The following is a 72,089-nucleotide window of genomic DNA, read 5'->3' as shown; positions in this document are numbered from 1 at the left end:
GTGGGGAAAGGAGAGTGTGGGAACAGCGAAGGGAAACTGAGTACTGGCCAACAGGTCTTGTGGGCGGGTACTGTGATAATTATTTTAAGTCAAGGCCCATAAGGTAGGTACTGAAAATAGTTTTTAGAGGTTAACTTCCCAAGGATAAGACTAGTTCTTTATCAGTAGATTATCGCTGGAAAACAAAGCCAAAGTGAAGAAAAACAGTGAGAGCAAACAGACAGAGCAAAAGAACAGGAGAAAGGACCAAGGTGTGGCCTCCATGAGTGACAGAACCAGCAGTGATGAGAAATTCAGGTTTCAATGAGGACAGGATGAAAGGTAAACTAAGAAGAATTTGCTTTTGTTTAGCCATTCAAGACTGGTAAGTAAAACAAAATCAACATGTAGAGGTTATACTAAATAATTATGCATTACTGAATGTTAAATGTAACTAACTACACTTAAAAGACTAGGTAACATTCTTAACCTTTCCTTTCACCTAACTCTGATTTCTAGGAAAGATAAAAATGGGAGCTAACGAACCACTTTTTTTTTTGTAACAAAGTCAACAATTTTAAATTTAATAACTTTAGAAAAGCCCACAATTGCCTCAAATTAATAAAACAATTTAAAACCAGGGAATGATTTTACTATTCCTTAAGTTCACATGCCAAAGGAAACCTCCCCCTTCCTAGAAGCATATCTTTACTATGTCATGTTCCTTCCAGGAGATGCAGAGACCAGTTGATGCCAAAGCCATGCCCACATTTCCTTCTTGTTGATGCACATCTCAATAAAGGCTACAAGATCAAAGCACAGACTATTCCTTGCAAAGTGCTGCAGACTCAAAAGCTAAACTGTGGATGGAACCACTTAAACTTATTTTAAAGACTCATCACAAAGGGGTTGCATATTTTTTGAAATGAGTTTTCTTTTAATACAAAGAAAAATGTTGGCCATTCCCTTATGTTTATAACAACATTCCAATTTAATCTTCAGTTTAAAAATTCTTTAATTATTGCACAACAGCACATTCTAGATTGCACAACACTCATATTTCTGATACAAAAATATAGTTTTCTACCAGTCTGGGGGAGGGCAAGAATCATGCATTCCCATTCTTATAGTAATGATAGATGTGTTTGTGGGGGTGGGGTAGGGTGATTTTTTTTTTCAGATAGGGTCTTTTATAGTCCAGGTTGAACTAGAACTTACTATGATATAGGCCAGGCTGCCTTGAACTCCTAATCCCCCTGATGGTATACACCAATAAACCACACCATCCCAGTAATGACAAATGTTAGAACTATTTCTTTTTAAGTTTTAGCCCATCTTTCATGGGATGCAATAAACAGGACAGGAAAAAAAATTGGCCATAAAAACACTAGATTTTTATCAACTTATTACTCAAATTTTTTCTGGTAACAGCAATAGAACTGGCAAGGAACAAGACATTGTATAGGCATTTGATTCTGTTGCAAAAGCTTACTCTTCTTAGTCAAAATATCTTTATTTGCAGACGATATGATAGTATACATAAGTGACCTTAAATATTCTACTGGGAAACTCCAAAGTAGCTGGATATAAGATTAACCCACAAAAGTCAATAGTCCTCCTATATACTAATGACAGACTGAGAAAGAAATCAGAGAAACAATATTTCTCACAATAGCCTCAAATAATATCAAATATCTTGGGATTGGACCAAGAGTTGAGTGACTCTTCTCCCACGCAGAGAGTCCTGCCTCTAGAACTTAGGCCCTGGGGCACAATCCATGCCATTCATCCTCACCCATCTCTACCCCATTTGCAGGCCAGCAGGGAAGACTCCTGTAGACACACCTCCCCACCAACACCCCCTATCAGACCCTGCAATCTACAAGACCCACTGCCTACCCAAAACCCACCCAACCTACTGCGACCTCAGCAGCTCCCTGAGACACAGAATCTGCCAGCTCTGACTGGACCAAGAAATGAGTGACTGTTCTCCCACCCAGAGAGTCCTGCCTCAAGGACCTAGGCCATGGGGGCGCAATCCATGCTCACCCATCTCTGCACCAGTTGCAGGCCAGCAGGGAAGACTCTAGTGGGCATGCCTCCCCACCAACACCCCCCATCAGACCCTGCAATCTACAAGACCCTCTCCCTACCCCAAACCCACCCATTCCCCTGAGACTTCAGGGGCTCCCTGAGACACAGAATCTGCCACATCTGAATGGACCAAGAGTAGCTCCCTGAGACACAGAATCTGCCAGCTCCAATTAGACCAAGAGCTCCATTGGACAAAGAGTAGTTCCCTGAAACATAGACACAGCAAGCACAGACTAGACTAAGAGCAGCTCCCTCAGACACAGACACTTCTTGCATCTATTGGAGGAAGAGATGGGTAGACACTAGTGTAAAAATACATACAACATAAAAAGCAATATGGCACCATCAGAACCTAGCAGTTCTACATCATCAAGACCTCAACATCACAATGTAGAAGGAGAAGAAAGCGACCTTAAAAATAAATTTATGAAGATGATAGAGGTCTTTAAAGAGGAAATGGAAAATTCCCTTAAAGAAATTGAGGAAAAGACAAAAAAATTGGAAGAAATCAATAAATCCCTTAAAGAAATCCAAGAACACCAAGAAAAAGCAATTAAACAGGTAAAGGAAACAGTTCAAGACCTGAAAATTGAAATAGAGGCAATGAAGAAGACACAAACCAAGGGAATGCTAGAAACAGAGTAAACAAATAGGAACTACAGATGCAAGCATAACCAACAATACAAAAGATGGAAGAGAGAATCTCTGGTGTGGAGAATGCCATAGAGGAAAAAGATTCATCAGTCAAAGAAAACACTAAAGTCAAAACAGTCCTAACACAAAACATCTAGGAAATCTGGGACACCATGAAAAGACCAAACCTAAGAATAATAGGGATAGAAGAAGTAGTAGAATATCAACTCAAGGAGACGGAAAATATATTCAACAAAATCATAGAAGAAACCTTTCCCAGCTTAAAGAAGGAAATATCTATGAAGATACAAGAAGCTTACAGAACATCAAATAGATTACAACACCTATCCACAAATCCAGCTCCACAGAAAGGACTAGAAGGAAAACTCCAACCGAAGGAAGTTAGATGCACCCATGAAAACACAGGCAATAGATAACCCCACCACAGCAAGTCCCAAAGAAAGAAATACACATACACTACCACCATAAGATAACAGGAATTAACAATCACTGGTCATTAATATATCTTAATATCAATGGAGTTAATTCACCTATAAAAATATAGAAGCTAACAGAATGGATAAAAGAACAGGATCCATCTTTCTACTGCATACAAGAAACACACTTAAACTTCAAAGACAGACACTACCTCAGAGTAAAAGGCTGGGAAAAGACTTTCCAATCAAATTGATTTAAGATGCAAGCTGGTGTAGCTATCCTAATATCTAACAAAATAGACTTCAAAATAAAATCAATCAAAAGAGATTGGGAAGGACATTACATATTCATCACAGAAAAAATCTACCAAGATGAAGTCTCAATTCTGAACATTTATGCCCCAAATACTAGGGTACCCACATATGTAAAAGAAACATTACTAAAGCTTAAACTGCACATCAAAACCCACACACTAAAAGTGGGAGACTTCAACACCCCACTCTCACCAATGGCTAGGTCTGCCAGACAGAAACTTAACAGAGAAATAAGGGATCTAACAGATGCTATGACTCAAATGGACTTAATAGATATCTACAGAACATTCTATCCTAACACAAAAGAATCTGCCTTTTTCTCAGCACCCCATGGATCCTTCTCTAAAACTGACCACATCCTCGGTCACAAAGCAAATCTCAACAGATACAAAAAAAAAAAAAAAATGGAATAACCTCCTGTATTTTATTGAACCACCATGGGTTAAAGTTAGATTTCAGCAACAACAAAAACTACAGCCGGGTGATGATGGCACATGCCTTTAATCCCAGCACTCGGGAGGCAGAGGCAGGTGGATCTCTGTGAGTTCGAGGCCAGCCTGGGCTACAGAGTGAGATCCAGGAAAAGGCGCAAAGCTGCACAGAGAAACCCTGTCTCGAAAAAACCAAAAAAAAAAAAAATTGCAGAAAGCCTACAATCTCATGGAAACTGAATAATGATCAACTGAATCACCAATGGATTAAGAGAGAAATGAAGAAAAAAATTAAAGACTTCCTAGAATTCAATGAAAATGAATGCACAACATATCCAAACTTATGGGACACTATGAAAGCAGTCCTAAGAGGGAAATTCATAGCACTAAATGCCCACATAAAGAAGATGGAGAAATCTCACACTAGCGACTTAACAGCATACTTAAAAGCTCTAGAACAAAAAGAAGCAAACTCACCCAGGAGGAATAGATGCCAGGAAATAATCAAATTGAGGGCTGAAATCAACAAGAAAAAACAAAGAGAATAATACAAAGAATCAATGAAACAAAGAGTTGGTTCTTTGAGAAAATCAACAAGATAGATAAACTTATCCAAACTAACCAAAAGGCAGAGAGAGAACACAAATTAACAAAATCAGAAATGAAAAGGGAGATATAACAACAGACAACAAGGAAATCCAGAGAATAATCAAGTCATACTTCAAAAACCTGTACTCCACAAAATTGTAAAATCTAAAAGAAATGGACAATTTTCCGGATGGGTACCACACACCAAAATTAAATCAAGACCAGATAAACAATTTTAATAGACCTATATAACCCCTAACAAAATAGAAACAGCCATTAATTAAAATCTCCCAACCAAAAAAAAAATATCCCAGGACCAGATGGTTTCAGTGCAGAATTCTACCAGATTTTCAAAGAAGAGCTAATAGCAATATTCTTCAAATTGTTCCACACAGTAGAAACAAAAGGAACATTGTCAAACTCTTTTTATGAGGCTACAGTTACCGTGATAACCAAACCACACAAGGATGCAACGAAGAAAGAGAATTACAGACCAATCTCCCTCATGAACATTGTTGCAAAAATGCTCAATAAAATACTGGCAAACTGAATCTAAGAACACATCAAAAAAATTATCCACCATGATCAAGTAGGCTTCATCCCAGAGATGCAAGGATGGTTCAACATAATAAAATCTGTCAATCTAATATACCATATGAACAAACTGAAAGAAAAAAAACACATAATCATCTCATTAGATGCTGAAAGACCATTGAGGTCTCCCATACTCATGGATAGGTAGGATTAAGATAGTAAAAAGGTCAATCTTATCAAAAGCAATCTACAAATTTAGTGCAACCCCATCGAAATCCCAACATAATTCTTCACAGTCCTAGAAAGAACAATCAATACTCAACTTCATATGGGAAAAAAAAAACAAAACAGGATAGCTAAAACAATCTCATACAATGAAGCAACTTCTGGATGCATGACCATCTCTGACCTTAAGCTCTACTATAGAGCTATAGTAATAAAAACAGCTTGGAATTGGCATAAAAACCAACATGTGGACTAATGGAATCGAACTGAAGATCCTGACATTAATCTGCCTTGAATGCATTGGCACAGGAGACCACTTCCTAAATATAACACCAGTAGCACAGACACTGAGAGCCACAATTAATAAATGGGACCTCCTAAAACTGAGAAGCTTCTGTAAGGGAAAGGACATGATAAGTAAGACAAAATGACAGCCAACCGAGTGGAAAAGATTTTCACCTACCCCACATCTGATAGCGGGCTGAACTCCAAAATATATAAAGAACATTAGACATCAAAATACCAAGCAATCCAATTTAAAAATGGGCTATAGTGCTGTAGGCAATTATCAATGGAGAAATCTCGAATGCCCAGAAGACATTTAAGGAATTGCTCAACATCCTTAGTCATCAGGGAAATGCAAATCAAAATGACTCTGAGATACCATCTTACACCTGTCAGAATGGCTAAGATCAAAAACACTGATAGCCGCTTATGTTGGAGAGAATGTGGAGCAAGGGGAACACTCCTCCACTGTTGGTGGGAATGCAAACTTGTACAGCCACTTTGGAAATCAGTATGGCGGTTTCTCAGAAAATTGGGAATAAGTCTTCCTCAAGACCCAGCTATATGGAATGCTCAATCTTACCACAAGGACACATGCTCAACTATGTTCACAGCAGCATTATTCATAATAGCCAGAACCTGGAATCAACCTAGATGCCCCTCAACCAAAGAATGGATAAAGAAAATGTGTCACATATACACAATGGAGTACTACTCAGCAGTAAAAAGCAATGACATTATGAAATTTGCAGGCAAATGGATGGAACTAGAAAATATCATCTTGAGTGAGGTAATCAAGAATCAGAAGGACAAATATGGTATGTACTCACTCATAAATGCATTCTATATGTCAACCAAAGGATAACCAGACTACAACCCACAGCTCTAGAGAAGCTAGCTAACAAGGAGTACCCTAAGAGGGATGCATGGATTGCCCCGAGAAGGGGAAATAGATGAGATCTCTATGAGTAAACTAAGGGTGACAGGGGGCAATAGAGGGCAGGGGATAGGGATGAGAACATAAGGGAATGGGATGGTTGAGCTGGAACAGAGATGGAGTGGGAGAGCACTGGAAGAGATACCTTGATAGAGGGAGACATCATGGGGATAGGGAGAAACTGGGTGCTAAGGGAAGTTCCCAGGAATCCACAAGGACGACCCCACCTTATATTACTAGCAGTAGTGGAGAGGGTGCCTGATCTGGCTTACCCCAGTAATCAGATCGATAAATACCCTAATTGTCATCATAGAGCTTTCATCCAGTTACTGATGGAAGCAGATATAGAGATCCACAGCCAAGCACCATGAGCTCAAGGAGTTGAAGAGAGGGAAGAGGGATTCTATGAGCAAGGGGTATCAAGATCATGATGGGCAAACCTACAGAGACAACCAAGCCAAGCTAGTGGGAACTCATGAACTTTAAACCAACAGCTGTGGAGCTTCCATGGGACTGGGCTAGGCCCTCCACATAAGCAAGAGAGTTGTGTAGCTTGATCTGCTCAAGGGGCCCCCTGGCAATAGGACCAGGATCCATCCCTGGTGCATGAGCTGGGTTTTTTGAGCCCATTACCTATGGTGGGACACCTTGCACAGCCTTGATGCAGGGGGAGGGACTTGTACCTTCCTCAACTGAATGTACCAGGCTCTGCTGACTCCCCAATGGTGGTCTTACCTTTTTGGAGGAGGGAATGGAGGGTGGGTTGAGGGGGGAAGGAAGGGAGGAAGGGAAAAGAGGAGGATCTGTGATTGGCATGTAAAATGAATAAAAACATTATTAGTAAAAATAAATCAGTAGCCTGCCTATATACTAATGACAAAAAGACTGAGAAAAAAATCAAAGAAACATTTCTCACAAGAGCATCAAATAATATCAAATATCTTGGGATAACTTGAACCAAACAAGTTGAAGAGTTATACCATAGAAACTTCAAGTCTTTGAAGAAAAAAAATTGAAGAACATATCAGAAGATATAAAGATCTCCCTGCTTATGGATCAATGCAAGCCCTTTCAAAATTCCAACACAATTCTTCCCAGATCTTGAAAGGATAATTCTAAGATTCATATGGAAATACAAAAAAATCCAGGATAGCTAAAACAATACTGAATAACAAAAAAAAACTGAGGGAGGTATCCTATCCCCAATTTTAAGTTGTACTTCAAAGCTATAATAATAAAAAAAGCATCATATTAACATAAAAACAATCATGATGATCAATGGAATCGAACTGAAAAACCCGGCGTAAGTCCACATACCTATGAACATCTGATTTTTGAAAAGGAGCCAGAAACACACACTTGAAAAAAGACAGCATCTTCAACAAATGGTGTTTGTCAAACTGGGTAGCAACATTTAGAAAAATACAAATAGATCCATACTTTCATCCTGCACAAAATTTACCTCCAAATGAATCAAACATCTCAACATAAAACCAGCTACACTAAACCTGATATAAGAGAAAGTGGGAAATAGCCTTGAACTCATTGGCACAGGAAAAGACTTCCTAAGCAGAACACTGACAGTACAGGCACTAAGAACAACAATTAAAAAATGGGAGGGATCACATGACACTGAAAAGCTTCTGCGTGACAAGCGACGCTGTCATTTGGACAAAGCAGCAACCTACAGAATGGAGTTCTTTTTACCAACTTCACCGATAGAGGACTAACATCCAAACTCAGAACTCAGAAACTAGGTATCAAGAAAACAAATAACCCAGTTAAGAATCGATTACAGGTTTAAACAGAGAATTCTCAGAAGGGGAAATTCAAATGACTAAGAAACAATTAAATGTTCAATATTCTTAGCCATCAGGGACATACAAATCAAAACTACTTTGAAGCTTTATCTCTATCTATGAGATTGGCGAAGATCAATAAAACAAGTGACAGCTCATGCTGGTAAGGATGTGGAATAAGAGGAACACTCATACACTGTGATGGGAGTGTAAACTTGTACAGCCAGTATGTAAATCAGTGTGGCAGTTCCTTAGGGAGATAGAAATCGAACTACTTCAAGATCCAGCTATAGTACACTTGGGCATATATCCGAAGAATGCCTTATCCTACCACAGAGACACTTGTTCAAGCATATGCATTGCTGCTCTGTTCATAATAGCCAGAAATTGGAAACAACTTATATGTCTCTCAACCAAAGAATGGATAAAGAAAACATGGTACATTTATACAATAGAATATTACTCAGCTGTTAAAAACAATGAATCATGAATCTTCTAGATATTCTAGAAGAATATACCGAGTAAGGTATACCAGACCCAGAAAGACAAATATTTATGTGTTTACCACTCTACAGGTGGTGGGACCTGGGAGAGTGGAGCTGACAAATGGGATAGACTAAAGAATCATACAATACCACCTTTATTTAGAGCATCAGACCGTTTATACTCTGAGGGTGAAGAGGAGTCACATGAGTAAAGTGGACAATCACAGGGGCAAGCTGAAAGTAGCAGGCAAGCTACATGAGGCAAAAACATGTTTTTCCATAGAGGAATATAAGCAAATAACAACAGCCAGTTGTAATAAATAATCTGAAGTAAACACACTGTCCTCTACACCTGGGAGGGGCATGAAAACATTCTGGGGTTTTTGTTTGTTTGCTTGCTTTTAATAGAAACTTTTTAAAATTTATTATGTATACAATGCTCTGTCTGCATATATACCTGCATACCAGGAGAGGGCACGAGAAATCATTATAGATGGTTGTGAGCCACCATGTGGTTGCTGGGAATTAAACTCAGGACCTCTGGAAGAGCAGCCAGTGCTCTTAACCTCTGAGCCACCTCACAAGCCCCCACATTCTGTGTTTTGAAGACAATGAGGTCACAAGATCTTGTCTTATTTTCTTGGAATTTTTTCACAAGCATTCAGAATTCTCCTCATATGACTCCATTCTTGGATTGTGTTCTGACAGTATACATACTGTCATGTGATTCACTTATATGAGATTATAAGCTGTTAAATCATTGATGAACAAGCCACAATCCATAGACCCACAGAGCTTAGGTATAGAGTAAGATGATGGACAGACAGATCTCCTGAGGAAAGGGAAACAGAAAAGTTATGAATGGGTGGGAAGGCTGGAATTAGAGGATCGAGTGGAACAAGGAAGGAAAGAGGGGGCCAAGGGAGAGAATAAGGAAGAGACAGGTAAAATTAAAGTTGATTTGAAGAATATAGTATAGAAACCAAATACAGTAGCAGCTTCCTAAAATAAACACATATGTGAAGGCAAACTAATTGAAACCACCAAATAATGGGGGAGACAGGCCATCTCTTCTCACCAAACCAAGTTTTCAGTCCCAGGATTAGGGGTACATCTGATTGAGTTTGTTGGCCAAAGGAGTCCCATGGGAATCCCCAAACAACCCAGGCTGTTGCTAAGAGTATAGGTTACTCTCCACAGAATGGCAGCAAGGCCCCACTGCTGAAGACAACACCTACACGATTGAATGCGGAGAAGTCGAGCTGCTGCCTACACAGAGCCTTCACCCCTACACTCAATTGTCTTTAGTACAGGATAGCACTTAGCATTCGACCAAGAGAGAAATGCATACACAAAACCTTGGATCAACAATGGTATCCTGCGTTCAAAATAGGCTATTGTAATGGTGGCACAGAGTTTGTGAGAGTAACCAACCAACATCTGATTTGACTTAAGGTCCATTCCGTGAGATGGACTCCATACTCAACCTGTTTGGGTGACCAAGAACCTGAGAATAGATAGCCCAGGGACCTAGGGTAAAACTAAATACTACTTTTCTGCTAAAGGAATGCAGCAATAAAATGAATAATGACATTCTGCTATACTCATAGATTAGTGCCTTGCTCAACCATTATCAGGAGAGCTTCCCCTGTAGATGAAAACAAACACAGAGCTCCACAACCAGACATTATGCCTAGAATGAGAGACCTTGGAACACTCAGCGCTAACTGGGATGTCTCCAACAAATCCCTCCCCTCAAGGCTCAGGGAAGCCCATGGTAGAGGTAGGAAGAGTATAAGAGCCAGAAGGGATAGAGGACACCAAGAAAACAAGGCCGTCTAAATCAACATTATCAAAGCTCAAATGAACTCACAGAGATTGAGGCATCATGCACAGGGCCTGCACGGGTCTGCACCAGGTCCTTTGCATATATTTTATGGCTTCTAGTTGAGTGTTTTTATGAGATTTCTGAGTGTGAGAATGAGTGGGCCTCTGTTTATTGTGCCTTCTCACGGGCTCTTTTCCTTCTGTTTGTTTTGTCCAATTCCAATGTTTTAGTTTTTGTTTTATCTTCTTTTCTTTTACATACTGCTTTATACCTTTATGTCGTTGGCAATTTTACTTTGAAGAAATGCAGTAATTAAATATGGATAACTTTTAACAGGCATTCTATATTGTTTTATAAATATTTAAGACTAAATGCTCCAGAACAAACAAAAGTTTGCTCACTCCTAAAACAAACACGGGATATTTAAAAATAGTATGTCTACATTAGCTTAGCTTCCCTACAGTTAAGCCATTACAGCTGAATATGTGTTTCAAACACTGTCCCCCACTCTCCCTTAGTCTCTCAGTATATCTTGCATTACCACCACTTATTTTATTAGCTTTCCTATTTTTGAGTAGGTTGTTCTTAGGATAATTTAGCTGAAAACAAAAACACTATCCTTCCTTGTTGTCTATTCAAGTACTCATTGATGAAAGAGTGTTAATGTCAGTTACTGATTTAACATCTTTCCTCCACTGCTCTAGAGAGGGACAATCTATTTGTTTTTCTCTTTTCTCTTTTCTTTTAAGAATAATATTGCATCTAAAATTTCATTGCTTTCTCTCCCACCAATGATAAAAAAAAGTAAGAGACTTTAATTTTTCCCTTTCATAGCCAACTGTATTCTCCTAGAGTTCCTTAATTCGTTAGTGGCCTAACAAGGAAAGAGCCAATTACCAGATAGAAGTCTGAAGGATAATGGCCAACAAGCAACACAAGGTGATTTATAGCTGACCTTATATAATACAAATGATAAGTAAATATTAAATAAGCGAAAATAAACTAAATGAACATTATTATTAGTGAAATTCATGAGACCTACAAATTTCCAAAAAATCAGGCACAAACCAGCATAAGGAAGGTGTTGTTGAACACTAACATTTTCTGATAATGTCATCCACCAAAGCAGGAGGCATATGGTTGAACAGAACTGCAGATGTATTTCTTGTTCAACAAAATTATTCACATTCTACCCTTTATCTCTCTAGGATGTGCTAACTGACTCACTAGCAGAAAGGGATTTGTTTTCCTTATGTTAAAATGGTAACAAAGTTCCAATGCTGGGTCTGGTAGGATGGTCCAGGGTCAAAGGCATTTACCACTAAGTATTATAACTCGAGTTTGATCCCTGGGACTATATAGAGTAAAAAAATCCACTCCCACAAGTTGTCCTATGACCACATTCTTGTACACTTACACACACACACACACAACACACGAAAATGTAAATAAATAATTCTAATACTGCCAGGCATGGCGACTTATATCTGTGAACCCAGCACTGAGGACTACCGAGAGTTCCCGGGCAACATGGATTTTTCCAGTAAGAAATTAAAAAAAAAAAAAAAAAAAAGTCCCAATATTGAGGTCTGTCAGAACTGATGATGTGTTGCTCTAATTACAAGGGCATGAACACACTTGCCATTCCAGTTACTAGAGTGGCTGTGGCCAGATTACAAGTTTATGGCCAACCGGCAACACATCGGGTCCTAGGTTCAATCCAGAGCATCTTAAGCACCATCCCCACCCCACCCCTATCATTCCATCCATCAACCAACCCATCCATCAACCAATCCATCCATCCATCCATCCATCCATCCATCCCATCCATGATCCCTTCATCCACCCATTCACCAATCAATCCACCATCTATCCTTCAACCCATTGATCCATCCATCCATCTATCCACCTGGACAGCAGCACAAGTGATACCGATGTGTTGACCTCTAAAACACAGATAATGACTGGTCTTTAAATGGTTTGTGCTTCATGCTTTCTTGTTTTAAAAGTAGTGATTTAAAGCTGATTTGGACTCCTTGGTCTCCAAAAACAAGCAATTAGGAATAGCTGGCAAAAATTCAAAGTGCAAGCCTTTGGTGGGAAAGGAAAAAAAATCCCCGAATGGCTTATACAGAGATGGACCAACAGCCCTGACCTGACTAGGCAACTAAACAAAGATACAGTTAAGCAGGTGCTTATTTTCTGTGGATCTCTTGCCATTAAAGAAAAAGGAGGAACTCAATGTTTCAGAAGACAAAACCAAAGAATGACAGCATTTTTTTTTTCTGTCAGATGGCTGCTTTTATGTTTCCAAACACCTGCTTATGGTGAACAAGTAAATACCTACCAAGTATCTATGAGCAAATGACAGTCCTTTTACTAAAAGGGCAATGTAGAAGTAACACTTAAAAACGTCCCTAAAAAATGCACCCCAGTATTTCATTCCTGTAGAACTTTGTTTGTAATCCCGATGAAACAAAGTTTTCTGTGATCTTATTACACTTTGTCATTTTGTCCATTTGTGACAACTATGGCCTTCAATCTCTTCTAGCACTAACCCACATCTTAGAAGTATATCTTTAGACAGACACACAGACACAGACACAGACAGACACACACACACACACACACACACACACACACACAGAGCTTATTTACCTGGAATGATGTCTAAAAGTAGCCAAGCTGTTGTCTGTTCAAAATGTCATCTTGAAATAATATTACCTTCATCTTTTCACTGTCTTCATAACACTTAAAAACAAAATGAACCAATCCTGGCATTTCCCTCCAAACTCATCAGACTAAATGGAAGGCAGTACAAAAGTCAGTTTTAGAACCAAAATAGGAAATGCATTAATGTTCTTTTGTGTAGATTCTAACAGCCAAATAGTTTATTAAATACAGCAAATGAAAAATGGGCAGAACAGAGCAGTGTTTGTGCTCCTTCTCCAGGAAGTTAGCGCCTTTTCCCAGAGGATCCTTGATCTCAGAATTTAATATGCATCAGAGTAAATTATGCATGGGAAACACAAAAACAGTTTAACAGTGGGCTATTTTTAAGAGTAATTAAAGTCTCAGTGGAAGCCTCAAACATTTCACTCTGATAGTCTAGTCCTGGCCTTGACTATTTTTCTTATTGCTGATCTTTACAGTTCAGCTTTACTAGTGGCCTTTACTGCTGACTTGCTGTCGCTTTCAATGGCTCCTGTGTTAGTTCCTCTCTCTGAGCTTTTTTTTCTCTCAGATCCTTCTGAAAATTATTCTTTGATTCAACAATTTACTGAAGCCTAAAATATGCCAGACATTAGGGATTTGCAATATAAAATATCACTCAAACAAATCAGTGTTATTCTGGAACAACCAACCAAGAGGAACCACAAGGGTTACTTCCCTGTGGCCTGCCTCTTCAAAGAAAGAAGGGAAGATCTCTAAGGTAGCAGCACCCTTTCTGTTCACACATCTACACAATAGCAATCATGCTTGGAGATCAGCAGGAGGCCAAGAAATATCACTCAGTAGTTGTATACATTGCCTAGCTATTTCTCAGACACTGGAAAGCTAAGAGGAAAGAAACTTTGAAGACTTTTCCACTCTAATTTCCACCATTACCAAGAAAAAGACTTAAAAAAAGTGTTTTAAATCTTTTCATAAAATACAATGACAAGAAACAAGTCTTCATGCAATTAACCCCTCTGCCCCAACATAACAAAAACACCCATCAGCAATACTTTGTAAGTCTAAATGATGCTTTCAACTTACTTTAAATAAGGGCTCCAATGATACATATTTTGACATAGCCTTGGTGTTTTGAGTTTGGAGCCTTGCATATGCTCAGCAAGCACCTAACCGGTTGTCTATATCCCCAGGCATTTTATTTTTTTTTTAATCTTATAAAGAAAAACATTTAATTGGGGCTGGCTTACAGTTCAGAGGTTTAGTCCATTTTTGTCATGGTGGAAAGCATGGCAGTGTGCAGTCAGACATGGTGCTGGAGAAGGGGCTGAGAGTTCTACATCTGGATCTGCAGGTAGCAGGAGCAGACAAAACACTAGGCCTGGCTAGAGCATCTCCCCAGGCATTTTGAAAACCTAGAGGTTCTCACATTGTTCCTTTGGCAGTTCAGGGCCAGCCCTGAGCTTCCTCTGAAGCCCAGATGGGTTGTAAACTTTGAATCTTCCTGCTTCAGCACTCTGAGTATCTGAGATTAAAGGTCTGTGCCATGAAGTTCAACTACTTACTTATGGAGGTGCTTACTTCAAGCACACAAAGAAACAGGTGTATCACAAGATTACACAATAACACAACCAAGTTTTCTGATTATTAGGCTTAGTTTTCAGCTTTAGAGCTTCAAATCAATGTTTTTCTCTCAGAACCTTCTGAATATTATTCTTTGACTCAACAGTTTACTGAAGCCTCATTAATATACACCAGACATCAGGGAGGCGCTGTAAAAAAAGGTATCACTGAAACAAATCAGTGCTATTCTGGAACAAAGAACTCACAAAAACAGCATAATTGCAAGTACAACAATACACGAGACATTCTGTAATTGCTTTGTGAGAAGGAAGATTTTTCCCTGATATGAGAATTGAGTTCCAGAGAAAAAGTAAAATGCAAATTAGAAGTATACGCATGGGTAGTGAGGCTATAGAGGGACAAAATTCATTCCCAGAGGAGCGGCACCTGAACAACAGAGCAATGCTTCTGTAGGGTAGATTAGTACCAATTAGCAGGTTCTCAATTTAGGGACACAATTACTAATATGTACAGAGGACACCACACACACACACACACACACACACACACACACACACACACACACAGAGTCTAGGACAATTTAAAATGCTTTTCTCAATGTACAGCCATCAAAATAGTTTGAAAACAGCAAGGCTTATGGGTGGCATAAAATGGTGTTTTAGGAATACCCATTCTTTAGTCTAGAAAAACAAAACGGGAAATTAACCAAAGCTATAATATTCATGGAAGTAACTGGTGACAACTTGGACAAGGAAGGTATCAGAGTATATTCAGCACACAAAATGTAAAGTTTAAACAACACAGAATGCATTTAAAATAAGATTTTTATTCTTCTCTAGTTTTAATTATTTTCCACACATATGCTTGTCTGTGTATATTGTGAGTAAGTGCATAAAATATAATTAAAAGTGTAAAACCCCGAAGCTCCACAGCTTGACAATGACCAGTCTAACTAACTGTACAGACTTTCATTTAGATGTGCAGTTTGAGACTTGACAAGCACTTGAGTGATTACCCTTCAACTAGGTGTAAAAAGTAAGATTTTAAAAATTGACCACAAAAAATAGGGAAAAATCACCAAAGTGAGAAATTCAACAGATATTTACGAGCAAACTAGGTTAAAAGACCAATAGAAAGCCAGAAGGCACATAAAAAAAATTAGCAAATATCACACAAAAAAGACAATTCAGATAATTTGAGGAAACAAACCTCAGAATTTTGAGAAAGAAATATCCAAAGAGCCATCTTTCTATCGGGAGAACTCCTCCAATCGGTAGTCACAATCCCATTTAGTGTAACTAAAATTTGCAACATCAATTAAAGAAACAAGTCCTAAACAAACTGTGGCAAAACGTTGTTGTTTGGAGGTTACAATATGGACATAATGCATATAAAATAAGATGGGAATTTCTTTCAATATAACATTCCATATATCTTGATGGTGCAGACAGTAACTTTATGTTACAAGTAAAATCATGTTTGTCAGATTTTCTAGGATAACCATTCTAAGAATAGAAATGCAGCACAGGGCTGCTCATCTAGTACAGGGGAAATAGTAGAACTGCCAATGAGGTTTATTGGTGTTATTTACAAGAGTATGGGTAAGGGGTTACTTACAGGAACAAAAATGCAGGTTGAGTTTTCCTATCTCACAGCTGCTCTCAAATAAACACACTTATGCTTTATATTAATTATAAATGCTTGGCCAATAGCTCAGGCTTATTACTAACTAGCTCTTACATTTTAAGATTACCCATATTCCTTATTTACATTGTGCCACATGGTTTTATAAATATCGCACGCTCATCTCCTGCTGGCTAGCTGGCAACTCCTGACTCCACCCTCTCCCTTCCCAGCATTCTCAACTTGGCTTTCCTGCCTAACTTTATCCTGTTCGGCTATTGGCCAGTCAGCTTCTTTATTAAACCAATCACAGCAACAAATCCTCAGTGTACAAAAGGATTATTCTACAGCACAGAAATGACTCAAAGACAGCTTCATCATACTAATGCCCACACCAGCTTACAAAGTCACGTGGGTGACAGATCACAGAACCTGAAACATGCACAGCCTACAGGTAACTCAACAGGTTACCTCAGGTCGAAAACTTTTAGGCAGCTGTCTTTGTCTCAGTCTTCTTTATAGCTCATCAGGGGACTACTCTCAGTTTTTGTTTACTCTGAAAGGGATGGGGCTAATCAATCTGGTCAGTTTTAGGGACTTTCTGAAGCTGTTTTGAGTTGTTTACCTCCCTGCTTAAAAAGCTTTCTGTAGGATGGAATGTTTTAATATCAGAGGGAACTGTTAAACAATACTTGCAAGAGTAACCTATGATATGTATAGTTAATACCAAAGGCTGAGAGAAGCTATGGATTAAAGCTCAATACATTTCAATCTGCTGAGTGAAGCAAGTTATAGAATAAATACCAAGCATAATTTCAATTTGACTGGAAACACTGAAAATCAAACTTTTATATAAACAAATGAATTATTCATACAAAAGTCATTGTAGTACTTACTCTTCAGGGGTGAAGAAGAAAATGTAAGCAGAAGAGCAGAGGATTTACTAGTTAGATCTTGATTTCTTGAGCAGGTTGCATGTTTGTGTGTATCTAAACACACATATGAATATACACTATATACATTTATATATTTCATACTTGTAAATAGCAAACACATGTTTACATGTAGAAACAAATGTAAAATCCACAAGCAAATATCCAAAGTTTATGATACATGGATTCTTGATGTGTCTTAAAAAAAAAACAAAAAACTGCTAATGCATAGAATGAGGAATATAATAAAAAGCAAAGTATAAACATGAAAAATAAAATTTTGACTTGGTACCTTACTGGAAGACTATCTGTTGTTAAGGTTTAAGAACATATCCACAGCTAAGTAATTTTTATGTAAATGTACACCAAGAATATATCTTAATAATGAACAGATGTTACAAATGTGCTAAAGTAACTATTACATACATTTTTTTCTAAATCATACTAATAGTGACATGTTTCAAGGAAAGTGGAAAATGTGAACTAGTAGCCAGAGATCACACTGGTGGAACTGAACATGGAATACTTTTCGTGCTCACTTGAAACATCTGTCCCTGACCAGGGTCCTAACAACCAACCCACAAGGGATTAACCTTCAGCAACCTGACAGAACTGACACACTGTTCTCGGCTCTACACCTTAACATACACTAGACTGACCATGCTTTGCCACCAATATATGAGTACTATGGACATTTCTATGTTTCTAGCTTGCCTAAGGTGTTCATATGGTAGATTCCTTTTCCCGAAGGTTGTTTCAAGCCCAGCAGAGAAATGTTTAATATTAACTATATCCCTTCCCTGGACTTTTGCTACCCCACTTAGGACATATCTGATAAACTTTTTAGTCGTAGAAAAATATTTGCTAGTAAAGTGTCTTGGGGTTAAGCTATAGATCAAAACTTGACATCTTAGTAGGGTATGCAATTCTACTTAGCCTTGTAATGAACTATGGCTTTCTTACTGATCAGAATTTTTGATGGTGGAATTAGCTATGATATAAGGATCACTTTCTATCTTGTTACTGATACCACTTTCTGGAGCTTTCAACATGAACTTTGATAATTTTGTACTACAAATATTCCTTTATACATATCTATAGCTGCTAGAGCAACATTCAGCATTTTCACAACCATCAGCAGCACCTCTGGACTCCTACTTAGCAATACCAATATCCCAAGACAAGAGCCAGAAACCTCAATTCTGGCACTTGGTTGTTTATAGAAATGAAATTTTATTACAAGATAGCCATAAGCACTCACTTAATCAAACACATGCTTTTGTACTGCATGGCAGCTGAATAGTTCCAAATGGAGAGCAAACGGTCTTTAGGGCCAAAATAGTTATTATATGCTGTCTTTATAGAAAGTCTGTACACCCGCTCTTGAGAGTTCTGTGCTTTTCTAGTGGAACATGCAATATAATTACGTTAGAATCTCGAACTGACTTTGACCAGTGGTGGTCTGACAAATGGTAAAACAAAGAAAAAGTCTTCTATTTTTACACCATTAGCACAGGAGAAAGAGAAACACATACAAATACACCAATCCAATTCTGTGTGATAAAGACCCAATAAGAAAATTATACTTAGACAACATAGGTATCTGCTAAACTCCTGAGTGTATAACATTCAGGGAATTTATAAAATGCAACTTACACTCCGACTTAGTCTCTAACTAGAGTAACTAAGAAAAATATTTTTAAAAGCTTTACTTGTAATAGCACCAAACTGGAAACAACCAAAATATCTTTCAACAAATACATCATTACACTGTGGTAAATAAAAAAAAGGAGTCCTACTAAGTAATAAAAGGAATACACTACTGAGCTATATGACAATTTGTTCATTATATATTATATTCAGTATAGATACGTTTCTTTGTCTGAGCATTTTTGCTCTGTAGAACTGCAGATGTAAAGCCTGTCAATATGGCAGGCTGATTCTAATTCTTTTTTTTTTAAATTCTCAGAGACAGAGATCAGATTAGTGGTTGCCAGGTGTTAGAAATACTGAGATGACCCAGTGACAGTTCTGTACCTCAACCACAAGATACACAAATCTGCACATATTAAAAAAAATCCATTTATGTATATTTATGTCAATATCCTGGTTTGTATTGTTCTACAGTACCCGGGGAAACTGAGTTTACACATGGACCTCTTTATACTCCTTTTAGCAACTTCCTGGGAATACAGAACTGCTTGAAAATAAAGTTAATAAAACACAACTGCACACACAAGGAAATTCAAGAAAGATAAAAATTAATCATAGCCGATTTTATTTAAATTGTCCAAAATTTATAGTAAACATGTCAATTGCTTCTAAAAATGTATGTCGCCCTTTATATATAATGGTTACAGTGTCTTTCCTTGATTCTTTTTTTTTCTTCTTTTCTTTATATTTCTTTAATAGAAGCCAGAATCTTGAGTTGCCCAGTTGGGAGCCTAAAATACATGCAGAGAGAAATCATCAAGATGAAATGAAATCTTAAAGTGCTAACAGAGAAGGAAGTAGTACAAACATCTTATCATTGGTATAGCTTTTGGACAGTGATAAAGCATAATAGTAATCAATCATCAACATGGGAACAATAATCAACAAATTTGCCGGGCGGTGGTGGCGCACGCCTTTAGTCCCAGCACTCGGGAGGCAGAGGCAGGTGGATCTCTGTGAGTTCGAGGCCAGCCTTGTCTCCAAAGCGAGTTCCAGGAAAGGTGCAAAGCTATACAGAGAAACCCTGTCTCGAAAAACCAAACCAAAAAAAAAAAAAAAAAAAAAAAAAAATCAACCAATTTTTTCTGAAGATATAGGAAAAAGCAAACAAGAACACACTGTTCAGGCTCAGTTCCACTAGACTTGGTTGACAAATGCAATTGTAAATTCACTCTCACTTAACCTATTCCTCCAGTCTCAATTCAATGGAGTCTTTCAATACCCTCAGTTACTTAATGACTCTTTCTACCCTCAGTTGTATGCACTCAATGTGCAGGGATTTACAGATGCTGTGGAATTTCGAAGCCTTAAGGCCACTCAACTTCATTGAACATCTAAAATGAGGGCTCTCTACTAAAAGGGAAAGGGGGTATTTTTGGACAGTTAATTATGAGCATCAGATAAAAGATAAAATTAAAATTTATGTAAGATCAGCATTGGAAGCACTATTTTTTATAGAACTATTTCTTTAGAGTTAGAAAGAGAACACACATTTCAAGCACATGTAAGTTATCATCTATCAGCATCAAAATGATGTGCTGAGAGCCCTGAGGAAGCAAATTAATTAAGTCACATAAGAAGAGCAAAAGAAAAAAAAAACCCAGTTATAATTAGGAACATAATTTTTTTTCTGTTTCTTTGACTAATGAGTTTAATATATCTAAGTCAAAATTTGTTTCAATTTAGTAATTTCTTGAACAAAATGTTCATAAGCTTAAAAGAAACTATATATAAATTTGAGCCAACCAATACTGTTATGTTCTCAAAGTTCATGTAATAGCTGTTACATTACTGTTAAATCCCAAAGAGAATGTAAAATGTTTGCTTCTTACCTCTGATCTACTGTTCTGATTAAGTTTCTTTTCGATATTCATGGCCAACATTTGGCTTCTAAAAGAAAGACTTTTAGTCTTTTCAATCACTTGCTGATAGGGTGAGACTGCATTGTTACCCATTACCACGTGACCCTAAAATGAAACAGAAATTATTCTAGTAAAGTCAATGATTGAAGCGTCTCAGTAAATTGTGAGCATCACACAATGCCACATGCCTGCTGCACACCTATACACTGTACAGAACGGTGTCATTCACCTAGCAAGAAAACATAAGAGGTACCGTCGCCTTCAAACAACTGTCACCCAACTATTTTTTGGTGGGGCATACAGTACCAGAAACGGGCTGACATACAACAGGCAAGCACCCTGTCAGAGTTACAGCCCCCATCCTGGTTTTACTTCTCCATTTTGAGAAAATATTTTGTTATTTTGCCCAGGATGGCCTTGAACTTGCAATCCTCCTACCTCAGAGCCCAAAGTAGGGGAGATTACAGGCCTGTATTACCAGGCTCAGCCTAACAAAGTTTCCTAGACAGGTGGTGTGTTGTGCATGTCCCATAACCCCAGCACAGGGGGCAATTGGCCAGCCTCATCTATATACAGTGAGTTCCCGGGCAGCCATAGCTTCACAGTGAGACCCTGTCTCAAATAAGGTTTACTGAATAATATTTCTAATTAAAAATTCCCAGAGTTATAAAAACAGTCAGCAGCTGTTTTATGGCATGTGCCATATCTAACATAATACTCACTAGTTTAGAATCAATCTTGGCATCCAGCCTTGCATTTCTAATCAAATTCACAATCCATCTTTCAGCTTCTTCTGGAGTCATATTCAGTTTATCTGCTAACATACTAATGAGAGAGGTAAAAGTTTAGTTTTTGTACAGTGTTTAATTTATACTTTGCATAAACTTCAGATACTTTTGGATTCTGTTCTCTTATATACATGATCCTAACTACATACACCATCCCTGTGTATAAGCCTGTTTTATATTGCCTTCATAATAGCAGCTGGACTGTAAATATCCTTGACAAAATGTACCATATCCTCCATTTAGAAAACTTCTAGTTTTTTAGAACATAATCTTATACTTGCATGCTCCAAAGTAACTATCAAAGGAAGAATTTTATAATATTGAATGATGAGATAAAATATACCTACTACAAAGAGCTAATGCTTAAAGCTCTTAAATGCTTAAACTCTGGGGATTCCTTGCAGTTATTCTGCATATAACCAACAACATATAACCAACAATTCTGCTAGTGAAGGGGACAGAGAGACAGATACAACTGACACCAGTGAGATATGATAAAACACCTTTTGCAACTGATGTTTTATTTTTTCAACTTACAGTCAGGTTGCAGAAGGCCTATGCTTGAGATATGTAGGGACTAAGGTAAGCTGCAGCTACTTGTCTATCAGTCAGCTGACAAAAAGTACACAGGCACTTACGATAACAGGAACATACACACTGTGCTTGCATTCATGAGCACGTGCACACTTCTTATTAACTGCCCTTTGTCTTCACCTGAAGCTATTATACTGTTCAGTCTTTAACAGAATCACTGATTTGCTTTAGAGAACTAGATGTTTTCAATCAGACTAGAAGGCAGCTATGTTCACCACTACACCACCAACATAGCACTCCTCAACAAAATTGGTCCTGGGAATATTACAGACAGAAATTCTGGATCTAACAGTATACTCATCTTTAAAAGTATTTAAGCCATTAGCAGCTGTACAAGCAATTATGTCAAGATAAGGCTTCCACCCAAATGTAATCAATTTAATTCATCAAAATACCTTTTCGGAAAGTATATGCTCTCTATCACAACCCTATTTAACAAGTTTAAACACAAGAAATTAACAAAATTTTGTTTAAAATGGAAAAATTAAGTTAGTTTATCAATAAAATAGTCTAAAATAAGATCAGAAAAGGGCCTTGCACATATTTGATAAGTGCTCTATATCTGAGCTATATTCCTAACCTGTTTTTACTTTTTGAGCCAGGCCTGATTAAACTGCCAAAGCTGATCTTGAGTTGGGTCTTCAGTTCAGCGAGGGCTTGAACTTGTAATCTTCCAGCCTTACCTTCTGAAGCCTTGGGACTACAGGCCTATGCCAGAGACCCACTAGTTAAAAGGGATTGTTTTCAAAAAGGGGAAAATAGCAGCAACTTGTCTTTCCTGTGTCTCCACAGTTAATCCCTTCTGTTTCCACTAATACTTTCTCGAGAAATGTCAATTTCACTCCCTTTGTAATGAGTAAGCAAGTATCTGAAGCTGTGAAAGAGCAGGTTTTAAAAACATACTATTTCACTTGGCATAACTGAGTCAATTTGTTTAAAACTGGATTGGCTGACAATCTTCTCTACAGCCTTCTACTTATTTATTTTTGGAAGCAAAATTTTGCTGTTTAGCTCTAGCTGATCTCAAACTTGCAGTAAGCCTCCTGCCTCTGCCCACCCCACCCAAGTGCTGAGATTAGAGGCATGTGTCAGCAGATGTGGCTATATTCTGCAGTTTAAAAGCAGAGAACCTGGTTTTCTGACAATAATTACGTTGTTGGCATCATTAAAGATTTAAATCATAATACAAACTCTGTTTATAAGCTATGAAGGAGAATTAAATAAAACAGCTTACAACCAAGGTTACTGGACTCCTGTGTCATCTCTATCTAAATGGAAGTCCCTCAATTGTTTTGTTAATTATGGCTTCTCATTAGAAGTTCCTTATCTACTCTCACCATGGAAAGCACTATTCTCCAGCAGACATGCTACATGTTTGTCAGATACTCCCAACTCTACTTTAGGGCTCTGCACAGGCCATGCCTCTATCCATCCCTTCCCTCACTTGAGTTACTTGTCTCTTATATGGTTCTCAAATAGAAAAATCTTTCAAAGAATACACAGGTTTGTAAGATGCCTTGTTTACTATGCACCCAGAAAAGAGTGCCATGCAGCTCACAAAGGAGCCAACAATACCCAACTGTCTGATTCCCAGTCTGGCCATAAGTATGATTCAGGTTCCATTACTATTTTCTAGTTATTACCCAAATAATCTGTATCTTGAGCCCTTAAATCTATTTTACATAGTTGTTTAGCCCTAAAACCCAACAGTTTATTTCCCAGCTCTTTTCAAATCTTAAAAACAAAAAACAAACAACAAAAACAAACAAGCAAACAAACAAAAACCCCCCAAACCCTCTCAATACAAAAAGCATAAACATTCAAACTTATTTACCAAGTCATGGCTTCCTCCATTTTAGCTACAATCTAAGTTTTCAGCTTCCCATTATTCTCACTCATGAATATCATATGCTAATTAGCAAATCAACTCTCTTCCTTCTCTATCACTCATTCAATGAAATATGAACTGGCTTTGATGCTTGTGACAATGACCAACTCTTGAGTATTTAAAGCTGAGGAGTTAGGGAGTAACTAATTACCTAATCTCTAAATAGATCACTACAATAACAACAACAACAAAAGCCCAAACCTATGAGAGATCGCACAGGATTTACCAATGCTAAACCAATTCCAGCCTGAAGAGTTGACCTAAGGAAATATCTGATTCAGATTTTAGAAGAAAGAGAACTATACTCTACACAGTAACTCTTAACTAGAATCAATACCCCTTTTCTTTAAATTCACATTCTAACATGGCTGCAGTGACTTGGCTCCATGCCTAGCAGAGCTGTTTAAATACTGCAGGCTGAGCTATAATCCCACTGTAGGGCAGCTATGTGATTCACTGACTCCACTGTGTTTCTTGATCCTTTACTTACTAAATTCTAAGAGCATTAGTACATTATTTTGATGGCACCTCGGGTTATCTAAGCTACCAATCACTTCAAGAACAAATTTAAGAATGTAAAACTGAGCTGGCAAAATGGATCAGCATGGAAAGGAGGAAAAATCTGATTCAGTAAGCTGCCTTTTGACCTGGTGTCTCCTCTCTCTCTCTCAAATTCATGCAAAATACTAAAGATTAAAAAAAAAAAAAGTACTGCTTGATCAAAGCTTGAAAGATAAAGATGGCTTAGATAACCCTACAAGATGCTCTAAAATGAATCAAAGTGTAGAATTGATGAGAAAAACAAAATCCAGAAACCAATTCTGGATGCAGGCAATACTAAAAATCTTAACTATACCTAGAAGCATTTCAAAGTAGACCTAAATATTTTCTCTAAAAATTGCCACATACATCTTTATGTTGACTAGTTTACCAGTTCTATAGATACAAAAACATAACAAGTATTTAAAAAAGCAAAGACTCCTGAACACCAAGCAAAACCAAATATCCATCCTCACTCAGTCCAGTTGCTTTAATTTAGTTTGTTCATTCTTCTAGCACAAACTAGATAATTCTCTGTTTCTGTGAAGTAATCACTACCAGTGGGCCCACTTACAAACATTACATATATATCTTCATCTAGGGACTTACTGGGTTTTTACTGATTCCACATTGATTATCTATCAAGTCTCAATACTGGTCTTGAGGATGTCTCTTTCTCTCCTCTGAACCCCATCAGTGGTCATTCTGCCCATCTTAGCACAAATTTGGAGTCCAGCATTTCACATGTGATATTAATAACTATTTCATACAACTTGTTTTTCCAAATTTTAGTTGACAAGTTCGTTTTATTTCAAATATTGTTGATTAAAGGGATAAGATATGGGAACTTCTAGTTTAGTTTTCACTGAAGAATGCAACCAATACATACAAACAAAAGACTTGTATATCTGTAAGAGTATGCTGTGAGAAGTAACTAAAGAAATCTGCTAAGAAACTATAGTGAACTATGAAAGTGGGAGGACAGACAGCCCAGAAACATAAATGCTGAATATAACAACTGAAATATATAACCTTATGTTAAAGCTAACACTGAAATGAGATAATGGCCTTTGAAACTACTACCTGGTAACAACTATTTCTCTCTACTATCAATGTGATTTTAAATATAAATTCTTATGTGGTAAATATGAAGGAAAGGTTAAGATCTAATTTTACTTAATAAATGAAGTAGACTGACTTCACAATGTTAAAATACAAGAAAGTAATAGCTGAAAATACCCAAAGTAATCCCCTAAGGAAATCATATTAGCATATGATCCAACATTTTATTGTATGTTTTCAAAATATTACTTCCGTTCTTTGTTTTTATCTCTTGTTGAAAACCAGTGCAAGAATTACTTTATAATAGCTTTTAAATTTCAGACACATATATCTAATAAACTAGTAAGCTATACTAAATTAAACTCCTCCATACCGTCTTTCCTGAAGGATGTTGCATAATTTGTTATACAGATTTGTAACATCCTACAAATCTACAGGAATATGTATACATACAATCTTAATATGCATTTATAAAGATATGACTTTCATACATGCTTAGACACATTTAATCAAGAAGTATATTAATAACATTTTGAATCACAAGTATAAAGTTATTCAATAAACAATGAACCGTATAAAGCTATTGTATTCCAAAACTGCAATATGTCCTTTGGAAGGCAAGAGGCCAGAGACACATTCTTTCTCCCACGCACAAGAGAGAAAACATACACAAATTAGAGGCAGAAACAGGCAGCATGAACCAGAGAATGAGATACCGTGGCATGATAAGCATTCAGTAGAAGGTCTAGTTTCAGGCACAAAGAGCTTAGGACTGACTGAAACCTCCATCTGAATTACTTCTCTAGACTTTCCAACACAATATATATATTCATTTGATTCTTCCTAATCGCTCTATGCTGTTTTTCAAATATCTACTGTGGTAGTTTAAATAAGAATAACTCTACAGGCTCACATACTTCAATGTTTGGTTCCTATTATTTAGACTCTTTAGCAAAGATTAGGTAGGAGGTGTGGCCTTGTAGGAGAAGGTGTGTCACTAGGGGTGAGCTTTGAGGTTTCAAAAGCACCACACCAGGCCCAGTCTAGTCCTCTCTGCCTCATGCCTGTAGATAAGATGGAAGTTCTCAGCTACTGCTCATTATGCCTGCCTGCCTGCCGCCATACTCCTGACCATGATGGTCATATACTCACCCTCTGAAACTGTATGTAAGCAAGCCTCCAATTAAATGCTTTCTTTTATAAATTGTTTTGGTCATGATGTCTCTGCACACCTATTAAAATCTTTAATTTTGAACTTATTTGTTCAAAGCTTGTTCGTCAATGTCTAGCTAACACTCGCAATGCTTCCTTCTTTGAAAAGATACATGCTTAGTTAGGTTTTGACTCAGAAGGTCTTAGTTATGCTTTGATTCAGAAAATTTGGGTGAAGCCAGAAAAATCAATTCTATTTAAGTTGCTATATAACTTCTTGAGATGACTTTAATATGCAGCAGGGTTTAAAAACATCTAGATCAGAGAACAATTGCTTTTCTCCCTGTGTATTGTTTAAAGACAAAGTTTAGTTCTGTTGATCATTTCCATGGATTGTCACTGGAGTCTGATTAAGCGATCCACTGCATTTGTAAAATCCTAATTTAAATACTTTATATTACTTTCAGCTGCTGTTATTCTAATCCAGTAAAACAGCTTTAAAAATATGAAAAATGTTACTAAACTCAATATACTAAAGATAGTATGATACTGATCTATCACTTACTCTAAAGAGATGTAATTTACATGGATAAAAAATTAAGTGACACGATATGATTCTTAAGTTCTGGATATGATTTGAGATAACCAAACCTCAAGGTACAGCTTAGCAGCCCTGCTGCTATACAGCACAACTGTGTGTGTCAAACAAAACTAGGAATTTTGTAATACAGAATTAAAAGCTGTCATGGATTTCATGTTCACTCTTCAGCTCAACTGATATTCTAAACAATCAATTAATTGATATAAAGATTATTTCTAAAAATATAAACTGTTCACAACAAAACAATTCATAGTGAGGAACAGTACAATGTAGGCTTACCAGCATAAGCTTGGTAATCCAGGATGACCTGGACAGCAGCTGGATCACACCAAACCTTAAGGTTTCCAGCTAAGTACAAGGAGTGCACAGAGCCAGTATTTCTAGAAGTCTTGGAGTTCCAAAGAAATGTCAGGGAAAACGTATGCTACAGCAGCATGGAAAAATCCTGATTTAATATACCTGCATGCACCAACACTATACATACAAGTAGGACTGCATGTGGCAGCAGGCCAAACTGCTCACATGCATACTCAACGTTTGAAAGCCCAGGTTTTAGAACTTGAAATGTATGTCATGTTTCCAGTGCCCCAGGCTAGCCAATGAAGATATATAAAACACTTACTCCACCACCACAGAAAGTGCCGTTTTTCTACCCTCACTCTACTGAAAAGACTTAAAGGAAGCTGTTCTACAGCTGTGCAGTACTGGATTAGTAGATTTTCCTGAGTTCTTGCACCTCAAAACTTCTAATATCTGAAACCATTTACAGCCATACTAACCTGAATATGCCTGGTCTCATCTACTGTTTTGAAGAAAAATAATCCACATCTACATATTCCTTAAACTAATCTTCTAAGGCAGGCAAAAAAAAAAATTAGAACAATCTCAAGTAAATACAATATGAGGACTAGAAGACCCTAGCTAGGGCTTTGGAACACCTCCAGAAATTTAGTTTAAGATGCTTTAGAGATAGTCTAGCAGAAAAGAAAAGAGATCCAAGAAAAAGTAAAATGTCCATAAGATAAATGGGAAAACTTTGGGTACAGGTCAGTAGTCAGGGCCTGGCCTAACAATTACAAGGTCCTGGTTGGATCCTGGCAGTACAAAAAAGCAAGGCAAGCAACCAACACAGACAAAACCATAAACATTAAGAGATAGTCCTAGGGTACTACAGTTACCAGGCTACACATTTTACCAGAGTATAAATACTTAGTCTATTTTACTGACAAACATAGTAAACTCAATTTTAAGAAACAAAATAATAAACCCAAATGCCAATTTATAAATGTAAAGAGCTAGAATTATCACAAATGTCTTATCCATGGTATCTCAGAGGCAAAATGCAAAGAAGCCTTAAGCTATAAAATGTTCAGAATACATTTATTCACTTAACAAAGATTTGTACAAAATTTGCTATAAAACACAGGAGCAGTTCAAGAAGTTCTGGCTAAACACACATGCAAACAAAACAAATCAATCCCAAAGACAAGAGAACACAGCCTACGAGGGAATGGAGAAAACTACAAAAGGAAACCAAAATACTAAGCATTCCTCTCTCACAGAGAAGCCCCAATTACAAATCTCAAAACAAAGAACAATCTAGTCCAGGTATCTCCTGTCCATCAGTCCATATGTGATGTGCCTGCCTTTGAAATCACACATCAATTGTCTATTAAGACCAGGAAGAAAATCCATTTTAAAAAGCAAGCCTGCAAACTACATCAAAGTCCTAATCCCCATAAGGAAGGCTCAGTGTTCACACTACACTTCTAACTCTGGACAACCCACTAAAATTAGGCAAGTATGGATAGATCTCCTACCAAAAACAAATGGCATTAAGAAACAGAATTTGGTTTACACAAAATTCCTCAGAGGCAAACATTAAAAGTACTAAGTTTTTATGTTTTATATTTGACTTCATCTGTGGCCAAAGGGCACTAATAATTTCTGAAAGCCTAATACATGAAATTAGTTTCTAGTAGGTCATGTACATTTCACAATTTTCCCAATTATTTTCTCACACAACAGAGAAACTTTCAACTTAAATTCACCACAAGCTTTCCATGTTTCAACATTTTAGGATGTCATAGGAACTTACTATATGAGAATTCAAATATGTAATTAAATAAACAAACTTAATTAACAGAAATTATTACCAAATGTAAGTGGTCTTACAACAAAATTTCCTATTTGCTAAAGGCTAACTCATCTGACCTACTGCTGAAAACCGTCTTAAATATCCCTTCATAACAGCACAACACTGTTTACTCTTTAAAAAGGTAACTACAAGAATGTTTAAGTTTCAACTTGTCACAGAAATTATATTCTACCACACAAATAAAGCCTAAAGATTTCTCAAATTCAAACAGATTAAAATTTTCACAAATTATTAGCAAATTAGTTTCTTTTTCTTCTAAAAGCAAAGAGAAACAAAAACGGAATTAAATGAATGAAATCATTACATGTAACATTATAATAAATGTCAATTTCCAGAGACTAAAGTAGAAAATATATGTTCAATCTGAGTGTTCTTACTTAATGCTGATACACTGGTGGATACGACAGAAAGTTTCAAATATGAAGAGACGGGCATTTTCAATGAAGTCCTCAAGACAAGCCACCAAGAAGAAGTCATTCACAAGCACCTATATGCATAAAATATATTTAAAAATTAATGATGCTGACAAATGTTTTTAAAAACTTGACTCACTTTGTCTACTTTATTGCTCTATTCCCTATAATCTATCTGAAAACAAAACAAAAACAAAAATAAACCCTAGAGCATAGCACTTTCTAGAATATTGCTCATGTTCAAATCCTTAATAATTTAAGTAAAGGATGGAAGAAAACCTCCAAAAAGCCTCAGTGGCTCCTTGTTTCATTGATGATTTTAAATAACAGAGCAACTTCCTGACATGCTTTGTTTTGTCCAACATGCTCTAGCTACTAAAAAGAAGGAATGGACTAAGGATATGAACTTTCTGCAACCTAAGACAAACAGACTCAGAAAACAGTGCAAGGAATGCCTCCTGTTTCAAAGACAGAAAGAATTAAAAGAGATTATTTCAACAGCATGTGTAATGTTCACATGGCTATAAGGACACAAACTATCAATCTAGACTTCAGTTTTCTATGTTGACTAATATAAACTATCACAATGTACACTTGCATTTTTTTCCTTAGAGAAACTAGATCCTAGTTAAATACTTTTCCCCAAAATTTGATTTTATAGAATGAAACTAGTGGAGCATGGTGCTGCACACCTACAATTGCAACACTCAAGAAACCAAGGTACAAAGATCACAGACCCAAGGTCACCTTAAGATAGATAGCAAACTGTGCACTCAACCCTCACCCAACCCCAAAATACACTGCGAATATGAGCTAATTAATTAATTAATTAGATGTGGCAAAGCCCTGGAGATGTCTCAGTGGGTAAAGCACACCATGCAAGCCTAACGCCCAGTCAAAACCCTGGAAGCCATGCAATGGCAAACTAACAAACAGAATCCACCACGTTCTCCTCTGGCTTCCACATGTGTGCCCAACACTAAAAAAGGGCAGGTCTTTAGAAATCAAACAAAACAAACACAAGAAAAGCAGCAGCAGAGCGTGATGGTGCACCCCTTTAATACCTGCACTTGGGAGGCAGAGGCAGGTGGATGGATCTCTGTGAGTCCATTGACAGTTTGGTCTATATATCAAGTTCCAGATTTTCTCTCAAAGAACTTTATTGTCAATTGAACAATAGGAAAGATTAGGTATAAAACTCATAACTATAATAATTGCCTAGTTTATAGAAAATGTTAAATATGATCATTTGAAAAATTCTAAAAGTAGCTCCAAATATAACAGTCAAAGTTGTGATATGTATGTACATATGAACCAGATCAGAAAAACATAGAATTAAGGAGACCCAGATGCATTCAAAAACAGTTGATGCTTTAACTTCTGTAACCAAAGGGGACAAGTGCTAATTAAATGACTTCATTCTACCAATAACCTGCCATTTAGCTTCTTTCTTACTTCAGTTACTTCAATATCACATCTAGAAATTTAAGAATGTAAACTGCGTAGTAAAAATTCATACTTACTGATTCACATTCCCTCAGCTTTTTCTGAGCCCCATCAAAATCAAAGTTAACATATAAGCATTCAACAAATTCTGTAATTGGGTCTTTGTATGTGTAAGACTCCTGTAAAAATCAAGTCAAATGTTCAGTTAGATCTTGCTGAGCACTGTTTAGCATACTGCCTATAAAATATCTCCATTTTCTAGTTTTCTTATCATTAATTCACAGCAAATAATCCAATGTCATCTTCTCAGTGCACCTATTCTAACCCTTATCCCAGGCAACATGGTAAACTCGTAATAATGTCCAAATCAAAGTCTCTGGCACTCATCTTAGAATTATTCAGAAATTTTCAATTCTAATACCTAGCCTCCTTTAGCCAATGAACAATGAAGAACTTTTCCAGCTATGAAGATATAACCCTGCTATAACAATCACTTCTTAGTATTAATGCAGTCTTAGGTTAAATAAAGATTTCTTGGGCTGTTTTTTGTTTTTCTGAAAAGCTCAATATAAATCAAGCAGCAATGGCTTCTGTTCACCTTAAGGACTGTTACTATATATTCCATTTAAAAGGTCACCATCTAGTTGTGCAGGTAACTACTCCCCCAAACCTCACCAAGCAGCTCCAGCAAGCTGGAGTCTTTAGAAGACAGCACCAATCACTTATGCTGGATCTGTTGTAAAGATACTGGGAATCTACAAAAGTAAACGCTCAGGGCTTGTCTCTCTTCTAACTTCATGTACACTTCCCTTCCACTTTTCGTATTTTCACCTAATACCCTAGAGTCTCACTTTAGAAGAGATTACACCGAAGGCTGCAGTGCTTTAAGGCATCTACTTTTACCTGCTGAATAACTTTCACTAGATCCTTCAGCACCTGCCGGCGTTTCCGCACATCTTTGTTTGTTATGACGGCAGTAGTCAAATAGCGGAGAATATGTGGACACATTGTCTGGATGGCGTTAAGGTACCTAAGGTAAAAACACAACAATTACTTCATAGTCACTAAACTCCCCCAATTTTCAGTGTATATAATTCAGTGTGAAACAAAGGAAACATCAGCTACATTGTTTAGCCTAAGACTGCAAACATTTACCAATAACTACTGCAAAGGAATAATCACCTATAAAATCAGCATATTCCAATAACAGGAGGGCAATCTCACCACTATTGCCAATTAAGAGTGAGCTGGAAGACTCATTCAAGAATGTAGTAAGTCCTTACTATTGCTGAATAATGTTGGAAGATCTTTGGATGTACTATTAGTTTATTCCAAAAGCTTGCAAACAGCTGTGACTGTCACTCTCTCATTAGAACAAAGGAGTGAAACTTTGTGCAAGTAATTTCATAGTTAGAAACCTGAATACTTATACAAATTAAATAATTTTGCTGATATAAAAGTAGAAACAATGAGGACATTATTACAGTATTACATGGCCTGGATTAATACGTAGCAGTGGCAATCATGAAAAACAGGAATAAATGTGAGATAAATGTCAATGGGCTCTTAGGTGTTATTTGCCAAATCATGCTACTATTCACAGTGGATAACCTTCTAACTCACTGCACTTCTGAACTATTTCCTTATATAGAACCAATATATACTAGCTGAGTGCCTTCCCCAGGTATGATGCTGAGTTCAGAATTATGTCTGTAAAGATCATTTCTCAAAGGTATATATATTCAAGTTCTAAATTATCAATCTGGCTCCCATCAATAAAGCTGATGCCATAGAAATTGTTCTTCCAAATATATACTTCTCACAAGATGAAATTCCAGGCAGCTTTTAAGATTTTAACTTCCATGCTCTCCTAGACTATAGCATGTGTACATGTATACACACGTACAAGAACACACACATCCCTGTATTACAAATTCCTACTGAATTCTTAAGATGCCTTTAGAATTTAATACCTAATACTATTGAGTATCGCCTGTCCTCTCTCAAATGCCCCTAACTAAGATAAGGTATAGGAAACAATATCCTCAAGAACAAAACTTCTAGGTAGAGAACTAACATGGACCAACTAACAACTATCTTCTCACAAATTGAGCCTTGATTCAAGCAGCAAATTGCAATACTCATGTGAAAGAAGTTTACTTGATACTCTGTTTTCTTATCAGTTTTGAAGTGGACCATTTTAGTAAACATTTAGGGAACTTGTCAAAAATTTACCTAAAATCTACAAGTTTATCATATGGTGCTAAACTTGTATTCCTTTTACTTATTCTAAAATTTGTATCACTGTACAATGTTTTCATATTCCTAGTGAGCCACATCCTTGGGAAAACGTTTCAGTGAATACATGACAGAAGCTGACAAACATTTTGTGAAGAACTTGGATTATAGAGGTACTTACAGAAAGAGAAGTCAAATTTCTAAAATATTTTACTGACAAAATTCAAAATATAGTATTTGAGTTTATGTTTTAAAAATACAAACTAAGTAGTAAGACAAATGGAATTCCTTCATTGGGGATAACTAAATGGGTTCAAATTTAGAAGTGCTTACAAAAAGTGACTGCAAACGAGCTGGGCATGACAGTGCACACCTATGATATCCACACGTGGGAGTGGGATGCAGAAAATCAGGTGCTCAAGTTACCCTTAGAGACTAAATACGTTCAAGGACAGGGTAGGCTCAATGAGACCATCTTGAGAAATAAAAAGTAATAAAAATTTTAAAAATTTATCACACATTTTACAATGTTTATTGGTTAATGCTGACCTATAATAAGATTTTCAAATATTTAATATTTAGTCATTTTGGGGGGCCTGCAATGTAAGGGCTTGAACCCATGGTCTCACAAAAGCTATGCAAAGATACTTTAACTACTGTTATCAATTGACAAGCATATGGGAGTACTTTATTGCTTACATAATTTAATTAAATTGTGTTGATATTGCTTCTTTGCATGTGACTACATTACAGATTCATCACTTCCAATTCAACCTAGTTGAATGAATTTAGAAATACGGGACTTTCCTTTATGCTTGCAATAAGGTCTATGACATTCTAGACCTGCAAAGTGAGTTTGAAAGGATCTGTCACCAATCTGCAGCAAGGAAGGTCTGCTTCTGGTTTTAGCTTTGGACAGAATGGGAAATGCACAAGGCTGCAAAGCGGAACTTGTGATTCATCCCATGCTGTCACTTAAATGACTGTACTGAAGCATAAATTTTACATGAAAGCACTGTTTTACTTTGAAATTTCAGACTGAATGTTGGACTGCAGAAGTGAATCTCCATATCATGCAGTGCGTGACAACAGGAGCCCAAGGGCAGCTCTAACTCAGAAAATGTCTACCATGCCCAGAGCAAGTCCCCAGTGCCCTCACCTCAGCAACCATTCTAGTTTCAAGTAAGTTAATTTGTTCTGGTTGTGTGTCTTTGGCTGCTGAAATGAAAAACAACTGAATCCCTGCTGGTAAATGACTGTTCTTACTTGGCTAACAGAACAACTAACCAATCAGAAACTTTATACATATACTTACATTCAGACACATCCTTATATCTGGAAGAGTCAAATTTGTGGCATGTATCTTTGAGTCAAAGAAGGATGATCAAGTTTTAGGCAAGACCGAGGTACATTAAGAACCGTCAATAACATAGTGAGAACTTTAAAAAGGTAAATAAAAAATAAAACAAAACAAAACTTCTGGCCAACAACAGAATGGTGTAGTTCACATACTCACACAGCAATGTGTGCATTTCTTACTGACTCAAGATAAGCCAAAAGCTGGACAGGCCAAGTTGATACAAAAGGACTCTTCCATGATAGAACCTCCACCCTCCTTCCTCCCCTTCAATAATTTAGCATAAGCTCCCCCCCCCCCCTTTTTTTTTTTTGGTTTTTCGAGACAGGGTTTCTCTATGTAGCTTTTGGAGCCTATTCTGGAACTCTCTTGGTAGACCAGGCTGTCCTCGAACAGAGATCCGCCTGCCTCTGCCTCTGAAGTGCTAGGCCACCACCACCAGGCTTAGCAATAAATCTTTATTGCTAACACTTGAATGTACAGTCACCCCTCAGTACCAATAAGGGATTGGTTCCAAAATGTCATTATATGTCAAAATCTATGGATGCCAAAGTCCCTTTATAATATTATGGAGTACAGTTTTGCATATATTCCTATATAATTCAAATAATCTCTAATTACCTATAATACCTAATAATATATAAAATTTCTGTTTGTAGTTACTGCTATATTATTTATGAAATAATGCAAGAACAAAGTATCTGTATACATTCCGTAAAGATGGAATTTTTCTCTCAGTTGGTTACAGATATGTCATCCACAAAAACAGAGGATCAGCTGTATGCAACATAACAGAGGCCCCTGTGAAAATGCAAATGCTGATTTAATCCTTTGGATGAGCCGAGTCTACATTATAGCTATATTATTGGTTCAGAGATCATACTTTATATATATATATATATATATATATATATATATGTATGTATGTATGTATATACACACACACACCTCATAATCAAACAGAAAGATGGGCAGGTGACAAATTTAAATATTAGAGGAGGACATTTCAGATAATCAAAAACTAATATTAAACAGTGATGTAACTTACTGTGGTTGGTAAAGGAAGAGATCAATAATATTATCACGGCCTTTTGGATGGTTGAAAAAAACAAACAGAGACCAATGAATAAGCCATGTCCGCTGCTGAAGAGACTGGAGTGGAGAACTCACAGACTGAAGGATTAAGAAATGTATACACAGGAAGCATTAGTATGTGAAAAACAGACATGCAAACAAACATGACCAATCTCAAAAGTGTAACTAGAACTAGCCTAGACTGTATTCTACGGCATATACTCATCAGGCATTATGATCAAGGTTTGACCCCCAGTCCTTTCTCATCATCTTTGACGTTTCAAATTATTTTATGTTATAAGTACTTCAGAAGTAAACAGTCCTTATTTAGTAGGTAGGAGGATGACATTAACTATGGATGAAACTGTCATCTTCAGCAACAGCTTTCTACAGTAGGAGGCACTAACAAGGGCAGTGTCCTTTTCACTGACATAGAACACAGGTGGAACAGCTATAGCAGAAGTGAAGGCCTAAATCCTTTCTCTACCAGTCAAACCAAGTGTGTCAGTTGTCCAGGTTAAATGAGCTAATCAACTATGCTTTTGCAGTCAAGTCAAAATAACAGAAAAACCCAAAATATGAAGGATTTTTATTTCTTCTTTCCCCTCTTAAGAGTGCAGTGTTGTCCCATATCAGAAAAGATGACAAGTACATAGAAATTTCAGAGAATGAATCCAGAACACGTAACTCACATTATTGTCTATGGTCTCTTTTAACCGAGTAAGGTCTTCCATGGCTGCATCCCAATTCTGCATTAAGATTTCAGAGGCCAGTTTTCCCCAGAGTGAACTTAATGCATTTCTATCTGTTGCTGGAACCTGTATGAACAATTAGTTATAGTCTCAATATTGTGCAGCAAAAACAAAGGTACATTTTAAACACAACACATCCCTCTAGCCCACCTAAGACATATATCCAAAGTATACCTCTACCTCAAAATACTTATTTTCAAGGCCTTATTGAAGTGCAACAGTAAACTGTTTCAAATAATTATTTAAAAATACTTAAGTCTTTAATGTCAGGTATTCATGTAAAATAAGGGGTGATTTTTAAAGCCAGCAAATAAGAGCATCACTTTAGTATACCTATTTCAGATAATACATATGCAATCAAATTTCATGCACCTGAGACTACTTTACAAACTATGTTAGATTCAAAGAAAGCTACTATCAATGGATAGAAGGTATAGAAACCCAAACTTCTGGGTCTCATAAACAATATGGTAAGAGATTAAACACATGCTAAAAACATTTCTAAAGAGAGCACAGTAGTACATAGCTATTTCAGCACTAGAAAGGCTGACGCAGGAGGATCACAAGTTTGAGGCCAGTCTGAAGCACATAACAGAGACCTTGACTCAAGAAAACCAATACTACAAAAATATGACAGGAAAGAAAGTATAAAATGCAGGCCTAATGGTTTATAAGGAAAGTTACTGAAATTATAAATAACCACCAAACTAACGACACAAACTGTTAAAATACTCCCTAACAACATATGAACGGGAACACATAAAATGACTATGAACTAATCATGGGTTAAAGCAGCAAGAGCAAGGAAGAAGACTGAGAGAAAGAACATGTTCCTGCACTGCACGGTGAGATTCTGAATTCGCACTTCACCAAAGCATTTACACAGCAGAAGTATCGTGAATCACAAATTACAATTCAACTGTACAGTGTGATTAGAAAGGCAGACAAGTGTGCAGCTCCGCCCCTGCTCCCCGGACAGCAGAGCCACCCATGCTCACGCCTCCTCCCCACAGCACAGGGATGAGCGAGAACCCCTCTCAGATGCTATGCAGCTTAGACAGGACAGAAGTGTACTACCCAACGCACACTAAGAACTCAGTGAGTGAGTGGGAGGTCATCAAAATGGAAAACTTATAGCACTTTGACATAATTTTTATTATCATTTGCAGTAGTTTTCTCAAATGTTCTGGAAATCATTGACGTATACCCACAATATGATCCACATATAAATACGCACAACTGTTAATAAACTAAAACTGGAGTAATCCAAATATGTATGAATTGATTAAAACCCAAACAGACCAAAGTACATGTGAAGAATGGAATACTAATAAGCAGCAAGAATTCTGATAGCTACTGTAATACGATATCAAAACCTTACCTTGCTGACAAAGAACAGCCAGATACAAACATACATATTTTATCATTCCATATGAAAATTTCAAAGAAACAAAACCAGCCTGTAGGCACACAAAGCAGATCAATAATGTCCAGGCCTAGGAGTAGAGTATGATTTCAAAGAAGTGACAAGATATATTCTTGGGGGTTCGAGAGAGATGGCTCAGTGGTCAAGAGCACTTGTTCTTATGGAGACCCCAGGTTCCATTCCCAACTCCCACCCAGTGGCTCATAACTTCAACTTTGTAACTTTAGCTCCACAGGATCTGATGCCTCCTGATTTTTTTTTAAAAACCTCTGCAGGCACCAGGCATTCACAAGGTGCAGACACATTTAGACAATTACTCATACATGTAAATTTTTTTGAAAAATATCTTTTATGTTAATTGGTGACAAAGGAGATGCATGTCAAAATTAATTGAAATTTAAAAAACTAATTTATAAAGTTCCATAAAACTGCTCCAATTATATGATGTTTAAAACATTTCAACAAAGAGCTAGAGAGATGGTTCAGTGGGTAGGGTACCAGCTGTGCATGTTAGGATCCCAACACCCACACACCAACCGCCTGTAACCACAGTGCTGGGAGTGGGGAGGTGAGATATGCTGGGGTTTGTTAGTCTAGTTCCAGGTATCTAGAGATACCTACCCCAACCCATTCCTAACACACAATTTCATCAAGTCTAATATGCTAGCAAATTTAACATACACTTACTGTCTCCCTAATACTAAAAACAACCAACTCAATATATATTCCAATTAGAGATAGTGAACTATAAGTCACGCCTGGGAATCAGCATGATCTAGACACCTCTTAAAACTGCCAAGACAACAGGCACATCAGAGCCAAACTGTGGCCAAGATGCCCAGTCACCATTACCCAAGCTGTCTGGACATCATGGAAAGTACTTTTAAATGGATTGATATGCCACTGCCTGTTAATGTCAAAACATCTTCAATTCTAACTGGGAGAAAAAAAAAACAAAACTAAAAAATAATAAGAAGAAATGGTTCTAGTATTTTAAAATTACCGTTACTTTCAACAGTTGCTTAATGGTTGTATTTTAGAGGTAAACCAAAGGCTCTAAGGTGAGGACAGACCTTTAATAAAAATTCAGTAAAACTTTCAAACAAAAACATTCAAATTTCTACTAACTGTCCTGATTTCATTTTAATTAATATACTTTTGGAGCATAATGCAAAGAAGTTTCACATCCAAATGGTACATTCAACATATTCTAAAAGCCACCAAGTCTTTTAAAAATAAATCTAGGGTCACACAGCTTTAATTTATAAACACTGACCTACAATAGGTCATTTGGAGAGTCAAATTCTAATCTCAGCCCAGTTACAATGGCTCTTTCATAGCTTATGTTTCCTTAACCATAGATTCAAGAGTAACCAACCACCAGGGGGAAAAAAAATCCAGAAATGAAAAAAGCCTACTGCAAAAGAAATAACTAAATTAAAACATGTCATTCCAAATCCAAAGCAAGGTTTTTATTTTTACTACTAAACTTTTAAAACCTAAGATTTCTAATGGCAGTACGTAAATCAACAAGATGTAATTAATATCTATTCTTCCTTTGCACTAGGTAACAATATGCCAAAAGAAAACAGCTTCTACCTAGCTCAAATCTTTTATGGTATAAAATGAAACAACAGAATTCTACATAAATTCTAAGAAACTCAATTTCCATTTGCTGCTCTTTATTATTTGAATTCCAATGCAAGATTTCTTAGGAATAATGCAAAGGCACATAGTTGAATGTTTTTAAAGACAGAGTAATATGTGTCATAACTTTTAAAGTAAATATTAAAACTCCCAGTTATAAAGTATGCACCTATTAATTATGGAAATTATTAGGCTAATTATTAAGCCATACTCCATAAACATGACACTTATAGAACTAAAATGTGTTAAATGTAGTAGAATAAAAGCTTTTTGTACAACTTCAAGTTTTGTAACCCCCAAAAGGTTCATGTGCACTATGCTGGCTCCACTCCATGTCATTACAGTTGGCTCTTCATAGCAACCTGCTTTCAAGCGTGGATATACTAGAAGAGTTTCAATATCTGGATTTCCAGCAGTTACCTTAAGTTTCCATGTCTTAGGAAAATGGCACGTTCACTCACTGACCAGCAACAATAAATTTACTGTGCTAGAACTCTAATATGACACTAAATCTTCATTCTCAAAATTCACTCCCAGAAGTAACAAATGATATGAATAACCGGCTCTTTTCATGTACCTGTAATCATACCAGGCTTCTGGATTTACAATCCTAGCTTAAGCTGTTTATATTCTCAAAGTAATCAACTTTTGCTCTCTTAAATCCCTGGTAACATTCAAGGTAAAAAGTGATGGAATTTTTTGATAAGTCACTTCAAGTTTAACATCAATGATTACCTTCAGTGCACTTTGCAAGCTAACCATAGCTTATCCGTAAATGAACTCATTTACACAAATGAGAGAAAGAGAAAAATAATGTTGTGAATCAGCTTGGAAATAATCAGAAAATACTTGTTTCCTTGAAGGAAGGACAGTGGGTAATTTAAAAAATTTCCTGTACAATTTAGGGTAGGAGATATCTGAATACATAACAATGATTTGCCCCTTTAACTACCCTAAAGAGGAAACTTGAATATCATTGAAGGCACCAAAGACAGCATGGTCCAAGTGTTCTCTTAGTGACATATAAAACTAAAAGAAAAAAAAGCGACAGAAAATAAAGAAATCTAAGACTGGAAGACAGAAAGTCTCTGTCTTCCTTTATTTTTGTTGAGTTTTTTCTTTTAGGATTTTCATTTCTAGGATTAATTTAAGAAACTACAGGCTTTCGGTTCTTGCCCATTAATCCATAGTGAGTAACAAATTATAACTTCCTTGATAAAAGGCTAGATAAGAGCACTCTGATTACCTAAACAGAAGAAAGAATGAGAAAGCTTTTAAGACAAAGGCCTGAGTTTTAAACCTGTCATTCATTCTGCTTATAGTACCATAATAAATCCATTATAGGACAGAATTTTACTAATACTAAAATTCATGAGTTTCCTATTTTTGGATTTCAAGGTCAAATCAAAGCTTCTCCTACCAGATTTGTTTTGAAATTGTATTTATTATTATTGCATGCATACATGTGTGTGCAGGGTGCAGGCATCTATAGAATAAGCATGGATGTCAGAGGGCAACTTTGTAGAGTGGTTCTCTCACTACACCCTGATGGAGATTCTGGAGATCAAACTCAGGTCTCCAGGTTTGTACTCTAAGAATACTTACCTTCTGTTCCATCTCAGCAGCCCTCCTTTCAAATTTTGAGGCCTTAATAAGGTTTTCTATTTGGTTTTTGTTGTGAAGGATCTTTTCATTTTCTTTCATTCATTCTTCATTTTTTTAACCTAAATTATGTTTCTCCTTTGCCAATGACTGTTTTAAGATTTAACAGACAAACTCAATAGACAAGTTGTTTTTTTTTTGAGAAACCAGGAAAAGTTTTAGAAGCAGAGGGTAAGGGGGGGTGGGGCGAGGTACTTACCAAAACTCTAAAGAAGTAAAGATATTCTGCCGCTCCTGAGTAATTCCCACACTCATATTGGAATTTTGCGTATCTGTAGAGTGTATCTAAATATTCCTGCCTAAACTGGGGGGAGAAAAAGTTTCTACAGTTAAGTAGTAAAAAAAAAAACTGCCACCAATAAACCCTAATCAAAGAAACCCTTGATTGTATGTAGGTACGTTATGTATACATGAAATTGTCTGTTTTATGTTCAGTTTTGGCCTCAAAGAGTTCTAAATTTTGCTGATACCAATTTTACTGCAAAACAAACTTGGACTACAACTGATATTTGGTGTTAGTCCGCTAAGGTGACTAAGCTAGCTAACCATGGAGCATATATATTCCTCCAAAGTTTTCTGGTCTTAACCAAATAACACATATAATAAAAGTCTCTTTCCTGAAAGTTGGCCCCAAAATTACATCAGCTTTTTGAGTTAAAATGTAAACAAAATAAAACTGAAGAAATCTAAAAGAATTGAAGACTTAAAGCAACAACAAACTACTAAATATTCTGTACCAAACCACAGAGTATTATGTGGTGATCAGCAATCTACCACAGCAATTATTAAATGAGAGCTGAGAACTCAAAGTTAAGTATGATTATATACAAAGTGCCATTCTCAGGCATGGTGGTGCATGCCTTTAATCCTAGCATTCTGGAGGCAGGCATATCTCTGAGTTCGAGGTCAGCCTAGTTTATAGAGTGGGTTCCAGGATAGCTAGGAGGTACACAGAGAAACCCTGTCTTGAAAACAAACAAACAAACAAACAAACAAACAACAAAGCGTCATTCCCTAAGCTAACAGAAGAGAAATCAAAGACATTAGGAAGAACAGTAACACTTATTTATGAATTTGTAAATTAATGAATTAATGTGAATTCATCATGAAAATGTCAAGAGTACTGTATCCTCTAAAGCAGCCAAAATGTTCTTATTATGCAAAGAAAGCATTTTTAATTCAACTCTGGTTCTGACTTTACTCATAAAGCAAAGAGGAAAAAGAATCCTGACTTCTACACAGCAGCACGTGCATATAATCCTAGACCCAGAAAACAGAGACAGGAGGATCACCAAAATCTGGGAACAGTTTAGCAAGGTCCTGCCTCAAAAATCTAAGAGTCTGGGAGTCTGGGAAGGGAGCGAGAAAATAAAGAGTTATTATATGATGATCCACATAAGGCAAACACTGTAAGGATTTGTTATCAAAAGAAGATTATAAACAAAAATTTCCCTATCATCACTGATTTTTACAAAAACCACGTTAAAAACATACCAGTTGTTGCTATTTGTTAAGTTAATCTAAGAATTATATTCTTATGCCAAACTATGAATTTGCACAGCAAGTCTCTAAAGACCTTTCTCCATTTTTCTAAATAACCATTTTTCTAATTTCCTAAATCTAAATAACCATTTTTTTAATATATATATATATAAAAACTTACCCCATGCTTGTCTGCTAAGTAGTCAAATAACATTCGACCATCCCTAAACATTGGAAAAAGTGAGCATTATTATGGTTTACAAACTGCAGAACACAAAATATGCAGCTCTAGCTTCTAAGTTATCATCCAAAAAGTCACTTTAAATCTCTTAATACTTGAACAGAAATATAACTTCTAGAATAAAACAAATAGCTCATATCAAACTTTGATATAGAATAAATATAAACTTGAAATTGCTCTGACTGAAGACAAACTTAGATGGTACCCATCAAGCTGCTTTTCTTAAATTAGTTTTGCACTAACTCGAGATCCTGACAGACTAGAAAAAGACAAATGTAACAAGTATACCAATGGAGAAAAAATAAAGTCAAAAAGCTTATCTTCACATTTTCAAAAAATAAAATGTTTTCTTAGGCTTCTTCTTATGTGGGAATCTGCTGTGGCCTGTGGCACACTTTGGGAGCCCTGCCAGGATTAAATTACTGAATACAAAGTGTGCACAGGGCTGGAACAATGGCTCAGCGGTTAAAAGCTGTCTGCTCTTCCAAAGTAACCAGGTTTGGTTCTTAGCACCCACATGGCAGCTCACAACTGTCCTTAACTCCAGTTCCAGGGGAGCCTTAAAAAAAAAAACAAAGTGTGCACAAAGTTCAAACTTGCACTGTCCTCCGGATAACTTTCTAAGAGATATATTATATGATCAATGAAAACAAAGAGATTGATAGAAAAATACCATTACTGTGAAAATAAGTAGTTTGTTAATCTAAGTAGATTACAAATTTCTAACAGTACATTTTACTTTCAAATATTTCTAATAACTCCAAAGGCTTCAAAGTGTTAAATAAGGTTAAGGCAATGTGCCTCATTTGGAAACCAAACAAAAAGTCTGTTTCTAGGAAAAAGAAAATTAGAAACAAAATAATCTTAGCTGGGATGAGTACAGACATTGAAAGATGTAAAAGAATGTTAAGTGGTAAGTGAGTGCAGGTGTCTCCTTTGGAAAGCAACCCAAGCATTCTAGGCATCCACCAGGAACAGGTTTTCTCCATAGGACTTTGAGCTGGCTGACTCTTGGGAAGGAGTACAGGGAAAGGCAGGTCCTGAGCACAGAATGTTCAGCAATATTCTGACCTCTGCACTTCCTTGGTGCAGCAGCACTCCTCTGATCTGACATTCAGAGTCTCCAGTTATAGCCAAATGTCTCCTAAAGAGGGTCAGGGAATACTGAGCTGCCAGGCCATGATAAAGTCTGAATAACTGGTTTAAAGTTCCTTTAAAATATTTAGTATTGGGGCTGGAGAGGTGGCTCAGCTGTTAAATGTGGCGATATTTTATTTGTGCTCTAACAAATAAAGCTTGCCTGAAGATCTGAGGAAAAAGCTACTATATTAAATATAGAGGTCAGGCAGTGGTAGCACACACCTTTAATCCTAGCATTCTGAGGCAGAGATTCATCCAGATCTGAGTTCAAGGCCACACTGGGAACAGAGCTAGGTATGGTGGCACATGCCTTTAATCCCAGCACTAGTTAACCATTGGCCTGGAGGTCTGTACAGACAAGACAGGAAGTGATAGAGCTGGGAGGAAAGAGGAAGTGATATAGCAGGGAGGAGACAGGAAGTAAGATGGCAGGGTACAGAAAGGTATATAGGTGTGAGTATACAGGAAGTAGCTCTCTCTCTCAGAGGCTGAGGTGATTTCAGTCAGGATTTGTGGAGTTAGTGAGGTAATAGCCGGTGGCTGTGGCTTGTTCTAGCCCTCTGATCTTTCAGCTTTCACCCCAGTATCTGGCTCTGGGTTTTTTTTTATTAATAAGACCATTTAGCAATTTGTGTTACAGTTAAGGGCACCTATTGATCTTGCAGAGGTCTTGTGTTCAATTCCCAGCCTCAACTGGAGGCTCATAACCACCTGTAACTCCAGTTCCAAGGAACCTGATCCCCTCTTTTGTCCTCCAAGCACACTAGGCATGTGTGCACATAAACATATACACATTAAAAAAAAAGATAAATGAAAATAAACAAATGAGGCACTCATTTAGATCATGAATTTTTACTATCTATTAATCCAGAAAAGAGAACTTCTAGGATCCAAGTTCACAGATTACCTGGTTGACTGCATCTGCCTTGTAGTTTCTGGATCTTCAAACATCTTCACAATTGGTTCTGTTTCTGCCTGGAGCTGTTTCAGCTGTGCAACAACTGTGGTTCTTTTTTCTCTCAAAGCTAATGAAAAACATGAGTACTAGAAAGTTAAACCACACGACTCCAGGAGACTGTCTAGAGAAGTTTCCATTAATTCAAACTATACACACTTCTTTATTCCTCATACTTGTATTCACATGCCAGGAACCACCAACTTAACACCTTTCCCAAATTCACAATTTCCTTTTGCTAGAGCCACAAAGGCACATAAAGGAAGAGGGCTTCATCTTCCTACTGTGGAGGGAAACTATACACATACAATGAAGAGGCGGGTAGTGGTGAAAGAGAGGAGGCAGGAAAAGGTCACTTGTCATCCGGCTCTACATTTCTGATTTCATTCCAAGTATCCTTCGATTTGTTCCTATTAAATTTCCGATTGACTATTACCCTACAGTTTCTGAACAGAGGCACTACACTAATGGGTTTACATATTATTACTAGGTGGAATGGAATTTTAATCTACTCAAGAATCTTTTTTTAATATAAACAAACTGTAATTTCACAAACCAAATTCTACAGATCCTGTTTACTATACCACCACCAAAATAAAGAGAAAACTCACACATAATCTATGTTGCAAAATATCTCAGGTTAATACTCAGCGACTAACAGTCATTGTACTTGCAGGGCTGTGCATTTGCACTTCTAGCCACTTAAGAAGCTGAGATAAAAGCAGACAACAGTGGGACTGGAGATAAAAGCTCAGTGGTTAAAAGCACTTGTTACTCTTACAGGAGCTCAGTTTGATTCCCAGCACCCACATGGCAGCTCACAACCATCTTAGTACAGTCCCAGGGGATGTGAAGCTCTCTTTTGACCTTCTGGGATACCAGGCACACAAATGGTGTACAAACACACAATCAGTCAAACATCATACACATAAAATACAAATCTAAATAGTTACTGCTTACAAGTTAAAAAAAGCTATATTGACTTTTAACAATGTCTGTCTTATATAGGATACTCCTAACCTATCCTATTCCTTCTCCTATCTGGATACTGCTTTTATTCAAATTTTACTTTATTTATAATTATTCTCAGTGTGAATGATGGGGATTATCGGTGTGAGTGTAGGGGTTTGTTCTCTCTTCTACTGTGGGTTCCAGGGAGCAAACTGGGGTCGGGAGGTATTTGTAGCAAGTGCTTTCCTGTAGACGAATTTCTAAACAGTCTTATTAAAAAGAAAAACAGAGCCAAATACAAGGGTGCAAGCCGTAGAGATCAGAGCAATAGTTAAGAGTCACCAACTAACCACGTCACCATTGCTTCCCAAGAGAAACAAACCTGTCTAACCTGTGCCTTTATTGCCTTGCTGTTCTGTCTGCTCACTGGCTCTTAAGCCAGGCACCTCACTTCCTCGTCACTGCCTGTCTATATAGACCTCCAGGTCTCTATGGTTGGTACTGGAACTAAAGGCGTGTGCCATCACGCTTGCCTGTGTCTTGAACACACAGAGACTCTGCCTGCCATGTGATCAGATTAAGGGCATGTGCTACCACCACCTGACTTCTGTTTATGGCTCACTATGGGACCTCTGATCTCCAGGCAAACTTCATTTATTAACATACAAATAAAATATCACCACACTTTCTCTTTATGAGCCATCTCTCTGGCCCAACATGGGCTGCCTTTTTCTTTCCCTAAGCATTTCTCTTTAAATTTCTGTGCTTAAGCCGTATGTTCAAAACCCAAACCCAAAAAACTTCCAAGTTCATGCCCCAAAGAAAAAATGAAGAACCCAAAAAACAATAATGTTAAACAAAGTAAAAAGCTCACTGCTGTTCAGAATTTGTTACATGCACAGAAAAAGAAAAAGACTACAGTATTTCCTATGCTTTTGTTTTTTCTTTTTTCTTTGAGTCAGGGCTCTGGCAGGCTTAAAATTCGCTGTGTAGACCAGGCTGTCTTCAAACTCAGAGTATTACCTGCCTATGCCTCTAGGCCCTAGGCTGCTGGGATCAGAGGTATGTATCACCATATTTTCTGTACTTAAGGGACCATTTTTCTGTTCTTTCATGCTTCAAGAAACATCTACTGTACTGAACCAGTTTGGAAAACTCTCCTAGTAGTTTTCCAACTTTATTACAGAGCCTCAGGAGTTTCTGATCAAATAGGTCTGGGTTGTGGGCCAAAATGTACATTCGAAGGAATTCTCCCAGGTAACCTGATGACGTCAAGATGTACAGAACTGCAGCATTCTCAGAAAATAGTAGGCCAACATCCTGTAGCACAAGCACAACTCTGATGACACACACTATGATCTGAAGGTATTTGATGACTACGTGAAAGTAGATTCACATCTTTCACTAAGAGAAATCCTTGTAACCTTTCTATATGCTTTCACCCAATGACTTTAAGAACAGTTGAATAATTAAGCCTTTTAGCTACAGCTCTTTCATGTATCAGAAACTTTACATACAACTCAGATATAAGATGTGCTTTAGTTCTAACAATAAAACTTACCATGCGGGATATCATCAGAATAAAGGTTTTTGTAGACATCCATAGCAAAGTCTACCATGTTGGTATCACTAAGAAGATCCAATTTCCCTTGTAATAATTCTTTTTCATTATATATCTGTAAGAGAAAAACTACTTTTAATGAGTATATTTAAGTTCTTCTGTTTATTCAGAATCACACTTTATGAAACCCTAAAAAGTGTGTGTGTGTGTGTGTGTGTGTGCATATGTGTTTCTGTGTATGGGCTGCTGAGTTGGTTCAGCATATGTGTTGGGGGGGGCCTGGTGAGTGGGTTCAGCAGGCAGCACTTGCTGAGCAAGTCAGGAGAGCAGCATTCAATCCCTGAAAATTACATAAAGATGACAAAAACTGACTTCACAAAGTTATTCTCTGTCCTCTGACCTCCATGTGTGTGACGTGGAAGCTAATACATTGAGTTCTGCCCCTTATGCCCCAGTTTTTAAAAAAGCGTGACAGGGCTAGAGATAGAGGTCAGTAGTAGAGCACTGGCTTAGTGTACATAAGGCTCTAAGTTCACCTCCCAGTAGTACATGTGTATACACACACACACAGTCACCTTTTAGTAAAAAGAAAAGCAACCAATATAGCAAACACCCAATTTACACAAAATATTATCTACCCAAAGATTTGCAAGTGAATTTCATTCCCATTTTACTCCAGATCAATTACTGTTTTATCAAACAATCTTTTATTCTTTCTAGAAAAGTTACATAATATACAAAAATAGCTATACCTTCTCCACTGTAAACCAAGTATCCCTGCCTCCTCTCCACACCCAGGTAATTAGGAATAGGCTCTTAAATATTTTACCTCCTTAGTATCTTTTACATCCACATGATGCCTACCCACATCTCTTTGATGTGCCCACACCCTTACCTTTACATTTTTCTCATTTAATAGTTGCAATCACTTATGTGCTTCTCCATCTGTACCTCTAAAATAAAACTAGCACCAATTTTGTAAGTCAACAACCTCATGCCGGGGGTTTTTTATTTGCAGAGTGCTCAAGAAACGTATTAACTCACAGGGAATAAACATATATGTACAGACATAAACATGAAGGCTAACGAGACATATAAGGAATGTGAGAGATATTTAGACATGTTCTGAGTTTAATTTTGCCAAGGAAAAGAAAAATCTAGGAAGAGTTCACAATAGTATATCACAGAATAAAAAGTGAATGTCCCAAGTTATATACAAAACTTCAATAAAATTGTAAGAAAAGGCAGATAATCCAAGGGCAATGGCTAGAACATCTTAATAGTCACTTAACAAGATAAATGGATAAAAGGCACATGAGATCTCAACTTCATTAATCAAAAGGGAAGTGCATCTAAAAACTATGGTAAAAAACAAACCCCTGATAGTATCAGTACCACTGTCAATGCGGACTGCCTAGAATATTCATAATCTACTGGCAAGAATACAATCATTTCAAAACTTTTATCTCCTGAAGTCATACACGCTTTGACTGACAAACTCTGCAAAATACCTAAAGCTAGAGTACATCTACTTAAGTATATTTCTAAAAATGTTCACAGCACACAAGTCCTTTAATGCTACAATGAATGAATAAACTGGTATAATATAACAGATTAACCATCAGCACTGAAAATCAACAACAGCTATCATATGAAAGATGACATAGAAATTAGCTCAGGAAGCCAAGGGTGCTGGTATACACTTACAATCCTAGCTCTCAGGAGAAGAAATGGGAGGACCTCTGGGAGTTGGAGTTCTAGATCAGAATAGGCTACATAGGGAAACTCTGTTTCTAAAAATAGAACTTAGACTATGGATCACAGTGGTAAACAGCTTGCCTGTCATACATACATACATAAATACATACATACATACATACACACACACACACACACAAAATTTGGGCATGGTATATACTCTTACAAATCCAGCCCTTGGGAAACTGACAGGCAGTTAAGGAGTTCAAGACCACCCTGGGTCACCCTGGAAGATCTTACCTCAAAAGGAAAACAGAAACCACAACAGGTCAAACAAATCCATGATGTGAAAAGAGCTTACAGTGAGAGGTGTGATGACTAAATTGGGTAAAAGGGAAAAAGCACCCTATAGTGCAGAGGAATTAGACAGGGCAAGGATCCTAACCCATGTCCAAATTCAAAGGTTCTGGCCTTTGCACCACCTGTCCTAACACTACACATAAGAATAAACACTGAGAAGCCAACACATAGTCATTTAACTAATTATTCAACGATATCAAAGCCTTTATGCAGAACTCTTTCAAGTTCTGAGAACATGGAGAACCCAAGTAGTTTCTCTTCTGGAACCTATATTCTCCAATATCTACACATATGTCAGTCCTGACATCCATCAAGATCCTTCACTCTATCCTCATCCGCTTTAAGACACCTTCTCAAAGTTCTCTTCGGCCACTGAAGGTAACAGAAAAATTTTAATTTAACAGCACTTGGCCAACACTTGCCTGATATGTACTACTTCTACCTTACAGACAAAAGTTAAATTTGTCAATGGTGAGATGTCTAAGTTTTATGTTGAATTTTTCATAATTCCAAGTTCCAATATTTAGTAACTGCTAAGTAGATACTCCAACATCTGCCTTCCTCTTGGTGTATACTAAGGCCATCTTAATAACATCCTCAAAGGAGTCAGTTTTCACTGAGTTATAGTTGTACCTTACCAATAAACAAATCTACATTTACACATTCCTCCCTGTTTGCCTCAAAAACATGAATGTATAAGAACACACAAAAAATACTTGGTTCAGGCGGGCGTTGGTGGCACACACCTTTGATCCCAGCACTCAGGAGGCAGAGCCAGGCAGATCTCTGTGAGTTCAAGGCCAGCCTGGTCTACAGAGCGAGATCCAGGACAGGCACCAAAACTACATAGAGAAACCTTGTCTCGGGAGAAAAAAACAAAACAAAAAAAACCAACTTAGTTCAGGCAGTTTTTTAAAATACTTCTGCTACACATAGAAAAGTGAGGGATTTCAGTATGTACTTCTCATGTACCTTTCCCAAAGGACTCTCACTTACCCCAGAAAATGAAACAAAACACACAACTTTTTATTTAATCTCTAGTCTACAGACTACAAAAGTTTAACGCAATAAATAGATAAATAAATAAATAAATAATCTAATAGCTCATGTCTCACTTGTTAAGCCATTTTTCAGCATTGAACTATGCCGGTCCCTAGTATCAACAATTTTAGAGTAGTCTACATGTGTTTAGAAAGCTTCCTATGAATATAAAGATTACACCTGTCATACAAATCGTATCTGGAAGCTTACAAACCATAAAAAGTTTTACCAGACTTAAAAAAAAAAAAATTGTTGTTGAACGCCAAACCCCTGGCCCCCGCAATCTACAGTTCCCTATGCTATAATCTGTGTCCAGAAACAGAATTCATTAACTCTTCTAGCCTTGTTAGAGTAGCTTTACTTACTGTACCTAGTAAAATGCATCAATTTTTCCATAAAGTCAATGTATAGCTAAGCCTAATATTTCTAACCCAGTGTTTCTTTTCAGTAACCCCAAAGTCCTAAAGCCTTAAAAGGCTGAAAGAAACACCGTATTAAGATAAACTCCCAGAACTACACACCTACTGAACATTAAAGACTAAATCGTATTACGTTAAGTCTGAACATCAATAGCAGAAAACAAAGTTTACACTGCAGCTTGTGGGACTGTGAGTCACTGTGGGTCTTTATCCTCACCTGACAACATACACTACGTTTCTACCAAGCGAATACCAGGAAATGAACAGCAAAGCACCCACAACTTCATGGAAATTCAAGTGCCAGAGACGACTTTTTAAGTGTACGAGAGAATCATGTCCAGGGATTCCGCACACAGCGACCCAAATCCAACCAAGCCCATCAACTCAGTTCCTCAAAGAAAAATGGAACTTCTTTCCAACAGCCTCGGGGGTGGGGGGGGTGGGGGGCGAGCGCAAAGCCCCGGCGCTCCTCCCGCACCGCCAGCGCAGCCTCGGGCCAGCACGGACCTGGCCGCCCACAGGATCCTGCACAAGACAGGAAGCCCGTGGCCTCGGCGTCGCCAGAGCCCTCCGCGCGGCCGCACCCCACCGCCCCGCGCACCCCAACAGCTCCACGCTCCGAAGGCGGGCGGCTGCCATCCCGGGGCCCAGCCGGTGTCAGGGCGGCCCGAGCCGGCTTCCGGCTCGCACGTGTGTCGGCCCCGCCGCCGCCTCCCCGCCTCTCCCGGCGCCTCTCTCGGCCCGACACCTTCCTCCCTCTCAAAACTCCCTCACCTCTTTCACGGAGAGAAACTCAAGGAGCGGGAAGACCAGATGCCGATCCAGAAAGTGCGCGATGCGAGTCGTCAAGTCGTACTCCGCCATCTTGCCGGGGGGAAAGGGAGAGCTTGTTCGCGAAAACTTTATTAACAGCGCCGAAGGACGGACAGGCCCCGCACTGCGCATGTGCGGCCGCGGCCCCGCTAAAGAGTGCTGGCCAGGGCCGCGCGTGCGCGTTGTGTCCCTCCTCCGCTCCCTCCCTCCCTCCCTCCCTCTCCACGCCTTCCGGGTGGGGCTCAAGCCTCTCGCAGATTATCTGCTGTTTCCAGATTCTTCAGTGTTCCCTTCTTGTTGTACCAATAAACAAACGCGAGTTTTAGGGAGGAAGGAAACCAAGAGTTTAGTTTTACACGTAGACTTGGTGTAGATTGTCCTGCTGACTTGACATCTTAAGTGGAGAGAATGTGTATTAGGTCACGGTACATTTTTGAAACTGGAACAAAGACAAAGATCAGAACTAGAGATAGAAATGAACTCTTGCTAACTTACTGATGGAATTGAAAACCATGAAACTGCATAAAATTAAGCCGTCAGAGTGTTAGAGAGGTGAGGGAGGTTACATCTAGGTACCTCATCTCACAGAAGTGGGTGCAATTCAGACCAAGCAAAGAAGCCATAGCGCTGGATAATATATCTGGTGGCTATTCATGGTGGTCAACTTAACTACATCTGGAATTAACTAAACTCCAAGCAGCTGGGTACATCCGTGAGGGATTTTTCTTAGTTAAATTATTTGAGGTATGGAGGCTCTCTTTAAATCCCTATTGCTTGAGGTCAGAAGACTCAACTTTAATGTGGTCCACACCTATGGTGGCAGTCTATACGAGAAAAAGAAAGCATTTCCTCTTTGTCATCTTGCCATCACCCTCCCGGGCAAGTTCATTCCTTCCCCGGTATTAGAGTCTACTTCTGGATTCCGGCAGATACTGAAGACCACCGGAGACATCCAGCCTTGGGAACTGAACAACTACGGGGTTCTTGGACTTTCCATTGGGAAACAGCCATTGTTGGAATAGGCCATAACCTGTAAGCCACTCTAATAAATCCTGTTACACACACACACACACACACACACACACACACACACACACACACTGCCAGTGCTGTCTTTCTAGAGAACCCTGACTAATACAATATAGATGGAGGGAAAGAAGAGAAACTATTGTCCTAGGAGCCAAAGGAGGGGAGGGATTCAGGTAGCAATTAATTATATGTAATGGCTCTGATACTTTATGGCGATAAAGAAAGTCTATATGCACGTGTAGAATATTTACAACAATTTTATTTATTTATTTAATTTATTTACAACAATTTTGTACTATTATTATTTGAACTCTGGTCCTTTTTTCCTGGCACATCCTCTCCTCTTGATGACCTTAATATGGGAGCTTTTAATAAATTGTAGGTGAAAAACCTATTCATAGTGAACTCAAAGGATCAAAGCAGAAAGATTGCAGCAACATATACAAACATATATTGAGGACCTTAACTAGAAAAAAAAAATAATCAGTAGATGGGATACAGGGAGTGTGTTTTAAACAATGTGGTTTGGATGCTAATAGTACTGGGTACAATACTGATGTAGATAACTAATGGAGGAAGAGAGTATTGTGAGAAGCTGACTGGAGTATGAGAAGAGCAGAGAGTACCAATCAGGCTGATGCCCAGTGGAAATTACCAATACAGCAGATGGAGAAAGCTCAGCTTATTGAGAGTGCTGGATCTTATGATGGACACACAGACACAGCAGAAAGAACTGCACGTGGTTCTGGAACAACTTGAACACCAGAGAAACACACAGGCAGGAAAATGAATGACCTGAATAGGAGCTTGGAAACTTAGGTAAAGACTGGTGTCTCTAGAAGAGGATGTGCCAGGAAAAAAAAAAAGATAAGAACCAAATATTAATAGCTGTGAATAATTTGAGATTTATCTTAAGTTCTGGGGAGTCTTAAAGCATTGTTGAGTATGAAAGAGAATAGTCCTATATTTCAGAACAGTTAATTCTGACAGTTGTGTGGCTAGTAGGTTGGTGGAGTGATATCTGGACAGGTTCTGAAGGCCTTCAAAGCTAGACTGGGAAACTTTGATTTGACCAGATAGACAATGAGAACCATTTATTGAGTTCTTAAATTGAAAAAGATATGGAGAAAGTGATATTTTGTCCCTTAAAATTAAACTGGAGTTGATTTATAAGCTGGATTAAAGTGGTTACAGATTGGAAACTCTGTTGATTGATTTGCCTGGCTTTTCCCCTGGAAATTTCCTTGCTGGGTAGTCTTTTTTTTTTTGTATAAGGGAGGTTTATATTTTTAAATATGGAAAAATCTAAATTTATTGATGTAGTCTCTTCCTAGTGTTTTCATAAAGAAGTATTACAGAGAAAGAAAGCAAAGGCAGACTCATCTGGTTCATTCTGGTAGTATCAGGTATAAAGTTTGAGTGTTACGAATTCATCAGATGTTTAATGAATGTTCTCCATTGAATGATCACCATATTGAGCTCTGGAGAAACAAAGAAATAAGACTAATTCTAGCCCACAAAGAACAGTTTCAAAGGGGTGGCAATTATGTAAAGCATAAACCAATCATAGCATCATGTGAGGATGCCCTTGTGCACAGTGTTCCTGGGGATTGGCAGAGGGAAGTAACTCAGTGGCAGAGTAAGAGCTTCGTGGGGAAGTCAACATTTGAATACCTCTACCTAAACAGACAGATGTTCAGGAGGCACAGAAATTTGAGAAGAAGCATAGTATGAATAGAGACTTTGAGAAATTCTTAATGCAGGAAGAACATGCATCTTATATCCACCAGCAAGACATGAGTCTACATTGGGGCATTATGGATAAAATGTCCTAAGCCCATGGACTATGCTGATGAATTGAGTTCTATGTTGCAGAATAATTACTTACTTATTGTATTTCTGTGGGTAGAACTCAGGGCCTAGCACATGGTAGGCTTGTCATTTACCACTGACCTACATCCCCAAATTGTGGAGTTTTGATACAGTTTTGCTGTGAAGTCTAGACTAGACTCCAATTTCAGATCCTTCTGCTTCTGTCTCCCATGTGCTGAGGGGGTAGTTGTGTGTCACCATGTTGGATGAGGATAGTGATTCCTAACATTGTTTTCCTGTTGAATCTTTTTTTTTCCCTTTCTTTGACATGTCCTCTTTTGTCCCCTGAGAGACTCTGATCATGTTTATATAGACCACTGTAATGTTCTTCCAATTGTCTCTCTTAGTTGGACCAGTCTATCACAATGTCTGGATGGTTGCCAAACTCATGTTTTGGAAACTCAATCACTCACGTAGAAGTTTTCAGAGGTTGGACCTAATATGCCATTGTTCAGAGGTGGGGCCTAATGTGAGGTATTGGGCCATAGAGATACTACCCTGGTGTAGTAGAATATTATTTTAAGGTATGTTACTTTTGTTTATGTTGCATTTGTTTAACTCTGTGAACCTGTGTTAATGTGCCTATCTAAAAAACTGGTCTAATAAAGAACTGAATGGCCAATATCAAGGCAGAAGAGAGAGATAGGCAGGAATGGCAAGCAGAGAGACTATATAGAAGAAGAAATTTGGGAGGAGAAAGAAGAAAAAGAGATGGAGGAGTGAAAAAAGGAGTGGACGCTAGAGAAGAACGCAGACTCCAGGGGCCAGCCACCCAAATACACAACAAGCCATGGAGTAAGAGTAAGATTTACAGAAGTAAGAGAATGGTAAAAGCCCAGAGGCAAAAGGTAGATGAGATAATTTAAAGTTAAGAAAAGTTGGCTAGAAACTAAGCCAAGCTAAGGCTGGGCATTCATAATTAAGAATAAGCCTCTATGGGTGAAATTATTTGGGAGCTGGGTGTTAGGCCCCTCAAAAGAGCAAAGAGCCAAAAAACAACCAACAACATCCTAGTGATAGGATAATTAATGCAACTGTCAGAAGAATGTTTTCCTTATATAATGACAGGTTTAACTCCCTTTAGCTCACTTTTACCCTCTTTATGTGGCTACATGGACTAATACAGAATAAAGACATTCATCAAAATCCAGCCTCTTAATCTTGAACTCCAGCCTTCTGAACAAGGAACAAATCAATTCTGTTTATTATAATATACCCAGTTTATGATATTGTGTTACAGTATCACAAACCAGCTCAGCCCAATGATTTGAATCAGGAACAACCCTGTTGTGAGCTGAATTATGCTCACTCCCATTTAGAATATTATTTTAACTAGGCAAAGATGTGTTGCATTTGTTTATGTTGCAGAATATTACTTTAATTGTGTAAAAATGTGCTGTAAACGGACGTTTCCTGTTTTGACCACCTGATCCCAAATACCTGGTAGTTGCTTCCCAAATAATTGACTTGAAGGCTTAATATTACTTATAAATTTTTAGCCAATAGCTCAGGCTTATTACTAACTGGTTCTTACATTTCAAGTTAACCCATGCTCTTTATTTATGCTCTGCCATGTGGTGGTGCCTATACTAATTAGCATGGCAAGTTCATCTCCTGCTCCTTCTGTGTCTGGCTTGCGACTGCTAACTCTGCCCTTCTCCTTCCCATCATTCTTAGTTTGGTCGCCCTACCTATACTTCCTGCTAGATACTGACCAATCAGTATTTTATTAAATCAATTTGAGTGACAAATCTTTACAGTGTACAAGGGGATTATTCCACAGCATTCCTCCCTTTTTTCTAATTAAAAAGGAAGGTTTTAACTTTAACATAGTAAAATGATATACAACAAAAACAGTCATCAAGTAAGAATTACAGTTACAATATCTAGTCTATTTATATTTGGCAAAATTAGAGAAAATATTCTATTATCTATCTTATCTTAGTGAGTCTAAAGTTTTATGCCTAATTTGCTTTTTATCATAATTAATGAAAACTATAATAATAATAATAATTATTATTATTATAAATTTATTTATTATGTATACAGTGTTCTGCTTGCATATATCCCTTCAGGCCAGAAGAGGGAGCCAGATCTCATTACAGATGGTTGTGAGCCACCATGTAGTTGCTGGGAATTGAACTCAGGACCTCTGGAAGAACAGCCAATGCTCTTAAACTCTGAGCCATCTCTCCAGCCCTGAAACCTATAATTATAACTATTTAGTCTTTGACTCTATCAAAGACCCCCGAAGGGTAAAATGTTACCTAATGACAGGGACATTAGGTTGCCTGAACAGTCACCCAAAGTTTCTCTGTAACACTGGGGCATCCTTCTTTGGCCTACAGGCCTAGCATGTCTGACAGACTTTCCTGTGAAGCAGGGAATTTTGGAGAATTGTCCTACCTTATCTTGGCAAAGTTCGGCAGTCATCTTTTTTGCATCGTTCTGGTCTAGTTTATACAGTATCTGTCAGCAATTAAGGCAAGGGCAGTTTCTTTGCCCACATAGCTAGCTTTTGCCATAAAGAAAGAGACTCCATATCCATATTCTTCGATGCTCATCATCCTCTTTGAAGTAATTTGTGCTGCCAGGAGCAGATGTTTCTTACTGTCAGGAAAAGTCTCAGTTTTTAAAACATTTTAAATGCCATATTCTATAGGTCTTTGAAGTGTTTGAAGATTGCCTATCCATCTGAAATATATCTCTGTATGACCTTGAAAACATACCTAACATGACTATAAGTTTGCTATTATAGATGACTATTAATCTGTATTTCTTAATTGTATATGACATTTTAAATGAGCTACATAAACATAATACCTCAAACAAGAGTAGAAATATACATACAGTATAACAAAATTTAATTTAAATTTGTATCAATAAACCCAAATGAATACATACTTTTTTGGTTTAAAAGTAGATTCAATAATCTACCCTTTTATCCTATTTCTATATCCCCCCTTTTCTTTTTAGAATGAAATCCTTGAATCTAATCTCCTTTGTTCAGTTTTTTTTTCTGAGCATTACCAATAACAACTTGTAACCAACCCCCTAAACAATGACAAACCTTCATAATTTATTTTTGGGAATGTAGGCATAGTTCTCTAGACTACTTCCTGGTGATTGAGGGCTCTGGTAATCTTTGGGGTACCCCAGGAAAATATAGGATTATAGTGAAGTCCTTACTGGAGTATTCAGTGAGGCTGGATCATCTCAGCCAGCAGCCTTGAAGCTGTTCTGGATGCAGGACTCAGAGGAAACTGCAACAGAGGCTCTCTGAAACATTGGATCATCTTTGCCATCCATTCCCATAGGAGTATTTCAGGAAGTCTTCCACGATCAAACCTGATTTTTCTTAATCCAGAATAAATCCGGAGCCTCTCATTTATTATGGAAATAAAAGCAGAACCTCTTTCCTGAAGTAACATCTTTTGACTTAAATTTTTGAAGTCAAGATATTTTAAAAATATATAGGTTGGTTTAATATAGCCTTTTTCATAATCCAATGTCTTTTAGCAGCCAAAAAATTTAAAGACAACACAATAATATACATAATCCAAACTTTATGTTTTTATTTTATTTTACATCTTTAAGTGGCTTATTCTAATTTTTATTACTCTATTTCTATTTTAAGGCTTTCTTTACCCTTTTTCTTTTCTCTCCCATGTCTACACGTATTTTTAAACACACTATAACCTGTTTAGAGGTTTCTTTTGTCTGAATCCATCTCTATTGTATATTGTATATTATTGTATAATCCAACCTTTTTTTGACCGCACAAGTTTTTAAACTGCTAAGTGGCATGCCTAGGACTAAAGCAACAGCTTTGGCGGCTGGCTGTGCCCTGTTCCTTGGTCTATGAGAGCTTAGCTTCACAGCAGAGGTATGGGTGTGAGCCATGTTTAGCACCCCAGCTCTGGGGAGTTTTTGAGTCTATGCTGTCACTCAGTACCATGTCTCCTACTGCTCATAAACACCATACAAGTGTTAGGTATCAGGGCCTCTTAAAAGAGTCACCCATTTTTGCTGTTAGCACCTGGTCAGAAAGCTATCTGTTAATGGAGCTGTGCCTCTGCTCACCTCCAGCAAAGACAGACTATCTGAAAAATGCTACTAGCAAGAAGCCATGCTTAACTTCATTCTTGTGTGTCTAGATTCCTTTTTCAAGCACTCTCAGGTTTTATGTGGAAATTTCAGCTGCATGTTGGAATACCATATGTAAAAAACAGACAGTTCTCTCCTGTCCGCCTGGTCCTGAGCAACCACTCAGAGGCTTTATATTACTTATAAATGCTTGGCTGATAGCTCAAGCTTGTTACTAGCTAACTCCTACATTTTAAGTTTGTTGCTGGATCCTAACGGCTTCCTCAGGGGAGGGGGTGAGAAGGTGCAGCATCAACAGCACAGACACTGGGAGTCAGTTGAAGGCAAACAACAAACTCATTTATTTAATAAGGGGAGGGCCTTATATATCCTCCTCCCAGCACCCAGTCTGTGTCACAGTTTGGTGGCATTGAATGGTCATTCCTCATTGGCTGGGCACAATCAGGAACTCTGACAGTGACCGGGAACTCTGACAGCCACTGTTGCTAATCCCTCAGGCAGACTCCAGGTTGGCTCATAAGGAAGTACTTTATGTGCATGCTTTGGCAACTGGTCTGAGCCAATTTCCTTGACCCTATGGGCCTGTCCTACTACAAAAGTTAATCCATATTCCTTATTTATACTATGCCACATGGTGGTACTTTTATTAGCATGGCACATTCATCTCCTGCTCCCTCTGCATCTGGCTGGTGACTCCTGACTCTTCCCTTCTCCTTCCCATCATCCTTAGTTTGGTTGCCCCACCTATATTTTCTGCACTGCTACTGGACAATCAGCATTTTATTAAACCAATTTGAGTAACAAATCTTTACCGTGTACAAAAGGATTATTTCATAGCAGTGTGCTACTTGGTTTATGCTGCATTTGTTTGATTGTGAAAAGACATGTTGCAATTGTTTCACCTTGCCTGCCTGAGGCACCTGATTGGTCTAATAAAAAGCTGAATGTCCAATAGCTAGGCAGGAGAAAGGATAGTCTGGGCTTGTGGGCAGACATAATAAATAGGAGGAGACATCTAGGCTAAAGAAGAGAAGGAAGAATGAGAAAAGAAGGAGGAGAGAACAAAGGACATGCCCGGGGCAAGAAGCCAGTCAGATGCCAGCCAGCAGACATAGAGAAGCAGTGAAAGTAAGATACACAGAAATAAATAAGAATGGAAACAAGTCCTGAGGCAAAAGGTAGATAGAGAAACAGGTTAATTTAAGTTAAAAAGAGATAGCCAGAAATGTGCCTAAGCTAGACCGAGCATTCAAAACTAATAATAAGTCTCTGTGTCATGATTTGGGAGCTGGTTGGTGGCCAAAAAGAAAAGGTCTGGTACACTCTCTAGGTAGATAGATTACTATCCCAGAACCCAGTAACTCAGAATGTGACTGTTTATGGAGACAGAGTCTTGAAGAAATGGTTAAGTTAAAACCAGGTTATTGGAGTGGGTTCTGTTCCATTATAAGTAAAGTACACATAAAAAACCAGTGATTAGAGCACAAATACGTATAGAGAAAAGATGTTGTAAAGGTATTTATATATAAGCAGAAGAGAGAAGCTTCATAAGAAAGAACGTGTAACACCTTGATATTGGACATTTAGCCTTCAGGATTGTAGACAGAAGAAATGCCTGTTGTGTAAATCAAATGATGCAGTCTGAGGTGATTTATTATGGCAGACTAACCAAACTAATGTATCATGTCATTTCCTATTTTGTATATACTTTAACATTCTTAATACACTGTGTGAAACTCCCTCCAGAACCTTATACACCTTCCACAGTCATTTCTGCTCAAGCTTCCAATATCATTGTGTTTTCAATAAAACCCCCCAGACTAAAATGGTCTTCTCTCTCCTCTGATCCTGTTGACGTCACTTTTTGAAGACTTAGTTGAAACAACACCTTCTCCAGTTTTGTGTTTTGGCATGTGCAAAACAGATCTGAAATACTCCCTGCTGCCACTCTTAAAAAAAAAAAAGTTTATTTCAGATCCTGTAATGTTATACCTTGTACATAGGCATTTTTTGCTGCTATTAGACTACATGATGGATTCATGATGACTACATAAACTTTAACTGAGAAAATGCCTCCATCAGATTGAATTATAGGCAAGTCTATGGGTTATTTTCTTGATTAATGATTGGTATTGGAAGACTCAGACTACTGCAGGATATGCTGCTCCTGCTTACTTGATCCTGGGTTGACTAAGAAAGCAGGCTGGCTTGTTGCTCCCTGTTGTGTGGCTGCTTGTTGGGCATATGTCTGACCTCCATGTCAGCTTACATGACTTGCCCCACCCCCTACATCTCACCTCCATTCTCCAGAAAGCTGTTAAGATCTATCCTGTCCTGGGATTTTTCTTTTGAACTCTAATAAAATTTTTCTTGACCTTAAAAAAAAAGAAGAAAGAAAGAAAGAAAGAAAGAAAGAAAGAAAGAAAGAAAGAAAGAAAGGAAGGAAGGAAGAGAAAGCCAGCTGGACAAGCAATGAGGAGCAACCCAATGAGCAAAATTTCTCCAAGGCCTCTAATTAAATTCCTACTTCAGTTTCTGACTCCAGATACTGTCCTTGTGTTCCTGCCCTGACTTCTCTTCATGATGGACTATATGCTGTAAAGAGGAAATTCATTCCTCCCTAATATTCCTTTGTCATGACTTTATCACAGCAACAGGGAGTTGTTGGTGAATTTTATTTTAAAGTATGTTACTTTTGTTTATGTTGCATTTGTTTAACTCTGTGAAGCTGTGATATTGTGCCTGTCTAAAACACCTGATGGTCTAATAAAGAGTGAACGGCCAATAGCAAGGCAGGAGAGAGAGATAGGCAGGGCTAGCCAGCAGAGAAAGACTAAATAGGAGAAATCTGAGAGGGGAGAAGTAGCCAGAGAAAGACAAGGACCCGGCCAGCCACCCAGCTACACAGCAAGCCATAGAGTAAGAAACAAAGAAAGGTATACAGGAATAGAAAAGGAAAAGCCCAGAGACAAAAGATAGATGGAATAATTTTAAGCAAAGAAAAGCCAGCTAGAAATAATCCAAGCTAAGGCCGGGCATTTACAAGTAAAAATAAGCCTCTTTGTGTGATTTACTTGGGAGCTGGGTGGTGGGTCCCCCGAAACAACAAAAACAAACAACAGCATTTTGGCATACCAATGTGGAACTCTAATGTCCACAGTGCCTGAGAAAGCTTTAAAACAAAAAATAAAAACAACAAACAACAACAACAACAAAACTGTTCCATTAAGAGTTTCTGCTAGTCAATGAGTCCTTGAGCAGCCAGTATGTTAAGTAGGAACAAAAAAACTAAGTAAAAGTACCTGCCAAAGTGCAAGCATTGACATTTTAGAACCCTAGGAAGGTTGAATGCAGTTCTCAGTCACAAACTCTGACTGGGCTGTGAGTTTAGCTTGGCTTTCAGGAACTGAGAAGCAGGCAGAGCCAGCCAAGCAGCCAGAGGGAGGATCCAGGTGTAGGCTAGCAGTTTAAAGGTTTGCTCACGCAGTCAAGAAAGACTAGAGATACACAATAAAAGAGATCCAGATGGAGTAACCTCTAAATAGGTTCCATGTGTTTTACAATGTGCATAGGCTTAAGAAAGAAAGGAAGATGGGTACAGATAGTTATAGAAAGAAATAGATTAAAAAATAATAAAGTTTTTAATGAGACAGTAAAGGTAATATAAAAAAAAAGCCATGTAGAGATGGGAAATACACAGGGAATCTGGATCCTGTATGTTATTGTATTGATTTTGAATTTTTTGTTTATTAATAAACAAACAACAGCTGCTAAGAGACATGGGATTATGAACTGGACTGCTAAATTGAACCAATCTAGATACTTTAGGAACACCTTAACTTTAAAAAAGAAGTCAAAAAATGTACTTGTCAAATCGAAGTAAAAAATGCTTTCAAGTTTTGTTCCCACAGGAGACAAGAGACTATGGATTCCTTCAGAATGATATTGATCAGGTTTGATCAGGGGAGACCTCCTAAACCTTGACAGGTGATATCTATCAACAAAAGTTATAGCTTCTCTTCCCAGGATTAGGAAAAAAAGGGGAAGTGTTAGAGAATATTATTTTAAAGTGTGTTGCATTTTTCCACTACTTTTGTCAACAATTCAAAGATGTGTTTGATTAAATAAAATTAACCTGTGATCAGGAGATTGAGTCAGCAAGTAGCTGAAAGGAAGTGGTAAGGAGGAACCACATGTAGCAAGGGTTCTTTAAGTGGGGGATGGGAGAAGGATGCTTGGTTTTTTGGAAGATGCCAGCAAAAGGGAGAATGTTAGTTACTTGCTATACAGTCTCTCTGAGTGAGCAGAATTCCACCTAAACTGTTGAATCATGAGTTCTTTAGATTTAGATAAAGTTTCCCTTAGTAGCTAGCCTAAGGGAACAGAATCCCTTTAGGCTGTGGCCCTTGCATCTGAACCACTACTGGTAGTAGTAGAGTTGTAACGTCTGACTAGGATACCCATTGCTTAAGGGAGAGCCACTGTAGATAATAATAATAATAATAATAATAATAATAATAATAACACAAAAACAACAGGGAGCAAATTAAGACAGACTATAAACCTTGTTATCTTAGTTAGGGTTTCTATTGCTGTGAAGAGACACCATGACCACAACTCTTATAAAAGAAAACATTTATTTGGGGTGCTTTACAGTTTCAGAAGTTTAGGCCATTATCATCATGGAAGGACATGGTGGAACACAGGCAGACATGGTGCTGGAGAAGAAGCAGAGAGTTACATGTCAATCTACAGACAACAGGAAGTGTGTCACTGTATAGCTTGAGCATAGGAGACCTCAAAGCCCACCCCCACAGTGGCATACTTCCTCTAACAAGGCCATACATACATTAACAAAGCCACATCTCCTAATAGTGCCATTCTCTATGAGCTTATGGGGATCAATTACATTTAAACTGGTACATTCCACTATCAGGCCCCCATGAGCTTATAACCATATCATAATGCAAAATTTATTAATCCATCTTCAAAATTCCTCATGGTCTATCACAGTCTCAATAATGTTTAAAAGTCCAAAGTTCAAAGTCTCTTCTGAGATTCATGCAATCTCTTAACTGTAAAACCCTATAAAATCAAAACCAAAAAACAGATCACATACTTCCAATACATAATGGCACAAGATATACATTACTATTCCAAAACATAGGGAAGGGAGTGAGGGAATATTGGACTGAAGCAAGACCAAAATGCAGCTGGGCACACTCTAAACTCTGCATCTCCATGTCTGATGTCAAACCACTCTTCAGATCTTCAACTCCATTCAGCTTTGTTGATTACAACACGCTTCTTTCTCTTGGTCTTGTTCTACTACCTGTTAGCAGCTTTCCTTGACAAGTATCCCATGACTCTGGCATCTCTAACATCTTAGGGTCTCCAAGGCAATCCAGGCTTCACCTTCACAGTTTTACACAATGGCTTCTCTAGACTTCCATTCAGGGACACTCCAACATATGCCTAACCTCAACAACTTTCCTTGGTCATAGAGGGCTATAACCCCTTTCTTCTAGCTTTGGCTCTAAAGCCAGAACGACATGGCCAAAGTTGCCAAGTTCTGCTGCTTACTGGGACAGCAACATGGCCCCCTCATTCAATGATGTCTTCACCAGCTTTCTGTTTTTGATGGTTTCCTAAGCTTGCTTGTCCTGAAACTGAATCTGTAGACCAGGTTGGCCTCAAACTCAGAGATCTTCCTGCCTCTGCTTCTGAAGTGCTGGGATTAAAGGTGTGGTTCTAATCTCTTTTCATAAATTGGAAATTGAGCTGGGTAGGATCTTGCCCTGAGGTTACCACTCCCTTTATTCTATTTCTTAATCTGTCTATCTCCTTGGAAATAGGACTTAGCTCTGTTCCTCTTCCTGGTTCTCTTTTTCTCCTCAGATTGTACATATTGTATTTTTCCTTGCTCAGTTTGCTCCTTTTCATCATAAACCTTCACTAGAGTTAATACTAATAACCACATGACAAAATCAATACTAGCTGTTTTGAAATTTCTTTTGCCAACAGAGTTAATCCCAATCTCTTCACTTCAGCCTTAGGCAGACTCTTTGGACAAAGGCAAAAAGCAGCCACATTCTTCACCAAAATATAATAAGAACGATCTCTAGGCAATGTATCAAAATCATCTCCTCTGAAACTTTTTGAGCTGGACCTTCACAGTTCAAATCTTTCATGATTCTACTACAATAGTCCATTAATTGGTGCTTAAAGTGTTCTACTGCTTTCCTAACCCAAAGTACCAAAGGCCAAATTCGTCCAAACAAAAACATGGTCAGGTCTCTCACAGCAATAACCCACTTCTGGTACCAACTTCTGTCTTAGTTAGGGTTTCTATTGCTGTGAAGAGACACCATGACCACAGCAACTTTTATAAAGGAAAACATTTAATTGGGGTGGCTTACATTTTCAGAGGTTTAGTCCCTTATCTTCATGGTGGGACATGGCAGCATATAAAATGTAGAGACCCACAGAGGTTTCCTAGTGAGCACTTACTCAGGGTCCAAGAATCTGAGCTTGCTTTACTCATCAGAACTACATAAGGGGATGATTTGATTATGGTGTGGTTACCAGGTGTTTGGAAGGATCTGCACTTGGCTGTACAGTATGCTTTGATCTAGCAAGTGGGAGGTCTTTTGCCTCACCCCTTGGCATTGTTATAAAAAGCCCTTTTGAAGAGACAGAAGGAGCTGGTGGATTTTGATTCAGGTCCTCCCAAAGCTATCCTGTGTTTCTGTCTGTCTCCTCTTTACTATCTTTCTTTCTTTTGTTCTTTTTTCTTTTTCTTTCTTTCTTTCTTTTTTTTTTTTTGGTTTTTTGAGACAGGTTTTTCTCTGTGTAGCTTTGCGCCTTTTCCTGGAACTCACTCTGTAGACCAGGCTGGCTTCAAACTCAGAGATCTGCCTGCCTCTGCCTCCTGATTAAAGGCGTGTGCCACCACCGCCTGGCCTGTTTCATTCTTGATTGCAAAAGTTTTCAATGTCTAGAGAGGTGCAACAACCATTTCATGACAATGGGCTGACCACCTAAATACTCTTTGCTATCTTTCTATCTAAAAGTTCCTTATTCTTCTCTCCTCCTGATAGGAACCCTTTAAAAGGTATGAGCTAGGCTCCCACAGATGGTGCCCTGAACATGGACTTAGGTTCAGGGACCCCCACAACAGGCCGACATGGTGCTGGAGAATGAGCTGAGAGTTCTACATCTTGATCTGCAGGCAGCAGGAAATGAACTGTGTCACTGAGCATAGATTGAACATAGGGGACTTCAAAGCCTGCTCTCCCACAGTGACACAGTTCCTGCAAGGAGGCCACACTTATTCCAACACACCTCCTAATTGTGCCATTTCCTATGAGCTTGCATGGGCTAATTACATTCAAACTATCACACTTGACAAATTTGAATATGACAACTATCTGATAATATAATTCTAGTTCCTATCTCAGTACCTTGTGCATAACAAATAATAAATGTTCTAGAAAAGAATGAAGGTATGTAAAGATCAAGTATCCAGAACTATGTGGTCTTAAAAGAATATCTGTATTTTATCTTCTCTAATGAATATCTACTATGGACACAATTTTAACAATCAGAATGTTTGTTAACAATCAATGTATCTTTTATATATTTCTAAATAGCAATGATACTACCTTAACCAGACTACCCTTTTATGTACTACCTGAAGATGGCTATTGCATTTTGGTACATCTGCCTTCTTTAGTTATATTTGCATTTCATTTTGTCAATGCATTTTTAGTTCTTAGTCAGTGTCGGATACTGCTTGCTAGACTCATAGAGGAAAACCTACTGAAATACTGTTTCCTTGAAAAAAGAATTCACAGCAGGGCAGAAGGACAGGTATATAAAGCAAGAACTACACTGCAGTAGTATAAGCAATGATATCTATGAGAATGCATTATCACATTCTCATTTGACTAGAGTGAAAGTATATACACAGCTAACATGTATGTTTCATTTGTTGGGTTCTTATGGCAAAGTACGTGCTGTTTCTTGAATTGTCTTTGGAAGATGACTTTTTCTTGACCTCATTCTCTTGCTCCGGAGAGAGCTTTTTGAACTCCCCATGTACTGATTACACCCAATGCCTGTGTGAGAATTTCCAGAAGCCTCACTCAGTCCTGCTGTCATCTTCGCTGAAGAATCACACAGAGAAAAGGCCCCTTTGGAGGACTTTAACCCATTATCTTCACTAATCACCTCATATAAAGCTAGAATTGACAGCTAATTCAAGTTCTGTGGCCCTCTAGCATGTAACTAGAAGGATGTAAAGACATGGAACTGTCACTGTTCTTCCTCATCTGTCCCCAACAGTAGACCTGAAATGTAACTGCTCAATTATTTGGGAGGAAAGTAGCAGTCCACACTACTTTGGGGTATCTCAGAGGAATCACAGATTTGTGATGAGTCTTTAAGATGTGATAATCTAAATAAACACTAATCAATTCAGAATACCTCTTTATCTGTTAAGTATTTCTATTTCTCTGTGTCTTTTATAAAATATTCTATGTCTGTGTTACTTATCTTGAAAGCTTCCAACAGAACAAATAAATACTGCCTGCCTGACCACTGTGATAGATTAACTTAGATACGGGAAGAATATGGTACTTCTGGAGCCAGTATTTCTAGTTCTACTAGGTCAGGAATGAAGTATATTTTTCTGTCTATATTCCATGTACCTGTGGAGGGAGGCCTGTAGGTGTTTCCAAAGACGAACAGTACAGTTCCTGAGCTTCTTATTACTACACCAAAATAAGTTGACAACGTGAGGCTCCATGCATGGCTAGAGAAGTCTTCCTTGACATGCCTATTTGTTGTGGGATGCTCTGCATGGCAAATGTGTTGCTAATTAGTCAATAAATAAAACACTGATTGGCCATTGGCTAGGCAGGAAGTGTAGGCGAAACAAGGAGGAGAATAAAGCTGGGAAGTGGAAGGCTGGGTCAGAGAGACACTGCCAGCCGCCACGATGACAAACAGCTTGTGAAGATGCCGATAAGCCACAAGCCACGTGGCAAGGTATAGATTTATAGAAATGGATTAATTTAAGCTGTAACAATAGTTAGCAAGAAGCCTGCCACGGCCATACAGTTTGTAACCAATATAAGTCTCTGTGTTTACTTGGTCGGGTCTGAGGCTGTGGGACTGGCAGGTGATAGAGATTTGTCCTGACTGTAGGCCAGTCAGGAAAACTTTAGCTACACCTATTAAGGGAGGTGTCCTTTAGCTTCTTTTTTATATGGTTACCGAGTTTGGTTCAAGGTAATTGGGATGGCTAATCTTTATTGTCAACTTGGCTACATCTGGAATCAACTAAAACCCAAGTAACTGGGAACACCTGTGAGGAATTTTCTTGATTGGATCAGTTGAGGTCAGAAGAAACACCTTAAATCTGGGCCACACCTTCTGGTGTCAGTCTAAACAAAAGGACATTGAACAAGGAAGTTTTTGCTTTTTGCCTGGTTGCCCTCACTTTTGCTGGCCAGTTCATCTATCCTGTTACTGAAGTAGCTCTCTCGGAATCCTCTGGGACTCCAGCATCAGACTGTGACTGATGAGACATTTAGTCTGTGGACTGAACAACTATTGGGTACTTGGCCTTTCTGTTATGGGAGACAGCCATAGTTGCAGTATCTGGACCACAGCCTGTGTTACACTATAATAAATCTCCTGTAGACATGCAAATATGGAGAGAACCCTGAGTAATATAGTAATTCTGAAAAGACAGGTAATTAATCTGTGGCCTTGCTCATTACTACACAATGCTTATTTGTTACCATAGCTATCTGTCAAGTTAATTATTAAGTGATTTAGTTTGAATAAGCATATTTGTGCCCTGAAGATCCCTTAAATGACATAAAGACTAGTACATTCCTAGAGTCAGTGGGTAGAAAAGAATGAGAACTATGGGGGGAAAAGTCAAAAGCAACAAATGCCTTGAGTTCTGGTACTTGTTCTCTGAAAGGGAGACCTCTCCTTGCACTGTCTTCAGGTTCGATGGAGATTTACTGCATGGCAGGCAAGGGTGTGAACTAGGTCACAGCATTCTTGTCTTGATGGCTTCCTTGAGTGGAGGAGGCAGAGGATAGACGAGCTGTCAGGAAGAAGTAAGGCTCTGTGTTTAACAGAAGTATCCTGCACCTGCCATTGTCTAAGTCAGGCCAAACACAAAAGTTGTCTTAGGGAACATTACGAGGTAGCAATAGGCAGAAAGCAGGGCTCACAGCCTGCTGCTGCTGGGAATGATATGTGTACTAACTTGTTTAGCTCCTCTCTTCTCTTCTTGTTCTTCCAAATAATCTCATTATAAACTTTTAAAGTGACCATTCCCTGTTTTTTTTTTTTTTTTTTTTTTTTTTGGCATAGTCTATTGTGCTATCTCTTGGAGAATATTATTTTAAGGTATGTTACTTTTGTTTATGTTGCATTTGTTTAACTCTGTGGAGCTGTGTTACTGTGCCTGTCTAACACGTCTGATGGTCTAAAGAGCTGAACGATCAATAGCAAGGATAGGCAGGGATGGCAAGCAGAGAGAAGGTATAAAAGGAGAAATCTTGGAGGAAAAGATAAAGGAACAAGAGAGGAAGGAGGAGGACTTCTGGGTCAGCCACCCAGCTCCACAGCGAGCCATGGAGTTAGAGTGAAAGTAAAATTATAGAAATAGAGAAAAGTAAAAGCTCAAAGGCAAAAACTAAGTGAGATGATTTAAGTAAAGCTGGCTAGCAACAAGCCAAGAAAAGGCCAGACACTTATATTTAAGAATAAACCTCCATGTGTGATTTATTTGGGAGCTGTGTGGTGGGCCCCTCAAAAGAGCAAAAACCAATAGCACTTATCTGCTACTATGTTCCTGAAATGTGTTATTTCTCTGCATTGAGTTCTTTCACCTCAAAGCTGTGTTTTTCTATTTTGAGTCATCTTCTTCCATATCAGGAAACATGTCATGCTTTTAGGCTTGTTCCTGTAGCTCAGGTCATAGTGTGTTTATTCCTTTTTGTGGGTACACCTCTGTTGCTTGTTTCCTTTGTAGAGATGTAAGCTTGCTCCTGGGCAATTACTTTGTCCTGATTTTTTACAGTGATACAAAGCAAAGGAAATCTTTTAGACTGCAATAAGCTCTCTCTGATGTTGTTTTATGGAGTGGTTTAAACCACTTGGTGGACTGTGTCTGTGATATCCTCGACCTGCTCCACCCCTATTCCCAGGCCTGTGGCAACCTTTCTTTCCTTTGACACCACTTGTCCCCGTACTGATGGCATTGCTCCCACTCTCCTTCCACCCAGCAGCCTCTCCTCCTCAGTGTGGGATCAAGTGTCAGATCCTAGCAGATCCTGGAGTCACAGGGCAGCTTGACTAATCTCATGTCTGCACTCCTGTTGGCTGGGGAGCTGCCCTGAATAAGTGCAGAGAGTGCCTGCTGTCATGGGAACTGAGTGCTGGGTCCGGTACACAAACCCGACCACCCAAGCACCCATTACAGCCACACTCACCTCTGGGTGCCTGTGCCATCCAGGTATAGGCTTCAGCGGGACTTCCACCTGCTGGTTGCTTTCCACACAGACCCAGTCAGTCAGTCTGTCACTGTTAAGGGGGTGCCCTCATCAGCTTGAATTTGGGGGACCTCTTTGCTTTGATGTAAATGAGAAGTGATTTGGATCTCTATCTCATGTTCTCTCTCAATTGTAGATAAATTTTAGCAATTTGCAAATTAACAGATAGACTACCTCAAACAATTTAGGGACCAACTCTCAGAATTCTAAAATTGATAGCCTGAGCTGGTGCATGCTGACTCCTGCTCACTGCCAGTCACCATCAACTGCATTTGAAGATGAAACAAGTTTTGGGACTAGTCATATATAGTACATTCCAGACATGTTCATTAAAGAGTTGTCCTAAATATGTGTCAAGTGCACATTTTTTTTTGTATTTTGTATCTCTATTACTACCTCCTACTTAGCCGCCTGCTTCTCTGCTAACCTAGTCAGCTGTGTTCTGCTTTACCTATCTGCTTCCCTCCTAATATAGATCATCTAATGTACAAACATTACTCCATCACTTGTTAGTCCTTGGAACAAACCCTAACCCCCATGGCAGGGCTTATAAGACACCTGGTGACTGGGACCTTTCTCCTCTGGTCTGATCTCCTTCCTTTTTGCCTTCAAACTCTGTGTACTAATTGTACCTGTGTGTGTCAGACAGGTATCCAGCATGCTTCCCAACCTTAGCACTTTTTATCTGCCTGGTATTCTATTCTTCTTTTCCTTTCTCTGGTTGACTCTTGAAATTCCCAGAATTAAGTGCCCATCTCTAAGACTCCCATAACTTTTTTTTTTTTAAGAAGTATTAGGGAAATTTATTAAGGTAAATTGAGGAAGTACACTCACAAATACAGAATAGAGTAGACAACTGAAGTCATCCCCTGATCTGACTAGGAGCAAATCCACCTCACAGGCAGGAGTATTGAGAAGGGCCATGTGATCGCTCCCCCTCTCCTTTTAACAGGTCACATACAATGGCAGGGAACACCCCTCCTTTGGGCCCTATAGCCCAAGGCCATGACTCCCACAACATTTTGTACTTAATTTTATCTTGATATTTGTTAGGGGAGGTGTGTGTGTGTGTGTGTGTGTGTG

The 72,089-nt window shown here is 38.1% G+C and overlaps 1 protein-coding gene across 2 annotated transcripts; it reads right to left on the bottom strand.

The window, feature by feature from the left end:
• Positions 1-19,626: 19,626 nt before the first annotated feature.
• Positions 19,627-52,531, bottom strand: Eif3e (eukaryotic translation initiation factor 3 subunit E). 2 transcript variants are annotated; one of them, XM_059247466.1, is made up of 13 exons: positions 52,378-52,531; positions 48,086-48,200; positions 45,526-45,643; positions 43,419-43,461; positions 41,955-42,059; positions 36,961-37,086; positions 36,243-36,367; positions 32,503-32,629; positions 31,677-31,778; positions 30,118-30,227; positions 21,680-21,782; positions 20,928-21,062; positions 19,627-19,826 (listed from the first exon to the last, which is right to left on the bottom strand). In XM_059247466.1, the coding sequence occupies exons 1-13, from the start codon at positions 52,465-52,467 to the stop codon at positions 19,788-19,790; spliced, it is 1,338 nt and encodes a 445-aa protein (XP_059103449.1). In that variant the 5' UTR covers positions 52,468-52,531; the 3' UTR covers positions 19,627-19,787. The 2 variants fall into 2 exon arrangements, with proteins under 2 accessions (XP_059103449.1, XP_059103450.1); XM_059247467.1 differs by lacking the exon at positions 52,378-52,531 and adding an exon at positions 51,821-52,086.
• Between the last annotated feature and the right edge of the window lie 19,558 nt (positions 52,532-72,089).

Source organism: Peromyscus eremicus, chromosome 20 (genome assembly GCF_949786415.1).
Source record: "Peromyscus eremicus chromosome 20, PerEre_H2_v1, whole genome shotgun sequence".
NCBI lineage: Eukaryota > Metazoa > Chordata > Mammalia > Rodentia > Cricetidae > Peromyscus > Peromyscus eremicus.
Note: the sequence above shows the minus strand (reverse complement) of the source record. Positions and strands in the feature narration are given on the sequence as shown.

Coding starts and splice junctions, on each gene's coding strand:
- Eif3e (XM_059247466.1), bottom strand. CDS start 52,467: ATGGCGGAGTACGACTTGACGACTCGCATCGCGCACTTTCTGGATCGG. Junction 43,462..45,525: donor AGGCAGATGCAGTCAACCAG/GTAATCTGTGAA, acceptor TCCAATGTTTAG/GGATGGTCGAATGTTATTTG. Junction 32,630..36,242: donor CTCTTCCTTTACCAACCACA/GTAAGTTACATC, acceptor TTTTTACCTTAG/GTACCTTAACGCCATCCAGA.